Here is a 72089-nt window from a genome sequence, read left to right on the forward strand (position 1 = left end):
ACACGAATTGGTGTGAATATACTGTGTATACAACCAGAGTTATGAAAAATTGTGCTCTATAAATGTAATAAGAATTGCAATGCATTCCCACTGTCATAAATAAATAAATAAATATGAATCCATTTTTTAAAAATATACTTCATCTGGTAAATTGTTTCCATTTTCCAAGAAAAATCTACATTAGAGGTTAGCTTTGGTTCTTACCTACTTATTCAACAAAAATGAATTTTACTCTGCCATAAAACCTCTAGGGGGTAAGCCAAGTGTGTGTCCCTTTGCTCAAAGTTAAAAACAACTTAACTTGGGCTGGGGATGTGGCTCAAGCGGTAGCGCGCTCTCCTGGCATGCGTGCGGCCCGGGTTCTATCCTCAAGCACCACATACAAAGATGCTGTGTCCACCGAAAACTAAAAAATAAATATTAAAAAAAAAATTCTCTCTCTCTCTTTTAAAAAAAAAAATACTTAACTAATGGTGCATCTAGAAAAGAGAAAAGCTAGGTTTGCAGGCTCAGTTCTCATCAGAGTTCACGTTGCAGATTCTAGGTGTCTTGGGACAATAATGAATTCAACAAAATAAATGATGGCATCCCAGCTGTTTGGCATAACCTAGAGGAATTCTTCACAGACCACTGGACTAACCCAGCCACTGGCACACAACAGAAGGGCCCCTGAGGAGAGACGGAGCAGCCAGCACAATACCAGCTCGCTTTCATGACAATCACCATCTGTTATGGTTTAGATCTACAGTATCCTCCCCAAATCTTACGTGTTGAAGGATTGGTCCCCAGTGCAGCAATGTCCAAAGGTGGGGCTTTAGGAGAGTGATTAGATCAGGAGGGGTCTGGCCTCACCAGTAGATTCATCCATTTGATGGATTAATAATTTAAATGGATTGCTGGCAGGTGGTGGAAACTATAGGCAGGTGGGACATGGTTGGAGGAAAGAGGTCACTGGAGGTGTGTCCCCCCTGTACTTCCCAGGGCACTATATCTTGTCCCAGGACCCGCTTCTTCGTGGTTGTCCAGGGCTGAGCAGCTTTCCTCCATCATGTTCTTCCACCCTGAGGGTGTGCTGTTGAGTCAGCAAGCTATGGACTGAAACCTCTGAGCCAGAATAAATCTTTCCTCCCCAAAGTTATTTGTGTCAGGTATTTTGGTCACAGTGAGGAAAAGCTGACTAACACACCATTCAAAGACCCAATTGTTTGGGTTCTCATGTTTCCGGAGCAGAGGCAAGCTTGTTGAAAGCATCCACTCATGCCCAGGGCTTCCTCCTGATCCTCTGGCCTTTCACCAGATGGCTCACATCAGGGGCGGTGCTTCCAACCCCCACCCTCAATTATTTGTATCTATTAAATATAATTCTGGCTTTTAAAAAATTCTTTGAAAATTGCAAAGTAAAAAAAAAAAATACTTTCCATTTTCCTACCACTTAAAAAAACAACTACACAAAGTAATAGGTGAAAATCTCCCGAGACATTCAACGTCACAGGGATGATCTGTGAAATAATTTATTGTTCATTCTAATTTTTCCTTGTGTGTGTGTGTGTGTGTGTGTGTGTGTGTGTGTGTATGGATGTGGAGGTGTGTAATCTAACAAAAACAGAAGGCAAAAAAAAAAAAAGCCTCCTACTATAAAATTTGAGTCTAACTTACATTTTTATTTAGTATGTCCAGATATCTTTCCAGAAAATACTAAAGACCGCCTCTCTTTCTGCATCATGTTCTGCAATACGGATATAATAATTTACTCAACCGTTAAGTTAAGGATGGTTATCCCCCCACCATTTGTTGTGCTCTTACCTACTGTGCCACAATGACCATGAGTCTCTATCACACCATTAATCATGAAGTGAAAAGGGAGGAACGTCAACTTCCAAATTCAAAGTCAATACATCCTCCTCATCCCCCTCCATCTCTCATCAGCATTAAATATGGATGCATGTCTCACCTTCTTAAAACACTTTCCTCTCTTGGATTCTATGACAGCATAATCCTTCTCATTTTCTTCCTACTCACACCAATATTTTCCAGTTTCCTTGTAAGTAATAGAACATTCACTCACAAATGTTCACAAATATTTGTTGTAGGTCCCCCACTCCTCTGAGTGCTGGGAATACAGTAGTGAATAAGCACAGTCCCCACTCTCACGGTGCTTAGGTGCTTACCAGTACAGAGAGGGGATGATCAATGAATCACACACACTACATTATGTGTAATATAATGTGATAATAATGAGGGCTATGGAGAACACTAAAGCAGGCTGTAAGATTAAACAGTGTCTGTCTGGTAGAGTAGCCAGAAAGTCCTCTGTGAAAAGTTGGCATTGGAGTAGGATATGAAGAAAGAGGGCAGAGCCCTGGGAATTTCTAGGGAAGTGCACTCCAAACACATGTGTTATGGTTTGGACCTTCATGTCCCCCAACGACCACGAGGTGTTGAAGCCTTCCCCAGCTGATAGCACATTGGGAGCTGGTGAAACCTTTAGAAAGTGGAACCTTGTCCAAGGAAAATAGGTTTTGGGGAGCATGCCCTTGAAGGAGATACTTGGACCCCAAACCTTTCTTTCTTCTCTCTTTGCTTCCTGGCTGCCATGGGATGAGCAGCCTCTTTCACCGCCACACCCTCCCCCATCATGACGTCCTGTCTCACCACAGGCCCAAGAGCAATGGAGCCAGCTCACCATGGCCTGAAACCTCTGAAATCATGAATCAAAATAGACGAGTCCTCCTTTAAGTTTATTTTTCTCAGGCATTTTGTCACAGCAATAGAAAACTGATGAATATTATGTAAAATAGCAAATGCAGGTACCCTGAGGGGAGAGTGTGCTCACAGGTTCAGGAAAAAAAAGACTGGTGTGGCAGGACTTGAGAAGGAGGATTGGGAAGACAGAGGTGAAACACGGGGGTCAGGGTGGGGAGCCAGATTTCCCAGATCATAGTAGTCAGCCATGAAAATGATTTTTTCTGGGATGCCAGAGGCTGGACACAGAGGTAAGGAGTGGAGAGAATCAAGTTGGAAGCCACAGGACTTGCTTGAGGGTTGGGATATGAGATGCGAGGAAAAACAAGTCCTCACTAACATCCTTTGCCAACCTTCTCTTTCTTCTGTTCAACTTTGGGATGCGGAAGGGGCTCTGAGCCTCTCTTCCGCTCCACCTATAAGGTTGTCAGAAGTTAATTCCCCCTTGTCTCAGGCTTGACATAACACCTAGGTGCTGATGACGCCAAATAATGTCCAGATGCCTTCTTTTTTTTTTTTTTTTTTTTATTGGTTGTTCAAAACATTACAGAGCTCAAGACATATCATCTTTCATACATTCGACTCAATTGGGTTTTGAACTCCCCAAATACATAATACAGACTCACTTCTGTTACATACTCACATTTTTACATAATGGCATATTAGTGACTGTTGTATTCTGCTACCTTTCCTATCCCCTACTATCCCCCCTCCCCTCCCCTCCCCTCCCAACATCCCTCTCTACCTCCTCTGCTGTTGTTCAATTCTCTTTCTTGGGAGCACTGTTGGGACTCCCAGGAGTCTTCCTCAGGTGCAGCATGTGCTCCTACAACTCTTGACAGCTCCACCCAGAAACCTCCTCCACACCCTCCCCCTCTCGATTAGGGCAGCCGGTATAAATGGTCAAGAGCACAGGACTCTGATTTCAGGTCACCTGCATTCAAATCCTGTTTCTGCCCTACCCCCTATTCCTGTGTTGAGATCCGAACACCCCCACCCCCTGGGGATGTCAGGACCTCTGGAAGGTGATGAGGTCATGAGAAGAGAACTCTCACAAACGGGATTAGTGCCCTTACCAAAGAGATCTTAGAAAACTGATTTTTTTCCTCTTCCACCATGTGAGGGCACAATGAAAAGGCACAGTCTTTGAACAAGAAGTCAGTCCTCACCAGACCCAGAATCGTCTGCACCTTGCTGTGGCTCCAGAACTCCAGAAATGTGTGGCTGCTGTTTCTAAGCACCCAGTTTATGGTATCTTGACATAGTTGCTTGAACAGACTAAGACACTACCTGATCATGGAAAGGTTGTGAGGATTCAGTGATTTCATATTTACCAAGTCCTTAGAATAGTACCTGGCACTTGGTAAAGTACAGTGTGAGCATTTTCTATTATGATAATGTTACCACTCCTGATGGCTAAAGCCCTAAAATCACCCTTGACATACTACTCCTTCAAAACAGAAAAGGGAGTTGTCCAGCAAAAGTAAAATCATGTCCCAAGAAGTGACATTGCTTACTTTCACTGTGATTTACTTAGGTGAGATGGGGCCATGGAAAAAGAATGTTATTGGAAAACAAATAAGAACTGCTTCCCAATCTCTCCATTGCTTACAAGCCAGGTGTCCTTGGAAAGTCATTATGTCTAAGCCTTGGTATTCTCATATTAAAATAAGAATGGTATCGCAGACCCCTCAGGGTACTTGTAAACTTTAAATGGAATAATGTATATAAAGTGTCAGCTCAGTGCAAGAGAGCAGCTATTATTATTAAGAAAAGGGATTTGGTTTTCTGAGCCTCAGGGTATAGTCTTGCGGCATCAAAGAAAGGAAGCAATTGACAATAGATTCTCTCTAGCAGACTCACTGGTCATTCAGAAAACAACAACAAAAAAAAAAAAATGCAGAAGGCTTCTGTGAAGTCCCAAACTGCCAGAGTGAGGGTGCAGCCACCATAGGGGAAAGGTGTGCTGGGGGCTGGAGGTGGCCAATTTTCTTGATCACAAGCATCATTGCTCAAGGGTCACCTTAGTCATCAGCCACCACCCCAGGGGCAGAGCCTGTTGTAAGCCCATTTCCAACTGTCTGCCTTCAGTTCTCATGAACAGAACAAAACCATTAATGTTTAATATTTAAACAAAAACTTTCCATTATTAATCACTTTAAGACCCAGTGATGATTATTAAAACATAATGGATAGGGTCTTATTTTTAAAGCTTGAATTTTAATGACTGAGATAGAAATCAGAACCAGAAAAATCGAACTCTCTGGTTCTCTAGAGAGTGTTCTTTCTGCTGGCCAGAGCCCTGGGGAGATTTCCCGGCTGCTCTGAGTGCTGGGGCTGCCTTTCTGGCCCCAGCATCTTTCCTTTTGCATTGAGGGCAGAAGAGTGTTTGCAGGGAGGGGCCTGGAAACTTTCCCCACAGTGCGCCAGGCTGACTGCCAAGGTCCTGGCCTCAAGACCGAGTCAGTGTAAGAAGCCTGTGCGGTTCCAAGCCCATCCTCAACTCCTGCAGTCCCAGGCTGCTGAGGCCACAGATCCTGTCTTTCAGCCGTGGAAGTTAACTCCAGTATAGAGTACCAGCACTTAGAAAAAAACGCATATTTTCATTGCTGGTTACTTCTGGGGAGTTTTGTGAGACCGATTCTCCCCTATTTCCTTCAGCAAGGCCTGCAAGGCCCACTGGACCACAGAAGTGGGGGGAGGAAGGAGAAAGCAGGGAGCACGATTTAGACCCTTCACTCCAGGAAAACCTGCAGGTGCCGATGCACAGGCGCAGGCTTTAGTGTCCAACCAATTGGAGAATCAAGGGCTGAATAGATTAGCCTACTTACGTGGAGCAGGCTGGGGAGCTTAAATTTTGGACAAGGAATACCTTAATTACAAACATGTAAGGTTCCTAGGAATAAAGTTTAATGAGTTGTATGCGTGACTTACATGACTAAGGGACACAATTTTACTAAGGGACACAAGATGTTAAAATACATGGAAAATTGCATCCTCTTTTTTTTTTTTTAATATACACTCCATATTATAAAAATACAGTAAACTTAAAAAGTGAATTCCATGCAAATCCCAATCAAAAATATTTCAAGACTTTAGTCTTTGATACAAAAAAAATCAATTTTAAAATCTCAAAAGAATATCAGCTATATACAGGAAGAAGAATAAGTATTTGTCCCATTGAATATTAAGACATGCAAAAATAAATATTAAGACACTATACAAGAGTTAACAGAAAGCTCAATAATACATAACTTATAGTTTATAAGCAGACTCATGTGTATGAGATTTCGACAGATGGTAAAGGTAAACTATTGAACAAAATGAGTCAAGAAAACCGGTCATTTGGAAAAATAGAAGTGATAAATCTACCCAAAGAAATTTCATTTGGAGCAAATATCTAAAAGTAAAAATATACATTTTAATTAAAATTCCAAAAGAAATCATAAGCAATTGATTTATAATCTTAGTATGTAACTTTGTAGAAGATAATCTAACACATGTATCAACATTGGGGGGTTGGAGTACCGGTTACTCAGGAGCACATGACTACTAAGCCACATCCCCAGCCCTATTTTTTTTGTGTGTGTGTATTTTATTTAGAGACAGGGTCTCACTGAGTTGCTTAGTGCCTTTTGCTGAGGCTGGCTTTGAACTTGTGATCCTCCTGCCTCAAGCCCCCACCCCCAGTAACTGGGATTATAGGCATGCACTACCGTGCCCAGCCCATGTATCAACATGTTATGACCCAACAATTCCATTCATGGGACATCTTCCCAAGGATATAATAATTCATCCTAAGTTCATAGAGAAACACATGCAAAGATGTTCCTTAAGCATTGTTGATAATGGCAGAAAATTGGAATTATCTTAAATATTAGTTAAATCAATTATAGTAAATCCATACAGCAAAACCCTAAATAGTCTATTAAAGTAATATATATAACTAAACTGATACCCTATTGTCTGATTGTCCCAAAGAAACATTGTAATTTTTTACTTATTGTCTTTTAATTATTTGGTTTTTATTTTATTATTTACTTACTTATAAATGGGAATTGAATCAGGAGCTAAGCATATGCTCTACATATGCTACACCCTAACCCCCATTGCTCTTATTTATTGTCCCGAGAGTACCTTCTTTGTACCTGTTGATTTATCCTCACCAACACCAGGGGGTGTTGTCCGCATGCTTGCTATCTGAAGCTGCGTTTTTCACCCATCAACAGATAATTCTGACATGTAAGCACATGTCCCTGTCTCAGCTATGCATGGTTTGCCCCATAATGTCTTCCAAAAGTCCAGCCGAGACAATTGATAACCTAAATCAGAGGTCCTGTGTCACCTGATCCATAGGCCAGAGACACTGCAAGAGGTCCCTGCATTCCCCTGAAAGTGCAGGCAAAGTCTTGGTACTTATGCAAATGACTGATCAATAATAGGATATTGCCTCCATTGCAGAAATTTATGACACTTCCATCTCCACCTCCCCCGTGGGTAGTGGAAATTAATCGAGTTCAGGCTGTGAAAAACTTAAGCTGGTGCATGAAGTGCAAAATCATTAAGCTTCAGAGACGATCATTCTGCTGTGGCCTTGGGACAGAAACACCAGATGTTGCACCCGGTAATGACTTCTCTTTCATCCAACTTCAATAATTCAAAATTGAGTGAATTTTTGGTTTTGACCTTGCACTGCCTCATTGAGATAAAGCTGAGGCCAACTACCCCCAGGACTTCCTCCAGAGAACTGGGAGATAAGAACTGTCCTTAACACCTGCACACACAGCACAGTGGAAAAAAAATATCCCTGCCCACACAGATCCACAACACTGAGACCCAAGGTGGAGCTGCATGGTTGACTTTGGTTGGCAGGCGAAGAGGACAGTTAATTGTGTTTGTGAGGGGGCTGTGGAGGGAACAGAATCCCACAGGCTCACCTGGAACTAACTAAAAGATTTCCCAAAAAGTGTCTTCGCATAGGCTATCGTTAGGAGTAGTCATCTCTAAATGAATGTTGTTGTTGCTTTTAATTTTCTTGTTTACCTGGTTTGTCCAGCTCAAGAAATAAAGGAGGCATTTGCAAGTGGAGGTGGTGTAAATCACTCTTCTAAACCTTTGAGGATTGGTTCAAACTGTTAAAAACTGTTATAGATCTTCCAGGAAAATTTATAGAGAAATCTGAAGTCATGGCACCAAATGAGGAAGGAGCTGATGATTGGAAAGAGAGAGTAAGCTGCCTATCATCTATTCAGGCCGTACTGACTCCATTGAAGAAGTTGGTTAAGGGTGGGAGATGTAGATGCTATAGCATAGGCCTAGCATGTGTGAGGCCCTGGGCTCCATCTCTAGCGCATAAAATAAAAAACTTTTAAAATAAATAAACCAGAGAAATGATGAGGAAGTTCTGCAAAATTAAAACTCAGGAGCAAGCCATGGGTGAAGAAGGACACAGTGTAGCATCTTACCTCCATTTCATTTTACATTTTTCCCTTCTGCATGATAATGCAAACAGAGACGAGGTGTGCTATAAAGTAAACTAAAACCCTCTCTTTGGTTAAGTCTAATAACCCCAGAGGGACTCTGACGTGTTTCTGTGGCCACAACAGAAGATGACAGTAGCTGCTAACAGTGGAACTATTTGGAAAGGCTATTGATTTTAGATTCAAAGGAAATGGATGAAAGGAAGGCTAAAGATTGATGAGCCAGGTACAAAATGTACTGGAGAGGTTTTCTTCCTCAAATTCCACTTTAAAAGAATGAGTTGCTAATGATATTTTAGATTCAATTCCTTTAATAAAGAGTTGCATGTCTACTGATTACAGATAGGAAATTCACAATTATATGATTCAAAGAGGCTTGAATTAAAGGACCCATGTGGCTCTGAGTTAAAGCATGTAGCCATTCCTTGGTGACAGCCTACCTGAATTGCAGGGCTATAAAAGGAAAACACACTTTCAAAGCTGCAACAATAAAGTTATCTTAGAGTATTCTGAATGCATACATGATATATAGACGTAGAGTCTGGAATGTGTATAGAATTTCCAGGCAAAATGTTCTGTTTCAGTGTACCTGTGTATCTGGGTATATTTCTTACCTCCATCTCTTTGATATTCACATTTCTTCTGCTTTTTCCATTTTACTTTTCATTCTTACATATTATCCCCCAGGTGCCAAACACGAATAAAACTGCTAGCATTGACCATTTTTCCTTCACTAATATATTCCTTTGAGTCTATATCTCAGCAACAAATACCTGGGGGCCTGGCCGACACACAAGAATTCCATAATTGAAGACAAGAATAAAGATTCCAAAGGAAGTCTTCGTCTTCCATGCTTAGATTGTCTTCCTCCAACCTCCCCAACTTCCCCTCGTCCCCATTTTGCTGTCCTACTTCTGATGGACACATCGTTATAATAGTGGCCTCCAGTGAGCCCTGTCTTCCTGGGTGGATCTCTGTCTCTCTGGTCCTCCCATCTTTGGGAGGAGTCTATTTCTCCACCCCTAGAATCTGAAAGGTCTTTGGGATTCCTCTTAGACCGAAAGAATGCATCCAGCAATAACACTGTTCAAGTCCAGAACCTGGGCCTTACTGAGAGACCTCCACACTGTGAAAAAGACCATTCCAGCCCATTGGAAGATAAGAAGCCATGTGAGAAAGAATAAAGGCCCCTGCAAGCCCTCAGCCAGCTCCAGCAGCTGACAGTGAGTCCTGCCACCTTACACCCTCCACCCCAGACGGTCAGAGATGATAGCCATGGGAATGAGCCCAGAGTAGCTGAACCACCCAGATTTTCAACCCTAGAATCAGGAGAGATAATGAAGCATTGTTGTTTTGAGCTACCAAGTGTTAGGGTCACTTGTTATGCAGCAATTGATTACTAATCCATCCTGTGAGAAAGATCACTGCAAAAGAGGGGGGGTGGGTGGAGGGAGAGAAATAACTATTATTTAACTTCTTTCCTTTGATCTTCTCACATCCCTGTTTATACTCTCCTATTGTCTATATTCTAGAAACATGCCATTCAAAATTCACTCTTGGGCAGAGCCTTTGCCCTGTTTTTGTCTCTTGAATCATCAAAAAAATTCCTCTTACGTGCATTCTTCTGCCTGCTAATAAATGCTTGAAGCAGGGAGGGAAGAAAATATCTCAACTTGAACTCCCAGAAGACAGGGAATGTATTCAAACACTATTTTGTATATGCGCAAGATACAGCCCTGGATCCTAAGAACCGAATAAACATTACTTGAAACAATAACAATAAAAGGGAAGACCTCCACTAAAGACACTGGGTCCCCATCTTATTCAGGACGTGGCAAGCATTAGGCACGTCGTATTACAGAACCAAGTCACTGAGAGATAGGAACAGCCAGAGGCAGAAATGAGATTGATATTTTAAGGCTGCAGCAAGCAGTATCAAATACATCCTGCTACACGTTCAGTATATTCCCTTCACAAATATGAAGTACATCAGTAATTTTTCATTAGGGGGAAAACACATCATAACAGTATCTTGATGCAGGAGGAAAGTACATTCATGGGGAGAGTGCCAGATGTTTTCTTCACTGAGAAACAGTGTGCAGGACTCAGCTCATTCCCCGAGATCCGGGAACATTGGATAGCTGTGTTGTGGAAGCATTGATTAGAACTGAAAGTCTCCTGAGTTTCTTTACTATGATCAGAAGACAAAATGAACTAAAGTTCTGGGAAGAGTCTTCTGTGAAAATTCAGGTTTCATAGTACAAAAGTCAAATGTGCATAGCTCCTAACTAAGCGAACCAGATTTGGCAGCCTATCTGGTGAATAATTAAAAAGTAACAGGCAAGTCATTTTTGTTAAAATTATGGCAATGGTTCCTTATCAGCCTGCAAAATTTTGAATGTTAAACCAAAGAGGCCACACAAATGTCTAGAAGCAGTATTTAAATCTAGACAACCATGGAAATTGGCTTAGTCCAGTTGAAACCAACTCCTAGTTAGAAATTATCCGAGCTACAAAGTTATTTGGGTTTACTTTCCTAGCAAGACCCTATCTGATGAATGAGATATGCTGTTGTTATATTGTTACTGTGAATGTTACTGGTTTGTTTTTGTTTTGCTGAGATTTTGTTTTTGGAATTTAAAAAAATTGTTCTTTAATGTTCAGAATTTTTTTTATGGGCAGCTGCCAGATGTTAAATAGTTGTTGTCTCCACTATAGCCCAATTTTAAAAAGACAAAATATGCACTACAATACAATTTATGAAGCCAAGTTTATTAACTTGCCAGCCAAGGAAATAATACCATTGAAGTTAGCAGAGGTATGGACATTGATCCATTTTGCATTGCTATAACAAAATAACTGAGACTGGAAACTTATAAAGAAAGAAAGTTGGGCTGGAGTTGTAGCTCAGCAGTAGAGCGCTCACCTAGCATGTGTGAATCCCTGAGTTCGATCCTCAGCACCACATAAAAATAAGTAAGTAAAGGTATTATGTCAAACTACAACTAAAAAATAAATATTAAAAAAAGAAAAAAGTCTATTTAGCTCATAGTTTTGGAGGCTGATAGTCCAAACAGCATGGTGCTGGCTCTGATGAGGTGCCCCTGCCTGCATCACATCATGGCAGATGGCCTCATGGTGGAAGCATGTGAGTAGGAGAGATTACATAACAAAACAGGAATTCAGAGAGACCAGGGAGGGATCAGTCTTGTTCTTTGATAACAACACTCTTCCAAGATCTAACTGGGGTCCCATGGGAACTACTTAATCCCTTCCAAGGTCCGCAGTCCAAAGGATATCTCACTGGGCCCCACATCTTATAGGTCTCACTGCCTCTCAGCATCACCACACTGGAGATCAGATTCCCAACACACAATTACCTGGGAAACAAACCATGTCCACAGCTTAGCAGGGAAAAGTCAGGAATTTTTAATCTGGAAAGAGAGTGCACACAGTGATTAAGGATTCAACATTAACATTCAAAATAAAGCCCAGTGAACCCTATTTGTCTGAGCAAATCCAGTTTTTTGTTCGTCAGAAAAGAGTCTTTGGTTGGATCTGGTAAGGGCTGGGTGTCAGGGTCCACTTCAATGGCTTAGAATCTGTTGGGATGAAACACATTTAATTTTGGTATCTGCTCAGGTAAGTGTGGCTCAGAGTAGGAATTTTCCCCTTGACAGTTCCAGCGTGCTCTGACTCTGTGCTGGTCAGCTTTTTGTCACTGTGACCAAGGTACCCAACGAGATCAACTTAGGGGAAGAAAGGTTGATCTGAGGCTCTTGGTTTCAGAGGTCTTAATCCAGAGATGGCCAACTCCTTGCTCTGAAGCCAAGGCGAGGCAGCACATCATGGAAGGGCACTGCAGAAGAAAGCTGCTCCATTTATAGTTAGCCAGGAAGCAGAGGGGGGAGGGGGAAGGGACTGCAGGGAAAATGAACCCTTTCGGGGCTCCCAGTGACCCACCTCCTCCAGCCGCACCACCTGCCTACGGTTACCGCCAGGTCAGTCCATTCAACCGACAGGGTGGACTGATTAGGTTACAGTTCTCATAACCTCATCATCTGCCACTGAATATTCCTGCATTAATGTAGGAGGTTTGTTGTTTGGTGTGTGTGTGTGTGTGTGTGTGTGTGTGTGTGTGTGTGTGTTGCTGGGGATTGAACCCAGGGCCTTGTGCATGCAAGGAAAGCACTCTACCAAGTGAGCTAGATCCCCAGCCCCTTAATATAGGAGCTTTGGGGGGGGGGTACCGCATATACAAAACCATAATAGCCTCCATGAAACCCCACATATTACAAGCTTGTAGATCAGGTGATACATTTCCTATGACAGTCTTCAGCTCAGTGTTTGGAATTCCACAGCTATCCTCAGTGAAGGTAAAGTGTGTACACAGTTGTCTTTCAGTTTTTGTGGGAGATTGATCCTAGGACTCCATGCAAATAGCAAAATCCGAGAATGCTCAAGTCCCTTATATACAATGACGTAATATTTGCAAAACACCTGCACACATCTTCCTTTATGCCCTTTAAATCATCTCTAAGTGACTCATAATACCTAATACTCTGCAAATAGTTGTTATACGGTGTTGTCCAGGGAAAATGACAATGAAAACAAGTCTTTACACATTCACTGCAGATACAATTAATTTTCAAATATTTTCCATTCACAGTGGGTTGAACCCATGGAGGTGGAGTCAGTAGATAGAAAGAGCCTACTGTGTGAATGCAGTGCCCATGCTCAGGGGGTCTCCCCTGCCCTTCCCTGGTTCTATGCTGGGACTTGCCCTTCTTTCCAAATTCCACTTTCATCCATTATGTCTACAGAGCTAAAAAGTATACTATAGAGCATGATCAGGAAAATAGGGAAAGACGGTGGCTTTGAACTTCACGTTGAGCAGCAAATGGTAGCTGGCGAAACACTTGTGTGTGATTACATCAGAGTTCTCAGATTTTAGCGACCTCAAGACACACAGGTCAAGGAAGCCTTTCAGAATGTAGCCACAGATCAAGAAAGGAGGAGAGGGTGACGGGGGAGGGATAATGGAAGTAGGAAGAAAAGGAAAGAACTTTGATGGATATCACCGTGGGGAAGAGCAAGAGGAAACAAGAAAAAATGGTTTGGAGAGCCAAGCATTAGGACTGAAGAAATCTGGCTGAGCCCGAGGCATGAGCGACCAGAAGGCCAGAGAGGAGCAGAGGCAGTTGGAGGAGGCTGCAAAGCTAAGCAAGTCTGTTTTGCAGAGTCTGGGCAGGAAAATGCTGTTGACTGAAACAGAAAATAACATGATTTTTTTTTTCCCTTGCTGATGCTTCTCTGGGATCCTGCCAAAGCTCTTTTCTGCAGAATCAGAAACTGAACAAATAGACTAATTTATTCAGATGTATTCCCCTTAGTTGTCTCCCCAGAATGGTGTCAAACCTGCCCAGGATACCAGAAATTTCTGTGCATTTGGATGACAAGGCATTAGCCAGCACGTTCCTCTCCATCCCACAACACCTGCTCCTGTAAAGGAAGCATTTGTTCTTTGCAGGCAAATCGTTTTTATAAACGAGGCATCTAATGAGCCTTCTTATGAAAGTCCCCGAGAGCAGGTAAGACAAAGGAGACACAAACTCAGAAACGGGGGAAAAAAAAGAAACTCATTATTTGCAAGCCCCGAGCTAAGCATTGGCTATAGAGCAACTATTCTCACCCTTCTAAGAATATAATTAATAATTCTCCAAAATCCTGTATGAATATTTGCCCAGCTGTGGCACCCAAGCCCTTCCTGTGTGCTCAGAATCAATCCTGGAACTGCAAAAACCTTAGAGATAGTCTAGTTAAATGTTTTCTTCTCTCAGAAGAAATGTCTCAGAGGACATTTTTGCAGCCTGGAGAGCAGAGTGAATTACTCAAGGTTACACTGCTAATTAGGAGGAGGTCTCTTAATTCCCAGTACAATGTTCTTTTCACTGTATCATGACACATCCTCCTCCTTTGTCACCCACACTTCACCATATCTCTCGCTATCCAAAAATGCATTTGACTGCCATAGCAGAAAATCTGACAGACTGTGGTTTAAACCATAAGGACCGCCATGGCTTATTTGGTGAGAAGCTAGAGGTGGATGATTCCAGGATTTGTTATGAAGCTCAACAATGCAGGCAAAAGCCATAAGTTTTCTCATTTTTCTGTTTGGACATCCATAGTGCAGGTGTCTTTAATAACCTCATGCTGACAATATGGCTCCCACAGTTCCAGGCATCACCTAATCATACCAGTAGCAGAAAAGAAAAGGATGGGTATAAAATGACTATGTTATTTTATCAGTGAGAAAAATATTTCCTAGAAATAAGCTTTTTCACCTGGCACGGTGGCACATGCCTATGATCCCAGGAGCTCGGGAGGCTGAGGCAGGAGGATCCTGAGTTCAAAGCCAGCCTCAGCAAAAGTGAGGTGCTAAGCAACTCAGTGAGACCCTGTCTCTAAATAAAATACAAAATAGGGCTGGGGATGTAGCTCAGGGGTCAAGTGCCCCTGAGTCCAATCCTTGGTAAGCTTTGTTTTACATTTCCCTAGCCAGAATTAGGTCCCAAAGCCCAGCTGCCAGAAAGTCAGGGAAAGAATATGTGAGTGACTTGAGAGGCTTAAACTAATGATAGCTCATTGCCACTGTTAACAAAATCAGAATTCTGTAAGAAAGGAAGGGATTGTGACTCCTGGGTAGCTGTATCCGTTAACAATTAATGTGTAACAAACCTCTCCCAAAACTCAGTGGCTTAAAACCAGCAATCGCCTATTGCTTCTCATGGGCCTGGAGGTCGGCTGACCTAGCGGATCACTTGGTTCTGCTGATCTCAGCTGAATTTGTTCATGAAACTGAGGGTCATGGGGAGATTCCAAGTGATCCAGGCTCTGCTCCACACGACCCCTCTCCTCCTTGGACCAGCAGCCCACTCACGGCAATGAATGGCCCAGGCATGAGAATGCAAACATAGTGACGCCGAGCCTCCTGAGGTCTGGACCCAGGACCAGGACCCTCTCTTTCCTGCCCCTCCTCCCCATAGACCTTCAGGCATGAATCCATTAATGGATGAATCACGGATGAATTCAGAGCCCTCATAATCTAGTCACTTCCCAGAACACTGCTTCATTGGGGACCAAGCCTGCAACACATGAGCCTTTGAGTGAACATTCCAGATCCAAACCATAACACTCCCCAACCCCATTCACTCCACCTCCCCTTTCCCTCCTTCTCAGTCTCTTCCCTACCACCACCTTGGCCACCATGTTTTCGCTCCTAACTGTGCTCACAATGAGGAAGTCCCTCTTGGAAAGCCAGTGGGTGTGCAGTGCAATCCCACTAAACGGGGTGCTAGGAATTCTCCCAAGGGCCCCAGCACCAGGAGCATGGCTCTCACCCAGCAGTGGGGCTCTGCCTCCCCCCAAATACAGGGAGGTGTGAAGACGAGGTCTGACCCCAGGAGGCTTTGCAGAGCTCAGTCCTTGTTTACCTGGCAGCCTCCTGGGGAACTTTTTTCTCTTGCATCTCCCTTTGGTGGCAAAGGACGGCCTTTGATGTCAAATTGCCTGGGACTCCATTTGAGCAGAGGCTGGCTTTCTGACACATCTCCAACTAAAAGGAGGAGAGACATTGGGGTGGTGATGCGACGCTCCCCTGTCGGGGTCAGATACCTGGATTCAGCCCCAGTTCCCTTGCAGTGGCAGCGAGACCTCAGCACCTCACCTCTCAGAGCCTTTGTTTCACCACTGACATATGGACTTGACCTCGGGAAAGATCCTCAACATTCGTTTTTCATATCACCAGGAAAGCGGTGGCCTGAGGACCAACCATGCACAGATCTTTATTAATTTTATAATAAATATTTATCATATGTGCCCACATATACCATGACTCCAGTATCGGAGGACCCTGCTTTGCAATAAAAATACCTAAAAAATATTCAGTCAGTTCTAGTACTTACAGATATAGTAGAAATAATCAAAAGCCTGTTTAAAATATTTAACATATTATTCACATAATTTTTTCTTTTAAAATTGCTTTTTGCTAATCTCTTATTTATGCAACAACTTTACTCAAACGTTTCCATTTCTTGATCATCACGGTCAGTTTCTAACAAATGCCTTTTGCATTATCCAGCAGAATTTTCTGAAAGATAATCTTTACTGATACGTGTGTGTTGTTTGACACAGAGCGTCTGACAGCGTGACGTTGTCACGGGAAATGTATCGGAAGCCTCTATGAGCCAATCACATCCTGTTAGAAAAGAGGGTTTTATTTCTTGTTTTTTTTTTTTTTAATCCCATATGATCATTTGGCAGGAAAAGCAGTATGTGTCCCCTGCCACCAACGTATCTGCATCCTAATTCCCAGAAATTATGTCGGGTTACAAGGCAAAAAAAGAATTAAGGTAGCAGATGTAATTAAGATTGCTAATCAACCTCAATTAAAAGAAGGAGTTTATTGTAGACTATTGAAGCACACCCAAGGTAGTCACAAGTGTCCTTAAAAATAGAAGTATAGGTGATGCTACAGGAGAATGACCCCCTCTGCTTGGAAGACGGAAAGAGGACAGTGTGCCAAGAATGTGGACAGCCTGGGCTGGGGATGTGGCTCAAGCGGTAGCGTGCTCGCCTGGCATGCGTGCAGCCCGGGTTCGATCCTCAGCACCACAGACAAACAAAGATGTTGTGTCCACCGAAAACTTAAATAAATAAATAAATATTAAAATTCTCTCCCTCTCTCTCCCTTTAAAAAAAAAAAAAAAAAAGAAGGTGGGCAGCCTGGAGATGCTGGAAAAGTCCGGGACAAGGATGCTTCCCAAGGCCTCTAGAAGGAATGAGACCTGCCTACTCCTTGACTTTAGCCTAAGAGGACTTTTTATCACAGTTTGGATCTGAAATGTCCCCCAAAGGCTCCTGAGTTGAAGACTTGGACCCCAGCTGGTGGCACTGTGGGAGGAAGCGAAAACCTGGAAGAGGTGAGCCAATGAGACATGCCTTTGAAAGGTTTTTATTTTATTATTTACCATTTCATCCCTGGCCTGCTTCCCTGCCTGGCTTTGCTCCACCCCACCCTTGTGTCATGATGTGCTAACCTCACTGCAGGCCCAGAGCCATGGAACCAGCTGACAATGGACTGAAACTTGGAGCCAAATTAAACCTTTTCTCTAAGTTGATATTCTCAGGTTCTTTGTCATAGTGATGGAGAGCTGACTATGACAAAGAACACACCTTCTCAGACTCCTGACCTGCAGGAGCTGTGAAATAACAAATTTGTATTGTTTTAAGCCCATTCCATTTTGGTGCCACGTAAACGGATTCATAATCGGTTTGGGGTGATTTGCCATGGAAAACCATTATGGTGACACTGTGCATCGTCTCAACATTCTTGATCCTCACAGTGTAAGCTCACCCTATTGAGTGATATTGAAAGGGCTTACTTTAAACAACGTGGAAGAAATGCAATGGCGAAGTCATTCCTCCAGGGATTCATTGGTAAAATTTCATTTCTCCGCCGGCCTCATTCTTTCAAATGACTCATATGTGTCTAAAACTAATATTCAGGGAGGTCATGTCAGGCTAAGGATCTTTCCCCCAAAACAAAGGTATAGTTCAAAATATAATAATTGTGTGTATGTCCTGTAATATGGGAAACTTTAGGACTCTTAGGATAATTTTGAGAGCAAATCTTATTGTTTAGTAATTATGGCATAATGGAAATAGAAAAGGGACCCGCCAGATGTCCATTTCTGTTCTTCTCTTTGAGCCAGCAATGCTGTCTCTCTTGTGATATGTCAAAGGAATTCCAGAGCTACCCTCATTTAACCAGCAAGTCTCTGATTGGGGTATAATGGCTTTTCCTACTGGGAAACCCTGGCCCCTTGGGCTACTGGTCATACCAAGAGCTAAGGTGGCTTTGCCTCAGCCTCTCCTGGGGCACAAGGGCCACTCACCCAACACTAATAGATTATTCCTGGGAGATAAGTTTCAGTGCGGTCCTCCACGTATGCTCACTTCAAGTGCAGCTGAAAAAGTCCCTCAAGCAAAAAGAGCCCCATTTTATGTCTGGTGGGCCACCCGCTAGTCAGCCAGCTGGCCACGGATGTTTTTGAGCTTATCAGTCTGCACTGTGTAAGAATTATTTATGAATGGCTCTGTTCCCGCCTCTCGACTATAAGTGATGGGGATGCTGGATAGAGTTTGTCCTTCTTTCCCATCAGTAATATTTATTGGTGGTGACATTTGTGAATATATTTTTTCACTTTATCCTTACAACCACCTTGTAATTTAAAAACGCATATCCCCCATTTTACTGAGAAAGGACCTGAAGTTCAACTGAAGTTCAAAGAAGAGAAATAACATCTACACAGAAGCCCTTGGTCAGTAAGCGGCAGAGCTCAGATTCATACTAAAATCTTTCTCGCTGCAAAACTCGTTCTTATCACTTACTGTGTGACAGTGCCGTGAGTGGTACCTAAGGAACAAAAAGAAAACAAAGACATTACACAGTTCTGTGCTTCTTACATACAAAATTTAGCCCAGTATGCTTGGCCCATTTTAGTTTAAACCATATAAAAACTATCTTTTTTGTAGATTGGAAATAGTCATACGTTGGAAATTTTTTATAGCTATAGAATATCTGTCAAATTGAGACAAAAAGCACTCATTAGGACACAAGGGTACTTAAGCGTATAGGCTTTGTAGTCTGACTGTATAGGTTTAAATCCTACTTCTGCCTCTTCTCCCTGTGTGATCTTGGGAAAGTTCCTTAACCTCGCTGAGTCTTCATTTCCTCATCTGAAAAGCAGGGATAACGATATTATCTACCTCAAAGGGTTATGGAGAGGGTTAAAGGACTTCACTTACTATGTGTAGATCACTAAATTGACTTCATAATTAACACATGATAATACTTCTTCTTTTATACCTTTATTTTATTTATTTATATGTGGTGCTGAGGACCGAACCCAGAGCCTTACATATGCTAGGCAAGCGCTCTTCGGCAGAGCCACAACCCCAGCCCACGATACATGCTTCTTAATAAAAAGTGGTTACTGGCATCACAATAGGAATGACTCAATTCTATTCTTGAGGAGTTGCTGTATGTACTTGGGAATGGGGTTGGGATGTTAGGAGAGGAAAGCTGGGCTGTGAAAACAGCAGAGCTTATAGGACAAGGCCATTTGTCACGACTTTCTGGCCCATTTCACGGACTCTGGTGAGTAAGCTGCAAGAAGGAATTTCATTTGACCTTCAGGCCCCTCCTCCACCACTAGAAATCCAAGAAGGAGATTTCTGTATTGTCTACACTTAGCTCTGCCAGGTCTGAAATGCCCCTGAGCACAGCCCAGAATTTAACCATCAAGAGGAAGCAGAGGCGGAGGGAATAAATGCCTGGGTTGGGGCAGGAGGGAGACCCCTGCTGAGCAGCTTCCTGTCTCTCACAATGGGGAGAAGCTGGAGCACTGCCCAGGAGCCAGGGCTCGGAAGGCCTGGGGACGGAGCTGCCTCAGGAACAAAACCCAACAGGAGCAATTCTGTGTTCTTTCTTAGGGCTGCCTCAACAAGGTGTCACAGACTGGGTGGTTTAAAGTCACAGAAATGTCTCCTCCCACAGTTCTTCCTTCCTGTTTTTTTGTTTTGTTTTTGGTTTTTGGTGCCGGGGGGAAAAACCCAGGAGCACTTAACCACTGAGCCACATCCACAGACCCACCCCACCCCACCCCGGGGGTTTTTTTTCTTTTAATTTTGAGATAGGGTCACACTAAATTGCTTAGGATCCTGCTAAATTGCTGAGGCTGGTTTTGAACTCATGATCCTCCTTGTCTCAGCCTCCCCAGCCAGTGGGATTACAGGTGTGCAACCTCCTTCTAGTTTCTGATGGTTGCTGGAGTGCTGTGCGTGTCTTCATGTGCTTTCTCTTAAGGACTCCAACCATTAGATGGGTGAGAATCCACCCTAATCCAGTCTGACCTCATCTTAATTTAACTAAGTACATTCACAAAGACACTATTTCTGTATAAGGTCATGTTCTTTTTTTTTGGGGGGGGTCTATTGTAAAGTGACAGATGATAATTGTACATATTTATGAGGGACGGTATGATGTTATACTATATAGATGCAATGTTGAATGATTAAATCAAGCTAATTAGCATTTCCACCACTTCACATACTTTGTGAAGTATGGTAAGAACATCTGAAATTGATTCTCTTGGTTGGCAATTTGAAAATATACAACATTACTATTAACTACAGTCACTACACCATGAGATAGATCTCAAAAAACCTATTCCTCCTGTCTACCTGAAACTTTGTACCATTTGACAAATATCTGCCCATTTCCCAGCCTCTCGTAGCCATGATTTACTCTCAGCCTCTAGAAGCTCAATTATTGTAGATTCCACACACAAGTGAGAACATGGGGGCAGAGGTTGCTCAGCGGTAGAGCCCTTGCCTGGTAAACACAAGGCCCTGGGTTCCAACCACAGCACCACAAAAAATAAAAAAATTTCAAAATTTAAAAGTGTAACTATGAAGTGTTTTTGTGTGTGTGTGACTTGGCATAATGTCCTTCGGGTTCATCCATGCTGTCCCCAGTTGATTTTAAAGGCTGTAAGTACCACATTTTCTTTATCCATTTATCCAGGGATGGAGACTGAGCCGATTCTGTACCACAGCTAGGATAAGTAGTGTGGCCATGAACGTGGGAGTGAAAATCTCTTCAGTGTACCGGTTTCAAATCCCCAAATAATATCACTTACTGAGAAACCTTGATTTTGGAGGGACTCTTTGGAACCCAGTACAAACAACAGCAACAAGCACATAAATTGCAGCCTGGATTTTCCAGCTGCCTCCTGCTCCTTAGAAAGAACCTCACAGTGTGAATAGGGCCTCTGGGGGAGAGGGGCCAGACAGCATGGAGGGGGGAGAAATCCCCGACCACAAAGGCTACACCAAGGGCCACAATATTGCTGCTCTTCAGGAGCCACATGCTAAGAGGAAAAGCTGAATAGTTAATGAAACCCATGTCCAGACTAAGGCAGGTGCACCCTAGATCTGGAGAAGGAGGAGGAAAGTAAGACTGCTAGTGGGACATGAGGAGTCCCTAAGAGCGGAACTTGGTGTGAGGTTGGCCATTCATTCATTCTTTTTATTTAAATATATTTTTTAGTTGTTGATAGACCTTTATTTTCTTTATTTATATGCGGTGCTGAGAATCAAACCCAGTGCCTCACACATGCTAGGCAAGCGCTCTATCACCGAGCCATAACCCCAGCCCATTCATTCATTCTTTATGTACCAAGCAAGTGCCTAGCACTGAGGAGACCTACACCACAGGCCCATTGCTAACTAATGGAATTGTGACTTTGCCTTGGTGACCTTGCCTTCTAGCTGGAGGGTAACAGGAGACACAGAAACCAGACAAAGAATCCCAGCAAAGCTTCACAGGTGTAAATGTAAAAGCATGTATTGGGCGTAGGAGTTCACAGACCTCAGGCCTGTCCTCTACCGATATGTGTTGCTGATGGTGAAATTAAGCCATGATGGAGTTTACAGAAACAATTCCCTCTTCTCTGTTAATTAAAAGCCCACCCCGCCTCCGGGACCTGTTGTAGTACCGAGTCTCTTTGCACACCCATTTTCCTCACTACACTGTGATCCCGCCAGAGCTAAGCACTGTCTTTGTTTCTCTCTGTTTCCTCAACAGGCCATACCAGAGCATGGAGCCCAGAGGGAGCAATCAGGTTATATCTATGAAGACTGTTTTTCATAAAAGAAAATGTTGGCATCAAATGAGACTTGCTTTGGCTAATGAAATGTAAGCAGAAGTCACATGTTATTTTCCAGCATAAAGGGACTCTACCACTCTAAGGGACAGTACATGATTTGTCACAATATTTTTCCCTCTCTGTCATGTTGACCACCCATGTCAGATGGCAGCTGCCCACTCAGCCTGGGTCCCAGAGGAAGGACACATGGAACAGAGTCCCCAGATGACCCCAGATTGACAAATCATATGCCAAAGAATTAAGCCTTTGTGTGATGAGCCACAAAGACTTAAGGACTATTTACATATCATGGCAAAACCTAGACTGCATCACCTATTCACCATCCTATTCTTTTAAGTTCTTTTTCTGAAGGGAGATCAAGGGGTTTCATAAGCCATTAATTGGTGCTTCTGCATAGCTCAAATATGTCTTTTCATCATTCACTATAAGCAGAATTTATCCTAAGAACTCAGATCATGGAAATTACTAAGATGTAGTCTACCCTTATAGAATTCAGAGTCCAAAGAGGAAAGCGGCAATACCCCTATACGGCCATTCAGGATACTAAAATATCAAAATTCTTGCATATAGTTGGGAAATAGCACTGTAACAAGACCCTCACATTTTCCCTCCTTTCTGCCTCATTTACAGTGCCCCCTCCCTGAGAACCCTCCCACCCCAATACACATACATTTCCCTATTATCAAGAGCTGAAGCATTTACCTTATGGTACAGAAAGAGACTTCTGGAATCACAGTCATTCTTTCTGACTGATCTGTGTTGATATGATTTTTTTTTAAATTTCTTTTAAAAAATCACTCTTGCAGACAAAAATGATTTGGCACCCTGAGTATGGAGTTCAAAGAGAAAATGAGGAGGCCTCAATGATACATGGGCAGTTTGCACAAGACCAGCCTCCCCCAGTGAGTCTTCTGGTAACTTCCATTTGAAGCACTACCCAAGACAGACACGGTTTCTTTCTCAGAAGAGACTCAGGTTGCTTCCATTGCTCCAGGCTTCTGGATACCTGTACATAGTCTGTCTCTCTCTCTCTCTCTCTCTCTCTCTCTCTCTTTCTCCCCTCCTCCTCCCTCTCCTGGAAATCCATACCTTAGGCCTGGCAGTCCACACTTCTACTTACCACCTATTACTTATTGCAATAAGTACCCCAATGGATCACTGGCCTGCTTCTTCTTCCCCATCATGCAGAATTGAATTTACGCCCACCAGACCTTGTCCAACTTGTAACAAGGAACCACTAACATTTTTATTACCCCCCCCCCGTTATTACCTTTTTACTCCTTTGTCTGACTCTCCCTCAGTGCATGGAGGGAAGTCGGGGATGATGTCCTGGTCATCTCTCTCTATCTCCAGTATTAGCATGGCGCTGGACACAAAGTGGAACAGATAAGATGGCTCTGTATGTGGGGAGAAGAGGTGGCCAGACAGAGGTAAGATAAGGAAGGGTTAAGGAATAAATCTTATGGAACACTAATGATTAGAGAATAGCCAGTCTACAGGCCCAAAGGAAAGAAGCAGGAGAATTCTGAGATGGTGCTGCAGAAAGATGAAGGGGGAGGAAAGAGAGGTTAAACCAGCATCAGGGGGAAGACACTGTCCTGTGCCAAACCCAGCCGAGATGCCCTTCCGGGTGAAGGCTGAAGATGGGTCTGGAAAGCTGGGACCATGATTGACCTTAAAGGGAACAGCTTGTGCATTAACTGGGGAGGAGGGCAGGACGGTCCAGATTGCAGTGGAATGTAGAGAGCAGAGGTGAGGCGGGGGGACAGTGGGAGCTGCTCTGCTCCTTGTAAAGTTTCAGAGACAAAGAAAAGAAAGTCAACAGGAGACAAAGAAAGTCAGCAAAAGAGAAGGGAAGGTGGAGGGAGACATTTCTTCAACAGGATAGACCTGGATGTGTCTCACGCCATTGGTACCCCCTGACCCAGCCTGTAGGCTTATAAGGTGAACAGCAGCAGGGTAGCAGCTGAACCACACACTCTGTGCCTGTGTTTGGGTCTCAGGTTATCAGTCTTAGTCCTGTTGGTCCCCAACTCAGGTGAACTTGTTCCTGAGCACCTGGCTACGTGTTCCAGGACATTTCTATAAGATGAAAAAGAAAACTGGACACCATGGAGGTTCATCTGAGGTCAAGCTGATTAGCCTGAGACCCAGGGGCTCCCATCAGTCAGGCACTAATAACAGCTCCTTGTTTCAACTCAGCTCGTGCTTCTGCCCTACTTTACCGAGAGCATCGCTGCCGTCCTTCTGTACCATGCTTTATTTAGATTCATGATCAGTGCGATATTTCAAGTCACTGGAGCAAAATATTCCCTTCTGAAAACCTTCCCTTACAGATCCTTTGGCTCTTTGAAACCCGAGAAAGCTCTGAGTGTGTGTTCCGTGGAGAGACACTAAAAGCACTAGTAAACTTCTGAAAGACAGCAACAGGAGGGGTGTATCATGGGCTGTCTGTATGTTCCTCGGCTGATGAACCTCTTGCCTTTGAGGAAATACTTCAGTCATTTTCCTCCCAACAGCCTAGAATTAGTCATTTCTTCCCTTTTAAAATGATATACCATTAAAGCAATCTCCTAAGTGATTACTGAAATTATTCAGATAGGAACCAGATAGAACTATGATAACACATTATAGGCATGTTACTTAGCAACCAAAGAATATAGGCACTCTTAAAAGTGAAGGTGGAAAAGAGAGGAGACATATTTCATTCAAAACCAGTTTTACAATGATCCATAAAAGCCACCAGAAAATCGCTATAATGAATAAGGTAATGGCAACAAGATTAACTCTAATTACATATTTAGACATCGTGCCCAAGCTCTTAAACAAGCATTAGCAGAAAGATGACTAGCAGGCCCGTCTTTGATGGCAGGCTTGTCCATAGGTGAGCCAGAGTCACAGTTCCTTGATGTGTGACCAGGGGAGACTCTCCCCTGAGACCTCTTCCCAGAATCCTCATCTTAGGATCCTTTATTTCTAAACCCTTACTCTTCCATGGGTTTGCCACCAACACCACCCTCTATTATCATTGGTACAGCTGACTCGGGGGACCTCATGCATGCAATTACTGTGGAGTGGGTTTACAACCACCTTCACATACAAGGGTAGCCAGGGAGCTCCATTACTTAGGGGCCAGCCTTGTGGGTTTTATCTCTACCTGCTGTTTTATCAGCTGTGCCTTGGGTCAAATCAGAATACAGAGTGAGGCATAACAGTATATCTGATGGACAAACACCTCAAAGCTCATGCCTCACTGGTGGGAGACTGGGAATGTCAAATATTCAGATGTGTGTAAATAGGTCTGTGCTTGTGTGAATCTGACTGATTAAAATCTTCTGTGCTAGGCATGGTGGTACGTGCATTTTTCTCTAATCCTCTCAACCTAGCAAAGCAAGTATGTTTACATCTATTTGGAAACTTTTTTGTTTTGAAATAATTGTAGATTCACAGGAAGTTACAGAGGAATGTACAGGTAAGTTCTGTGCACCCTCCCTTACACAACACAGCTCAGCATCCCAGTCAAGAAATGGGTGTTGGCACAGTTTGTAAAATTTATTGAGATTTTGCCAGTGATATATGCATACATAGCACAGAAATTCAAAATTCCTCTGTGACCACAAGTTAGTGTGGGCCTTAGTGAAGTCAGTGTTAGAAGGAGTTGTGGCCTAGGTCCACCTGACTGCAGGGCCAGTGGAACTGTGAACCTATCTGGTGGCTCAATTCCCAAACTCAGATATATCATACAGTGAACATAAGTGTAACGACGTAGCAAAATCTCTACACTAATTTAGTAACCTGTGCTATGAAACCAAATATGTTAAGAAAAGTCAGGTAGAAACTCCAGGAACTATCCTCACTTCCCAGCACCTAATCTTCACCAAGATGGTAAAGAATAATCAAAATCTGGAGAGATTGCCAAAATTAGTGCCACCGTCAGAGACCTGAGAGAGAAAGGGATGGTGATTCCTTTCACATCCTTAATTACTTTTAGTTAGAACAAAGGTGAGACAGGCAGTGAAGAATAATTATAGATTATCACACATAATCGGATGATGGTAATGACAACCAGCTATGGTTCCATTTGTAGTATCCTTATTGCCAGGGCCAATAGATTCCTTTATCACATCCTGGCTCCCAGGACTATGTCAACTTTATATTTGTCACAATCCCTCCAAAATATATGTATATAGTTTGATTCATGAAATTGATGACAGTATGCTAACTGGTCTTGGTGAACAGGTTATATCAAGTACCCTAAATGTCTAGATCGACATTTGTACAAACAGGTCAGGAGATAATCCCTGTGAACATTTATATGAGTCTGTCAAAGCGAAGTTTCTAGGAGTCTAGGAGTGATGGATATGGGCATTTCCCTTTAAAGTAAGAGCCATGTTGTTGCTTTTTGAGCCATCCATCACAAAGAAAGAAGCATGGCATTTGGTGGCCTTTTGTTTGGTGAGCCAATATATATCATGCAGTTGCATATACTAAGGGACCAATAAGGATGGCAATTTTGAACAGGGTAGAAAACAAGAGATGTTCTCCAACAGGTTCAGGTTGTGGTGCAAGCTTCATAGCCATTTAAATCTAATTACCAGCCGATTTCCATGGACTTGGAAAGTGTCTTTGGAGACCAGCAGAGTGGCTGGAAAGCCCCAGTCCCCTCCTCTGCTGACGTAACTATTCCTCATCCTGAAAGCAAGACATGTCTGGCTACTAGGCCCCAGGACTTATGCTTCACCAGAGGAGACCAAGTTGACTGCCATCCAAAATGTCCATCACAGTTGCAGTCCATCAAACCATCAAATTGGACATTCACAGAAAAATCAATTACAAATTGGAAGTGCGACAAGAAGTTAGACCCAAAAGTCCCCGAAACCACCTGCAAAAACAGCTGCTGATTCAAACTACAGTGGTTCCAACTCCTACTGCTTTGCCACCTCCCCCTTAAACCCCACCTGTGGCTGCAGGATGAGCCCACCATGACCAGTTATCAGAGGAATATCAAGAGCAGGCCTTGCCTAGGGATGAATCTGCATGTTACATGGTCACCAGGCAGAAGTGGATACCTCCAGCACTGTACTGCCCTCAGGGCTGGCTCTGAAAGGCAGTGATGAAGGACAGTTATCCTGGTGGGCAGAATTTCAAGGGGTACATCTGGTTATCCACTTCATGCGGAAGGAGAAATGGCCCGGGCTACACATCTGTAATGACTCATGACAACAGCTAATGGTTCCATGGCTTGCCCAAAAGACTTGAAAAGAACAGGTGACAAAGAAGTCTGGGGTGGAGTTATGTGGGTGGCCCTTTCAGAACGAGCATGGAGCATGAAGATGTTTCTAGCCCACATACATGTCTGCCAGAGGAGATTCTCTGTAATTAGATAGAAAGGGGTCCATTGGCTGCCTGTCAGTCAGCCACCCCAGGACCTGCTCCACTGAGGCTGCGCATGCTGAATAGTGGGGTCTTCTCCTCAACATGTCTGGTCTGGTTACTGCCACGCCTGGGTACCAACCTGCCCAAACCAGAGGCCAACACTGAGCCTCCAGTATACCATGGTCTGCTGGAATGGCCTGTCAGTGCCATGGAAAGATGACAGGGATAATGTTTTGTCCTCACGTGAAGAATGGATGAGAAGGACATGAATTTGCCTCTGCTCTCTCAGTACAGATGCTTCATATACTCCCTTCTTACATACCCAAAAAGTGGTATCCATCCTCCCCATCTTGAAATATAAAAATATATTTCATCCCAAGTATTTCTAAAAAAAAATTGTCATTTGCCTTTATTTTTATCAAGTATTTCTACAAGAAAAAAACTCACTAAATACATTGTCTCTGTTTATGATTAGTTTCAAGGTTTCACCAAATGTAGAAGCTACAAAGTCAAAAATCTTCTTTCAATATGGCACATAAATGTTTAATTAAAGTAAAAGCTCCATCAAAGAATTCTTACCATAATTCAATATATTCCAAGGTGAAAATAGAGTAATCCAAAATTAAATTTTAAATATAGTCTGAGTTGTCCTTGTACAACTTGTTCTATTTTCCTCTGGCGTTTTATAAAGATAACTTCTAAGGCCTTTCTATTTGCAAGCTATTTTCTCAATAGTCGCAATTCACCAAAAGTGTCAAAAGCTGAAGCTTTTGGCGTGTCCTCCTTTGACTACACTACTTAAAAACTTTCAACTTATTGTGAACAAGATACAACCAAAAATCATCTGAATCACTTATAGAAAGTTCAGTGCCAACCGGGCATGATGGCACAGCCTGTAGTCCCAGAGGCTCAGGAGGCTGAGGCAGGAGGATCATAAGTTCAAGGCCAGCCTCAGTAATTTAGTGAGGACCTAAGCAAGTTGAAGAGACCCTGACTCAAAATAAAAAATTTTAAAAAGGGCTGGGCATGTGGTTCAGTGGTTAAGTGTCCATGGGTTCAACCCTGGTACTGCCCCACACACACCAAAAAAGATAGTTCAATGCTATTGTAGAACTCAAGGGTTGATTTACAAAGCTGTTCTTCAAGGCCCCAGCATAACTCAACTCTGGCTCATAATCTGCAGCAGAGAGAAAGTATCATCATTTTTTTGATGAATCAAAAAAAATACAGTACTTCATCACAAAAATCTTGTAACTCAATTATTGCAATTGTGATGATTCAGATTTGTAAATTTTGAAGCTACAGCTTCTATTTTGATTAGTAAAATATTGTATCTTATTTGGATGAAATTATAGATTATATCTACCTGACAATTATAATTATGCTCCATAAATTTCTTAATTTAGCAAAAATATTGTTTTGCCACACTAGATGGCCCCACCAAAATTTGTATGTGTTACTGTCACCATAAAAATAGATAATTTTATCTTGAATAAGCATTTATTAATTTTACAATAGCATGTACAATAATATTCCCCTTAACAGATTAAATTTCTAAAATCTCTATTTAGGTTTTAAAACTAATGAAAAATCACAAACATTATTGGAATTAGTTGATCTCTTTTTTCTTATTTTTTAATAAATAATTCTTTTTTTAACTCTTTTAGTTGAACATGGACACAGTACCTTTGTTTTACTTATTTATTTATTTTATGTGGTGCAGAGGATCGAATCCAGGGCCCCACAGATGCAAGGCAAGTGCTCTACCACTGAGCCACAACCCCAACCCCAGAATTAGTTGATTTCTATTTGAAGGTCTGATGATGTTGCTACGAATCAATTTTCATTTAACTGTTTACAAAATTCTTCTGCTAATGTCATGTAGATATGTACACCTATCGTTTCGCTTTCCACAAATGAACGAGAAAACTTGAAATAGAAAATGGGCAAAATTAATTTGGAAGGTTATTTATTTGATCTAAATGAAAAGTCGTGATTTACCAAGTGATGCATAAAAGCATCTTCTCCAATTGTAGGTGTTAAATCATTATCTTCAGGCTCAGTTTTCTCAAAAATAGATATAATTTTTTGAAGCAGATACTGATTATCTTTTCAGGTCTTTTGGTCACAGTGGCAAAATAGCTGACTGAAACATGGGTAATATTAACTAATATGAATGCCCCACAGCTAAAACCCAGGATGATCAAAATGAAAATAGAAAGGAAAAAATACACTTTGACTATCATCATGATACTCCTTCATGAGATTTGTGTCTCCTGGTTTTCATGGAGTCAATAATATCACTATGGGCCCATGGGAGGTAGTAACTATTAACAAATATTTAGAGACAAGTTATGCCTTCAGCTTAACTTACTTAATAGATAGGAATTTTTTAAGTTGTCATTAAATATAGGCTGTCATTTTTTTGTAGATTTTTGCTACCAAGAAATTACCAAAAACAAATAAAATACATAGTTGTTATCATTCAGCCACATGGTACATGATTGCTCCAGAACACTCCCAGACTGCTTTCCATATTTCCTACATTGGGCTAGCTAAGCCTCTACTTCCTACAAACATTGCCTTCCCACTTCTCCTGCGATTGCCTACACTTCCCAGTGACCACAGCGTTATACAGTCAGGTGGCTTCCTGAATCTTTCCGGCTATAGCACAGGCCACTGCACACCTGTCTGAACTACCAATTATTGCAGTTGTCCAGATGAGAGCAACAACATTGACTCTGTATCTTGCCACCATCTGAGATTGGACAGATTTACCTTTCCCTGGCCAGTGGTACCTGAACACCCTTCATTTGATGAACACCCCTTACACAATTCTTGAATCAAAACCCTAGTTTGACTGCATTAACAAAGCAGGTAATGACTGGTTGTTGACAAGATTAGCCACATGCTAAGTAAGATCTCTGCTCACTGCGTGTTGCCTCCCCCACTTCCGGATGAGAGGACAAGGGAACTGGAATTGCAGAGTAGAATCCATCCTGGCTTCTGTGGATACAATTACCAATGACAATAGTGTTTTTAAGGGAAAACAATCAAGAACAAATGATAAACAGGTCAGGACCCCAGCAGAACAGCCATAAAAATCTGCTATAGTCATCCTCTCAATGGGTAACTTTATAATGTCACCATCTGAAGACTTTTGTCTACATTCGCTACACAAAAGGTGGGACAGGCAGAATTCCCATGCCTACTGAAAATGTAGAAAACACATTTCCTTTGTTCTTACTCCAATGATAGTCAAAATGTATTTTTTGCTTTCTATTTTTTTAATTTTTTTTTTTTTTAGTTGTAGATGGACACAATATCTTTATTTTTTTTTTTCTTTTATGTGGTGCTGGGATCAAACCCAGTGCCTCACACATTCAAGGCAAGCGCTCAACCACTGAGCCACACCCCCAGTCCCTTTATTTTCATTTTGATCATCCTGGGTTTTAGCTGTGGGGCATTCATATTACTTGATATTACCCATGTTTCAGTCAGCTATTTCGCCACTGTGACCAAAAGACCTGAAAAGAACAATAGGAAACAACTGAAAATATAAACGAAAAGTTTATTTGGGGACTCAGGGTTTCAGAAACCTCAGTCCATAGATGGCCAGTTCCACGGCTCTGGGCCCAAGGTGAGGCAGAACATCATGGCAGAAGAGTGTGGAGGAGGAAGACAGCTCAGGACATGGTACCAGAAAGCAGAAAGAGATTCTATTCGCCAGGTACAAAATATATTCCTCAAAGGCACACCCTTCAATGACCCTCATCCCCCAGCCACACACCCTACCAGCCTACAGTTACCACCCAGTTAACCCCTATCAGGGGATTAACTGATTACTCCTTACTAATGAGGCTAAGGTTCTCGTAACAATCATTTCACCTTTAAACTTTCTTGCATTGTCTCACACATGAGCTTTTGAGGGTCATCTAATATCTAACCCATAGCAACCCACCTCATTTACAAAGCCCAGCCAAGGTGACTGGGAATCAGTTGAGCTCCCTGGGCTGCCCCACATTTTCTTTACCTGCCTGTCAATCTCCTTTTTCTGCCTCCTGGGATCTGACTACCTAAGTTCAATTTGCTAAACTTCCCTCCATCTCCAACTCTCCTTTGACATCCTTGACCATGGGATCCCATTAATTACTCTGTGACTCTGGTGCATGTGAAAGATGGTTTCCAACAGCCAACAACCATAACAAACATGTCAGCTTTCTTCTCTCAACAGCAGGGTCACATTTCCAGATAGTCAGGAAAATGTCACTTGCCTCCCACTGGATCTGTTTCTTTGGAATCTACCATCTACTTGTGAGTCCTGGCCCACCATACTTGTCACATAAAGGATATTTGTTTAGATGTTTCTAAATCTGAAAGATTTTGTTATTGTTCTTACTCTATGCATTTGTATAAAACAATTTGAGGCTAGATTTGTTTGTTTCCAATCATTGGCCCTTTTTTTCTTTTCTTTTTCTTTCTTTCTTTCTTTTTTTTTTAAGTTTCTATATCTGGAAAGATGGGCATCTCCTCTCTATTCAGCCTTCTTTCTTCTAAAGCACCCAGAATCCCACCTGAAACATATAAGATAGTATATGACTATTTTTGCAACAAAAGAATGAATAAAAGTATCACATATGTCCTCCACTCTGAGACAGACAGGACAGGAAGTAGTTCTCATTTCTCTCAGTAAACGCTGATTTGAAGCTATTAGAATCCACTTGGCAAATCTCCCATGAAATATGCTCTTCCCAATCTATTGAGCTGTATTTTATTCATAGCAAGATACTACCTACCTGCACCCTACTCCTACTATTAAACACCAGAATTCAGATATGTACTACTAGCTGTGTGATATTGATCAAGCTTCTTAACTTTCCTGTTCCTCAGTTGATAGATTGCAAACAATATCCACCTCATTGAAAATCAAACCCATGTACATAAAGCATTTAAAACTACCTGAAAGATAGTCTTCAACAGATGGTGGCACCTACTATTATTACTGGAGTCACTAAGCCGCTACTGCTTTGACATTTGATGGTTTTACTTGTCACTGACATTGAATTCCTTTTTTAATAGCAGAGCGATGGTAAGGTCATGGGGACAGAAGACACAAATCCAGAATATGAGTGCAACATTAGCAGAATTCCAGGATAGGGGCCAACAAACCAGCGGGCAGAACCAGCATTTTACACCTATTAGGAGACCGGGGCCTCTACCAGTGACTCCTGCAAGTAACCCCTGAAAGCAGCTGTGGGCTCGTGTTGATGTTTAAAGGTTAGCTGACCTCAGGGACACCCTGCCCACTCCAAAATTAGGAAAACGGGTAAAGGAAAAAAAAATGACTTGGAAGACCAGAAGAAAGCATTTTTATCTCATCCAAAATGAAAGTTTTCATCATCCTTTCTCCTGGATGCTATTTCCCAAGATAGAAAAGATTGTCTCAAGATGTCTCCATGCCAAAACCCAGTGCTAAACATGCAGACTTTTTGATATGCATGTAAAAAAAATGTAGAAAGAGTGGGCTTCCAGAAAAGGGGCTAAAAGTACTCAGAATCATAACCTATTAGAACTGAAATGGGCCATTCAGCTTATCTGTTTCCTTTACTTTGCAGATGAGGAAACTGAGTCCCAGAGAAATTATTACTGTTTCAGGCCCAAGGCTTCCCTTTTCCCACTTTAAGCAGCCGGTGATGGTTCAGTTAGACCAAAGGTACATGCTCAAATCACAGTAGGGAGCAGAAACCCTATTAAATCCCTGATGGTCCAGACCAAAAAAAAAAAAGAAAAAGAAAGAAGAAAAGAAAGAAAAATCCTTCAGAAGGTTTAAGGGAATGGGATATAAGAATATGAATCAACAGCCAGGTGCAGTGGTGCACGTCTGTAATCTCAGCAGCTTGGGAGGCTGAGGCAGGAGGATCTCAACTTCAAAGCCAGCCTCAGCAACGGCAAGGCACTAAGCAATTCAGCGAGACCCTGACTCTAAATAAAATACATTATAGGACTGGAGATGTGGCTCAGTGGTCAAGTGCCCCTGAGTTCAATCCCCAGTTCCCACCTCCCACCTTCCCCCAAAAAGAATATGAATCAATATATGGAACATAATGAAGAAAACATAGGAAAACTCACCCAGAATGTTACCCAATATGAATGCTTCAAAACAAAATAATTCCTAGAATTTTCATGTGTATCACAAATCACATGATTTCCATCAAGTTCTTCTCTTGATTTTTCCAGGATAAATTCAGTGGACTCCAAATTACTGTCATCATTCCCAGGGCTCTTGATTGCTTTCAAAATCCTAGCCAGAGGTTTTATTCACTGTAGATGCCCCCTACCAAGTTTAATAGCTAAGGAGGAAGGTACGAAGAAGAAAAAAATAAAAGATTTAATGGATTTCTGAAAGACATAGTCATTATATATAAGCCATTTCTTTCAAAAGAGACTTCACTTTCTGATGGAAGAGTAAGTAGATGGGTCTATGTGAATGAAAATGTTCTGTGAATTCTTGTTAAGAGCACAATTTCAGGAGCCAGAACGTCTGAGCTTAAACCCCCAATTCCACAATTTGCTAGCTATGTGACCTTGGGCCTGGTACTTAATCACTGCCCACCTCAGTTTGCCCATCTGCAAAATAGGCATAATAACAGAAATTGAGTTTCAAACTGCAACTGTGAATTTAAATGAGTTAATGAATCTACAACCTCTAGAACATTCTCTGGCATATAGCAAATGTAATTAAACTTTAACTATTATTATCCACAAGCCATTCATCGAAGAACCATAATTATCTAGTAAAAAAAAAAAAAAAGCCAAAATAAGCCTTCCACCAAACCTGGGCACTACAGCATGGCCACTTAAGTCTCATCTTATTTCACACTAACTTCCAACAAATATACCTGCTCCCCCTGTACAGCAAAGCAGAACAAGTAAATATCTTCCCCCTAGTGCCAGAAGCAGCTCCATCAATACACGGGCAACTTATTTGGGGCCACAGGTATTGTTTCCATAGTACAATGGGAAGACGAGATATTTGCTGTACTCCAGGAAGAATAATCTGGTAGGGAAAATGAGCTCTACATAAGCACTTGGGAGAAAGCACAAGAGTTGAATGAGTGGGTGCAAGAGAAGCTGCAGATGGAGTGTGATCCATGCTAACCTGGCCATATAAAGAAGCAAATGTCCCTTCTGGAGGGGGTAAGAGGGCTTGGCAGCCAGGAAGCTAAGGCTGCCAATATACAGATAATAGGAACGCACACACATACCCCAAGATTCATTACTATGAGACTGCCAAAAACAAAAACAATGAATTTTGGAGAAAGACATAACACAAATTTAGAAACTAAACATAAACCTATCAAACTCAATGTCACAGATAGAGCAGCTGAGTCACCACAGGGGATCTTTGTAGCTCTGTCTCCTTAAGGGGAGGCATGGGCCTCGCTGGTACTGGGGCTTCTCCCAACCTTCAGAGATGGGAGGCCCTGCCTCTGTACCTCACAGATCACCCTGCCCGGCCTGGCTCTTCCGGAGGACTGCCGAAGCCTGCTGTGAATGCACATTTTCTAAACTGTCAACTCATACCTTTAATAACTCTTAATGTCAATTTATCCAGCACAGTCTGTGCAGCAATTTAGGGCTGAGTAGGAGGCAGAGCAAAGTGGAGCTAAGCAGGATGAGTAAGCTTTCTCAGGCCTCTCTTCCATTAGCCAAGTCTGGATGGGTGAGGGCTCTGTGAAGTCTTTGAAATTCATGATGAAATGAGTACTTTCATCTCATTGTCCTCCCGTGGCTTGGGCACTGTGTCATGGTCAGCAGTTCTTTCCCATCTGCAGAGAGAGTTTGCAGCGGTCACTTGCTGACGGGAGGTTGATGAGAGCTACCCAGAGCCAGTGCTCCTGGGGACATGCTTAGAAGAGACCCTGCCATCCTCAAGATCTCAGTCTCCTTTCTAAGAGGCCTCGGGGAACAATCTTTCCCTTCCAGCCAGAAAAAAAACAGTCGTGAATAGCCTGGGTGCAGGATCAGACATGAAGCTGAACTGAAATGCTGACCATGACTTAGCATGAACGTGATAAATACAGGCCTGTGGCTCAAGCTGGGGCAGTGTCCATGATCTGGCACTGGGGAAGGCTACGGGAATTTCTACTGGCCTCAGCGCAGGTCTTCACAGGCCACTTGCCTGCAACATTCCCTTTTAGGTACCACTGGTCCCTTGAAACTTGTCCCTGAGATCACTGGAAAGACGGTAGAATAAAAGAAGTATCGGGGGGTAGAGAGGGGAGATAACAGGGAGGCTGGAGGAGAAATGCTACCATTTCTAAATAATTTGGGTTGGAAAGAGATGAAGATTTGGATGCATGATTAGTATATGCTTTCTTCACCCAGGAATCCATTCAAATGAACCACTTGGGTATGCAAATATTAAGGCAAGTCTGTCATTAGAGAAGAGGCTCTTAGACACTGCTGTGATTCTTGAGTGGAAATGCTGTGGGTGATCAGGAAACATATTGTCCACATGAAAAGTGCACTGCTGCTCTCTACACTTAGTTGCCTTTAGAGAACCCGTATTGCATTTTATGCTTTAAGAATGGGTTGAAGCCAGGCACGGTGGCGCACGCCTGTAATCCCAGTGGCTCAGAAGACTGAAGCAGGAGGATCACGAGTTCAAAGCCAGCCTCAGCAAAAGCAAGGCACTAAGCAACTCAGTGAGACCCTGTCTCTAAATAAAATACAAAATAGGGCTGGGGATGTGGCTCAGTGATCGAGTGCCCCTGAGTGCAATCTCCAGCACCCCCACCTTCCCAAAAAAGAATGGGTTGAGTCGTCTTAGTGCAGAAAAAGAAAGTGTTGTAGGCTCTTGGAGGGATGCACAAGTTTTCATTTGATCAGCGGCTCTTGAGGAAGGTGGGGATGAAGTTCAGAAGTTAAAGGAAATGCTCTCAAGAGACATAAAATGAAAACCCTAGCACCAGAAATGTAGCTCAAAGAACTCAGACGGGGCCTTGGTCTGCAGTTCTAGTTGACCTTCACCCCAGGAGTGTGGCAGCCCTGAGAGCCTTGCAGACAACACCCTTGGTAAAGACCTGGGTGTTCTCACCAGCGACATCTTGCAATGGCCGACAGTTTCCTGGGCTATGTCCATTAACCAAGAAAGCCACAGCCTTGAGAGCAACCTCTTTGACACAGACATTGGCTTTCTCATCGAGAATACCTTGGCAGACTCCAGGATCGTGGACATTGATTAGAGAAACCAGAGGAAGAGAAGCAGACCCTCACAGACGGCTCAAATTCTGAAATGCCAAATTGGAATCAACCACTTAGAAATAATTTATATGCTCTTTAAAGGATATTAAGATCCTGCTGAGAAGAGCAAGGCCAAAGGTGGTAAAATTTAGGCCAGTCTGTTATCTTTTCAAAGACATATCAATTTAGAAAACTACTCTATTCCCAGCTCATCTGCATGTGACTTTTTGTTAGTTACTGTCTGTCACTTGAGTTTTGTGTTTTGTTTTTGTTTTTGTTGTCCCTTGATGATGTCTGTTCACTTGTCTCGATCCCTGCAGGTGACATGGACTGGATTGCGTTCAGTGAAAGAGAAAGAACTGTGGTCCCCAGAAACAGGGTTCAAAAGGAGAACAGAATGGAATGTGTAAGCAAGAAATCCGTGCCATACAATAACCAAGGTAGAAATATTAAATGGAACTATCTCTGCTTGGGTTCTCCCAGAAACTGACTCCTGAGACAAGCTTTAGAGTGTAAGTAGCTTTATCTCAAAGTCGCAGCAACAATTGCAGAGGAGTAGGAAAGTGATAGAGGGAAAGGAAGGCAGTTAATAAAGTATCAGCATGAAACCAGCTGAAACAGTAGGCAACTAGAGCTTAATCCCACAGGGACACTCTAAGAAACTGCACATCAGGAGTCTCAAAGCTCTCCTGCCCAACAAATGACTGAGCTGGAGTAGTTACATACCAGCTTCTGATTGTCATTGGCTGAGAGCTGATCCCAAGGAGCTGTTAATTCCCCAGCACTTTCAGCTTGCTGGGCAGACAGGCAGAGCAGCCTTCTGCACTTGCAGAAAAAGCTCTCTAGTGGAGAGAAGCAGGCACTGGGAGTTCAAAATCATCCAAAACGCCTTAAAATAGTAGTGCCCCAGGTAGGTGAGCAGGGCACTGACCGTCTTTGGAGTCCAGCTTTGTACCACTCAGATCTATTTGTATCACTTCTTAAATTCACCCTGTCTGGCCAAAGCTTTCAAGGTGCTGATAAGTCACAATTTTTTAAAGAAAATGCTTTTAATATGAAGCTGTAGACCCTGCTGCTACAGCTGGTCCCAAGACTGCAAATGATACTTGCCATCTCCATCTCTAGAACATGTTCTAGATTCTCCTTCCCCTAAGGCTACACTTTGTCTAGGTTGCTTGTTCAGTGTATCCCGCTAGGATGCTGACCCAGTGGGGTAACACAGACCTTTGTACCCAATGTGTCAAAATGATCACCATGACTTTGTGAGGCTACGGTTGCTTCATTTGCCCATTCATGCTTATTTGTGGTTATGGGAGCATCCCCAGTGGATTCCAGCTATACCTTCTCTGCCCTCTTTGTGAAGCAGAAACTCTGTCTCCTGGTGATAAGCAGGATCGGTTACTCCTGTCGTTATGGAAATTCCTGTCTTTGCCTGCTGGTACACTCACTTCAGGAAACCAAAGTGAGCAGATATCAGCCATAATTGCACTTGGTAGAACTTTTACTGCATCTTTTAGTAGAGCATCCTTCCTCCACTACCAAGACCTCGAATCCAGCTGAGAATAAAGTTACAGCAGCTGGAAGCACAAATTCACTAAGTGGATAGCTGGACGTAGCAGAGAAAGGGGCTATTCCTATTGTAAGCACTTTGGTTCTGACATTTGAGAAATGTATTCTATTTGAGAAAAGTTGCACTGTAAAAATCACTGGTTTCAAGTATTTACTCCATCTTGGAAAATGGTGTTCCCGGTCCTTCTGGGTATCATCCCCAACATTCTACTATGTCAGCCACTTCTGAATGATATGGAATACAGTACAGTGACTGGCTCTCAAGGTCTTTTACCTATTATCACTTTCCTTCACTGTAAAGTGAGCTTCTTATTCTGAGCTAGATCGGTCTGGCAATAAAGCCCATGTTCTTAGACCCTTGCATAACTCTATCTCCATCCCTCCATGACTATTATGATCACAGCCCCATTATAGAAGAACTATGGTGACCAAGGCCTGGCTCATTTTCATGGGGTGAATCATCCTACTCATTTGGTTATTCTGTACCTCCTGCATTAAATATTCTTCTTTGGGCATTGATAGAAACACAAATATTCTCATATTTTCCTAGATGTATCCCATACTTCTATAGCTTTCCTTGTCTCCGAGCTTCCAATTTTGCTCATCCTAAGCCCTTCACCAAGCAGCTGTTTATTAATCCTCATGTATCCTTAGCTCACACAACTTCCTCTACGCAAATGCCTGATGGCCAGGCATGCTGTTCTCCACTCTGCCCACTGGGAGGATTTCTCCTAGCACTGTCCTCCAGAGCCATCACTGCCTGGAGCTGCAAAGCATAATACCAACACATCAAAGTGACTCATCCATGAACAAGGTCCAAGTCTTTACCTCTTTGATCAGCTGGTCCCAGGGAAGCATGAATGAGGCCACAGAGAAGGTGCCAGAGTAAGAGAGATGTACATAGATCTGGATCATCTATTTTTATAACTTACTTGTGTTTTATGGATCTGCTCAAGTTCCAAATGTAGTGTTTCCATGGTGCAGTGGTTTATTGCTGCACCTGCCTGACGGGTGAGTCTGAAAATACCCAGGACATGATGGACAGCTCCAGTTATTTATGTCCCATGGTCAGGTGCTCAGTCTCTAACAAAGCCAAGCAGCATGCCAGGAACTGCTTCTCAAGTGATGAATAGTTCACTTGAAAATATATAAATAACAAACATTTGTTTCTCACCGTTCTGGAGTCTGGGAAGTCCAAGATCAAGGTGTCAGTAAATTCAGGGTCTGATGGAGGGGTCCATTCCTCAGATGAATTCTCACTGTATCTTCACCTGGTGGAAGATGCTAGCTTTCTTCAATCTCTTTTATAAAGGCACTAATTGCAATAATGAAGGCTCTGTCTTCATGATTTAAATACATCCCAAAGGCCTTAACACCGAATTCCGTTACCTTGAGAATCAAGATTTCAATATATGATTTTTGAGGGTTGCCAATCTTCAGATAGTAGCAATAACAGGTCTGGAGCGTGACCATGAATGCATACACCACCTTAGCGTCCACTGTCGTCCGATCCTTGCTCTGCTTACTATGCTTGGTTTATATCAATTTATCAACCTTCCTGGAAGGGTTCCTTCAGGATTTTGAATGTCAATGGGACAAATCACAGCACCAGTTGTTGCAGTTTGTCTCAGGACACAACTGCTATTCATCATCTCCCTCTGCTGCCCATTCTCCAGCCCTAGACCAGCACATCTACTGCCCTAGTGACCTACCTGGAGGACTGAGACAGAATGTCATCCCTGAGGGGCCTGAGTCCCTAGTCATCAAGCCTTCTCAGGCCATGGAAGATGCCCTTATGCATTTTCTATCAAAATTGGTAAAGTCTTCCAAATCTCTGTTCCAGCCTGGACCAATTTCAGAGCCCTTTCTGCTGTGGACTCCAAGGATGGAAGGTTTCCATGTCCTTTAGCAAATGGGCCAGAAAATTCTGCTCAGGTGTGGCCCATGCCATGTCCATAAATCCACAAGCTACCAACTCAAGTATTATACTTCCTTTCTACTAGTGGAGGGAACAAAAAGGAATAATGTATCCATTATCTTGGAGGAATATCCCAGAATGGGTTTGTATCCAGACCACTAGAACTCTAAAGTTTTGTTGCTATAGTGACCATCTGAAAATGTACTGGGTCTCTCTCTTACTTTCTGGACTGCATGTGTCTTACCAAGGCCTCCAGTGTACTTGTCCCTTCTTTCTCATCAGTTCAATTAACATAATGTCATCAGTGTAGTAGTCCAATATCATGTTTTACAGAATGTTCACATGGCTTTAGTTGCTTTCAATTATATTATGACAGAGAGCATGCGTTAACATAAACCTAGAAAAAGGCTAAATGTAAAACCATTGTTCCAACATTCATGCACACTGCTTCTGATATTCTTTCCCAAAAGGGATAAAAAAAAATAATATATTTGCCAGATGAATGGCCATATACCACCAGGCCATGTAAATCTACTCTATCAAAGATACACATCTCACACTGCAGCTGCGATTAAGGCTTCTACTTAGTTGAACTGAAGGGAGTCAATTCCTAGGACCCATATGGGTTTGTAGGCGACAAATGAGTGAGTTAAATGGGCACGTGAAGGGGTGACCACCCATGTATCCCTTAGATCCTCAAGAGTGGCATTGACCTCCATTCACCCCAGGATACGATGCGATTTTTGTATTAATACCTTTTTAGGGAGGGTGAAGAGTCGGAGGTTTCCACTGGACCTTCCCCATTCTACGAGCTCTTTCAGCATAGTTCTAGGCTCAAATGTGTGAATTCTTTCAACTACTAAGTAAGTCCAGTTCAAAAATGTATTATGAAACCACTCGATGGGAGCTTGGGCCTAAGGAAGAGTTTTGAAACAAAGCTGAACCAGGTCTCTATTTATTATCTGGCCTTCAAATGTCCCCACCCTAACTAGCCATGGGAATGCTTCAGGTGCAGGTATAAATGACTATACAAATGCTGTGTCCAACAGTCCTCAAAATGTCTGGTTATTCCCTGTCCTCCAGGGCACAATTACCAAGTAAATGACCCTAGGTCCCTTTCAACTCTCAGGTGAGCCCTTAGAATCACATACACTTACACACATACACACTTGCTATCGTGTTGCAGGATTCTTCCTCTTGGGGATCCAGTCGCTCCTTCAGTCATTGGGTTCTGGGCCTAAAAACGGGTGCAGATAAGGAAACAGGGTAAGGAATCATGAATTTTTGCCTGGAGCAGTTGCCTTCAGCTCATGATAATCTATCCTTGCTCTCTTTTACCAGCTTCAACTGAGTGATTTCCTTGTTGGCAACCCATCTTTCTTGCCCCGTTACTCATCTCTATAGCAATCTGCAGGTCAGGCCTCAAGGCAGCCCCTTCAACTCTTTTGTTCATTGAGAGCTCTGTGCCATCTGGCTGCTGTTCTTCCTGTTCTTATCATCTCCGTGGCTATCAGGGAATCCAGTGCTCTAACAGAATCACTTACCATCAGCCCGCTGATGACTCTCCCGAGGGCATTCCTCATCTCTTGGTAAATATGGTGTCCTCTGAGTCTTTCTGTTGGATAGTTTGCTAGTGGGTGCTAGCATCCAGAATCCATCTGAGAATCACAGTAGGCTGTTAATTTCTGTATCCTGAGAGAATGCTGTTATATTCAAAATTTTTCCCTCTCCAAGTTTGTTTTCTTCCCCCTTTGATCCGTTGCCTTCAGGGTCTAGTTCCAGGTAGACTCTCTCCATGGCTGCCAATAAATGTTGCTTAGAACCTGCAGCTCCTTTGGATGGTACATTCACTCCCTAAAAGAGCCCATATTTAAGGTGGGTACAATAGTGCACACCTGTAATCCCATGACTATGGAGGTTGAGGCAGGAAAGTTGCAAGTTCAAAGGCAGCCTGATCAACTTAGTCAGACCCTGTCTCAAAATTAAAAAAAAAAAAAAAAGATAAATAGAGCTGATGATGTAGTTTAGGGTTAAAAAAAAAAAAACACACCTGGGTTCAATATCCAGTACCACTAAAAAAAGGAAAGAAAGAAACTAAGAACTAATATTCATGCAGCCAGAATTAGATACAACTTGAACTGATCATGTCTGATGGCCTAGAGATGGGCTGGGAATAGATCCTGAAAGAGGCACATTGCAAAGTAGCCAACTCCTCATTGTCTTTAGGAAGCAGGTGCTACCTTTAACAAGGAGGGATGGAATGTTTCTGCAGCCCAGAAGGTTCAGAAAGATGTGTGAATTCAATATGCCCAACCATATCAACTCAGATATTTCCATTCAAAGTTTCAGGGTGCTGTTCATTCTTAATTTTGACCCTGACCTTGACATACCAGACTTACCAGGTTACAAATTCAACTTTCTATGACATTCCAAAATGCTTATAATTAATGCCTGAGCCTAATTCATAGTTTTTTTCTTCCCTCCAGCTTCAGGAGATGACAATCTCTTTCTATGCTGTTGAAAGGCTCTCAGGCTTTGACGCATCACCCTAAATTAATGATTAATCATCCTCAACCTTTGAGTGTCTCTCGCCAATTGATAGCACTCAACAAAAGTCATCCAATTCCACTGTCCTGGCAAGCACTAGTTCTCCAAAACCTCTCAAATGCCTGAAATATTGCTCCCACGGTACATTCTTTTTTTTTTAATTTTTTAGTTGTTAATGGACACTTATTTTATTTATTTGTACATGGTGCTGAGAATCGAACCCAGTGTCTCATGCATGCTAGGCAAGAGCACTACCACTGAGCCACAACCGCAGCCCCTATGGTGCATTCTCTGGTATACGTTTCCCATTCTGGGTCATCACAAGTACAAATGTTAACAATTGCCCTGCAACAACCTGCCAGGAGCTCTCCAGATCCCTCATCCACGAGCAATGGGCTCCTCACTGCCAGCCAAACAGTGCAAAATCCTACCTCTATCATTAGCTGTCTTGAGTTGGGTTCCTTGGGAAATAGACTCTGAGGTGATGATTTTTGCACAAGAAATTTATAGAAGATGCTTGTAGGAATTCCTGAAAGGGAGTAAAGATGATAGGATTAGACTAAGAGGGAACCTGAACGATGATGCTGTGAAGGCCTCAGCCCATCCCACCAGGAGCATTGAAGCTCAGTTAACCCATTGGCCTTGAAGGAGTCCAGGACGCTAGGCTTTTGCATCCCCATTTCAACCCTGTGGGTTGATACATGCAAAATGCCCTGAGGAGAGAGGAATTACTTTGGGTGAGATGGGTCCTTTAGGCTTCCCAGAGAGCCATTAGCCACTAACTCTCCCAGCAGCTGGGAGAATGAGTCTGTGTACTGAAGGGAGGTTCAGGTGGTACCTCTCAGAATCCTCCACAGACCAAGGTAAGGAAAGAGAGTGAACAAGTTTGTAAGTTCGTGGGCCAACCAGATCAGAACTTACCTTAAGCAGCTCTCATGGAAGAAGTCTTCAAGCACTTCATTTATGGTTTGGTTTTTTGTTTGTTTTTGTTTTTTGTTTGCTTTTTAATGTGATGCTGCGGATTGAACCTAGTGCCTCACATGTGCTAGGCAAGTGCTCTACCACTGAGCCATAACCCCTGCCCTTCATGTATGTGTTTTAAGCAGTTCAAGTTCAATACGAGGGAAGGTTACTTGCACCCAACCAAAAAGGCCTGTAATATTCCAAAGCAGTCTTCCTTTAGTTCTCACATTCAGAAGGCTAGGTTGTCAATGCTCATGGTACCAGAAGATCCAGGGTCTAGTGAGAGCATTATTCCTGGTGAGCAAGTGGCCATCTTCTTGCTATATATCCTCACATCTTTCTCTTGTTTCTTCCTATAAAGACACTAATTCCTTTCATGAGGGCTTCCACTTCATGGTCTAAAGACCTCTAAAGTCTGTACTTCCTGATACCGTCACATGAGGGTTAAGAATTTGACACAGACTTTCACTCCATAACAGACTAGTTTTGTTTTGAGTCCTAAGGCATGATCTTCCTCTAGGGCACAGTTCCTTTTCCTAATGTGTGGTCTTTTTTGACTTCCCACCACTATCCCATGGCACTCGGTATGATCTCTGCACTCTAGCTGCACTAGAATGTCCATATTTTCTAACACTGAGGCATATGTGATATCTTTCTTTAGCTCTCAGGTATGTAGAGGCTCTTGGCTGGGTTTGTGGAATATTATCACATGCACTATAAGCCAGACCTCAGCCCCCCAAACCCTTATAAATTCTCACACAGAATTCCAGGATAACCTCCCTGCACAGTTCCCTTTTCTGGTACCCTAACCACCAACTTCAACTACTAAGGAACTTCTCGTTTCAGTCTCTGCCACCCCAGTTCAACAAGACTGCTGCTGTGCTCTGGTTCCACATTCCCTGCACCACAGTAGGAGAAGTGGTCCTGGTCAGAGAGCCAGGACGAATGTGGAGTTCACCTCATGCATTCCCTTCTCTCAGGCATCACCGTCCCTCCTTACCTCTGTTCAGTGAATTGCTTTGTATATTTTATCCCATTTTATAACTGTTTATGGTTAGAGGAAAAGCCGAGCATCATATACTGTTTTGTATGTATTTCATTTTTTAAATATTTACAACCACGTAGGATAGATAATATCAGGCTCACTTTGAAGATAAGAAAATTGATTTCCATAAATCATAAGTAATTTTTTTAGATCACACAACAACAGAGAGTAGAGTCATAATTTAAATCCCAATCTACCTGATGACCAAAGCCATCCTCTTATAACTCTATCAAATTTCTGAAAGTAGACTACTGGTCTAAAATGGTGTTTTGCAAATTATACTGTAGTAGTGTGTGCAGGTATGGCTATATAAGAAAAAATCCCACTGTTATGTACAACTATAATGCGCCAATAAAAAATATGAGAGGGGCTGAGGTTGAGGCTCAGGGGTAGAGCGCTTGCCTGGCATGTGTGAGGCACTGGGTTCCATCCTCAGCATCACATATAAATAAATGAATAAAATAAAGGTCCATCAACGACTAAAAAAAATAATACTTAAAAAACAAATATGAGAAAAAGTGGTGGTGTTTTGAGTTTCCTTTAGAAAAATGTGAATATCTATGTCTCTCCTTCATGCTCAGGTCCTTGTGAATTTTCAATTTTATAGTTAACCTTTATTTGAAGAGGAACAATTGACTATAAAAGGTCATAAATAAATAAGTTACTTCAGAGCAGAAGCAAGTTCCCACAGGCCAGGGAGAAGTATCCGAGAGCGTCCATGGAGAGAAACTCCCACAGCATTTTGGCCAGAAGTTAAAATGAGGCTGATGGTAAGAGTCCAAAAGACCCAGAGAGATGATTAGCAAGAAGTAAGTGAAGGTGGGAACCCTGAAAGTACCCTCCCCAACACACACACACATACAAAAATCCAATGAAATCAAACTGGAAGACCCAAGGATGAACCAGAAGCTCCCAAGGGAAGGGAGAGAGAATCTAGAATAAACTTGAGGCAACTGGGCTCTTAGCCATGGTGAAGGTACAAGAAGTTCAACAGGATCAGAGAGAGGAGGTCCTCCAGAAGGAGAAGAGCCTTCAATCATGAGCCCTGCCACAGAAGAGCCAGATCCTGCTTCTGGTGCTAGGTTCCCCCTAGCATCCAAGGCCAAACCATCTCAAGACTGAGTTCACTGTCTCTTCTACAGTACATAAGAATTACTATGAGTTTTTCAAAAAATCCTTAAATATGAACCCTGCCCCACACAAATTAAAAAGGATTTCTGAGGGTGTATCGCAGTATGAATAATATTTTATAGTTATCTAGATGATTCCTGTAGGGGAATGGGGGTAAGAAACATGGTGGAATGAGACGGACACTATTACCCTAAGTACATGTATGAAGACACGAGTGGTGTGGCTCTGCTTTGTTTATAACCAGAGAAATGAAAAACTGTGTTCCATATGAATTGAAATGCATTCTGCTGTCAATAATAACAAATTAGAACAAGTGATTTTTTTAAAAAAAATAGATGAGTCATATAAATCTTCAGTGCAAGTCGACTGATTTATGTCATATATTCTATGTATTAGATATTAGTTCCCAGTATCTCTAAAGATATATTTTCATGTCTGCCTTAAAAACCATACAGTCACAAGAGAGAAGACCTAGCTTTGTCTTTGTACTCTATCTACTCTATCTAGTATACCACTAAAAATGGAGACTAAATAAAAAGTCTCAGCCTTGATCAAATTTTCCATATTTAACAAACTATCCTATTTTGAACATATTTGACCAATGAACTGAGAAATACTCCCATAGCTTTAAAAGGAAACCAAGATAACAGGCAGTGATTCCATGTGAAGTTCTATGTCCGGCACTTTCTCATGCATTATTTCATTTAAACGAGGTCACCTGTGGAATTGGTGTTATTATCTATAAGGATAATATATTACAATAATTAACAATAACATAAGGATAAAAATTTATAGGATGATTCTGGCCAATGTGTGACAATAATGCTACCAGCTCATCCTTTCACGCCCTGTGTTGGTTTCATTTATGCACCTCAGAGACTTTCCACACCAGGCCCAGGTGAAACCATGCTTACAGCACTCCAAAAAGCCACTTCTAGACACTTTAGATGAAACCTCTTTTCCATCCCTGGCAGAGGGTCTTATGGCCCCAATCCTGTACACAGCCTCCTTGCTTATCAGCTCAGGCTATTCTACGTTTTTTTCACCATACCATTTTTCTTTCTCTCTTGTATTTTGAATCTTATTAGCGTATATATATACTGCTCCTTTGAGAGCAATCTCATGTATCTTTGAAATGAGGTTGGATGTCAGTATATAATTATAAGAGAAAGAGATGGGAGATGGAAGAAATAAAACAATTTAAGGTTACTTCATGACTAACAATAGTGATGGGATTTGAACTGGCTACAAGTATACCACACCGATCACCCTAAGGACCAAACTTAAATTCCAATCATATATCACTCCATTAATATGAATAATCTTTATGCTTTTATGTACTGCTTAAAATAAAGTCAATTGATAAATAAATTTAATTAATAAGTTATATATTCTAGATTAAAAATTAAATCAAATAAAAATGCTCTGGTTTAAAAATTAAATTAAAACATTCAAAATGACTTTTCTAAGTCCAAAACAAAGATTTAAATTTCAAATCCCAAAGACAGTAGAATAAATTCAACCTAACTTTCCTATGTTCATATATGAATACATGACCAGTATAACTCCACATCATGTTCAACCACAAGAATGGGATCCAAATTAGTTATACTCCATGTATGTACAACATGTCAAAATACACTCTACTGTCACGTATATCTAAAAAGAACAAAAAAAAGTTAAAAGGAAGAATAAATAAATTCCAGATCCCTATGCAAAATTATAAGGAAGAATCCCCTCATTTACTATTACATTGGAAACCTGACTGCCATGTTGAAGACAGCCAAGTTGGACAAGGAATCAGCTCAATCAACCTCAACAGGGTGTGTCTTCAAGTGTTGTGCCATGTTCTACACCAAGCAGCACTTAGAGACCCTTCTATAAACTACAAAAATATCCAACTCACCAATGATCATGAGAAAACACAAAGAAGACTCCAACCTGGTCTCTGCCTTTTTGATTGAAAGAGGGAGGCAGATCTTGTAGACAGGTAAATAGAGGAGGAGCTGAGGGTGGTGGCCCAGGCTTGTAATCCCAGTGACTCAGGAGGCTGGGGCACAAGGATCACAAATTTGTGTCATTCTGAGCAACTTAGCAAGACCCTGTCTCAAAATCAAACTAAAAGGGCTGGCGATGTAGCTAAGTTGTAGAAGGCTTGCCTAGCATGCATGAGGCCCTGGGTTCAACCTCCTATATCATTTAAAAAAAAATTTAAAAGGCAGAGTATAAATGCCAAACATACATCTCAGCAGTTCCTACTGTTCCATCATATATGTGCTTCTGAAAAACAGAGTTCTATAAAAGTCCACACTGAAAGGAACAGGCCTACTTGGGGAAAGGGGACTATGCAAAGACCACTCAAAAGCTATGTAATTTATCCAGATGCAGTGGCCTAGGCCTATAATTCTAGGTACTTGGGAGGTTGTTTTAGTCACCTTTTTGTTGCTGTAACAAAAAAGACCTGATAAGAACAATGTCAGAGGAGGAAAAGTTTATTTGGCACTCACAGTTTCAGAGGTCTCAGTCCATAAACAGCCAATTCCATTGCTCTGTGCCTGAGGTGAGAGCAGAAGGTCAGGGCAGAAGGGTATAGCCAAGGCAAGCAGCTCAGGACATGATAATCAGGAAGCAGAGAGAGAGAGTCCTCACTGATTCAGTGACAAAATATATACCCAATGGCACGTCCCCTAGTGACCTACCTCCTCCAAACACACCCTACCTACAGTTAATCCATGCAAGTGGATTAATGCACTGATTAGGTGAAGGCTCTCATAACCCAACCAATTCGCCTTTTTGGAGGAAATCTCATACCTAAATCTCATACCTGCTATGACAGGAGAATCACAAGTTCAAGGTCAGCCTGAGCAACTTAGTGAAATCCTGTCTCAAAATAAAAAAATAAAAAGGGCTAGGGATACAGTTAAGTGGCAGATCATCCCTGGTTCAGTTCAATCCCCAGAACTGAGAGAAAGAAAAAAAAAAACTATGTAATTTTTACATCCAAACCACTAACAACAACAAAAAAAAAAGTTAAAAAAATCCTAATTAAATTTGGAACATAGTTAAGACTCTCCCAGCATTTGTACCCAAGATTAATCAGTCCTTCACAGAATCCAGTTCTTGGAAACTTTGATCTCCTTTGAAATATAGATTCTGGATGCCATATGTTTCTTATTGAAGGTTTTTTTCCCCCCCTCATAATTAAGCATCTGTTTTAGAGTATGGCCTTCTTTATCAATCCGTTGTATTAACACATGGGGAGATGTCTTTGCAGATTCTTCATCAACACACACAACCTCAACGAACAGCTAAGTGGCGCCTGAGGCCACCAAATCAACTGCTACTCGGATTAAGGGAAGGTTCTTCTGGAGATTTTTATCTGTCTCCTTGAAGTCCTCATATATTGCTTTGATTTTCTCTCTAAAAATGAGGAAGCACGCCCTTGAGTTCTAGAAAACATTTGCATAACTAAGAAACATCACAGGCAAACATGACAATCTCTGGATTGGACTGAAACTATTCCCTCCTTCTTGAAGAAATTCTCACAGAGGAGAAGTCAGCCAAAGAAGTCAGCCAAAGAAGTCAGCCGGGAGGCAAAACGGACTGTATCAACTGAATTCTCTGTGTGATCAGGGAACCAAAAGGGCTTTAGGGAAGAGTTGACCTCTCACTTCAACCTGGAAGAATAAATAGCAATTCAAGAGCTGGATTCAAGTGGAAAGTCTTTCCCAAAGAACAGGAAAATAAGAGAAGCTGGCAGTGAGCCTGGAAACAGACTGAAGCCAGAGAAAGGAAAGATGGGAATAATCTGGGAAGGTTTGGACCTTATCCTATGTGAAGTGAGGAGTTTGCAGTGATTCTTGGACAAGGAACAACATGGTTAGAACCCAGAAGCGGAAGCATGTAGAACAGATCAGAGAGGAGAGAGGGGAGAAAAATGGAGAATTCTCAGAAAGACATTACAAACTGTTTGGAAAGAGGCCGATTTAGGCAAGGCAAATAATATCAAGACTCACTCCTTTGCCTACATTCAATTTCTGGTGGAATTCAAACCATCTGCCACAGGAACCTGAACTTGACACCCTCTACTTACAAGGACACGGTCCCTAGAGTACGACCCATCCGGATACAGTGTGATCTCATCATAATTTGATTATATCTGCAAAGAATGTATTTCCAAATAAGGTCCCACTTATAGGGAGTGGGGCTTAGGACTTGAATATATCTTGTGGTAAACACAATTCAACCCATGGGACCATCTTACAATGTTTAAACTTAATTTCATGAGCACAGGCAAAGAAGAAAAGGTTTACACAGGAAGATTAATATGTATATTTAGATTTTCACATTAAAAAAGATCACGATGATGATAATGAGCAAAAGAGATGGTTAGTGGAGGGGGAAGGACTCAAGACAAAAGGGCCACCCAGAAAGTCAGAATGTTACTTAGGTAAAAAGTGATGAAAAGGTGGTTTCAGTAGTTCAAGGGAGCAGGGGAAAGTACCCATATTAGAACAATGACATGGAATGAGAGAGAGAAAGGGAGGTTGTGAGAAATATGGAAGGAGTGTAATCAACTGATTTGGTGATTGATTTAAAAGTAGAGGATAAAAGAAATGAGCCGAGCTTGACACCATGTTTTAACTCAGGTGCTATTAACCATGGAAGGAAAGAAAACAGGGTTGGAGAAGCTACCTAGTTTTGCTTCAAACCCGAGGAGTTCAGGGTGACCATGGGATCACTGTGTGGGAGTTAATAGGTAGAAGATAAGTCAATCAGAAGGAGAGCAGGTGGAGTGGAAAGGAAAGAGGTAGCCAGGTAGATCCCTAGCAAACTCTACATTTTAAGGAATAAGCTGAGGACAAGTACACAGAGGAGGCAGAGAAGGAATGATCAAATTGGTAGGAAATCCAGGAAATAGAAGGGAGTCACAGGACCACAGTGGTACTAGTTATAATCCTCTGGGCCCTGGCATCTCACTCCCTGGCCCTTGGCATCTCACTCCCTTCTTCTGTACTGCACAGGCTAAAATAAAAGTTGTATTGCAAGGCTAAAGGAATAACAGCTACATTCTAGACTCTCTTGCAGCTAGATTCCATGTGTCATTTAGCTTCTACCCATAAGATATCAGAACAAAATTTGGACGGTAGGCAGGAAATGAAGGCCTTCTTTCAACCAAGGTGCCAGCTGACAAGAAAGGTCTAATGTACACCATGAGAACAGGGCCAGATTCTCCCATCTTGTCACAGGTTTCATGGGTGTGAACATCTGGGAGAACTGAAGTCATTATAGCAGCAATTTTCTGCTGAGGATTCTACCTGACAGGTGATGCTGGGCACCTTGTCTGGTGACAGCATTCAGACTTCCAATCCTCCAGTTCTTTCAAGACTTTGCAAGCACATGATTCCCAGTATTTCTACCAAACAGATGCTACTAACCATGGGAAGAAGAATAACTAGATGATATTTTTAAAGAAAAATAACTAGAGTGATTCCACCTGCTTCACTCTTCCTGCTAAAGCTTGCTTTAGCTATTCTGGGTCTCTTATTTTTTCCAGATGAATTTCATGACTGCTTTTTCTATTTCTATGAGGAATGTCATTGGGATTTTGATTGGAATTGCATTAAATCTGTATAGTGCTTTTGGTAGTATGGTCTTTTTGACAATATTAATTCTGCCTATCCAAGAACAAGGGAGATCTTTCCATATTCTAAGGTCTTCTTTAATTTCTTTCTTTAGCAATCTGTAGTTTTCATTGTAGAGGTCTTTCACCTCTTTCATTAAGTTGGTTCCCAAGTATTTTTTATTTTTTTGAGGCTATTGTAAATGGAGTAGTTTTCCTACTTTCTCTTTCAGAGGATTTGTCACTGATGTACAGAAATGCCTTTGATTTATGGGTGTTGATTTTATATACTGCTACTTTGCTGAATTCATTTATTAATTCTAGAAGTTTTCTGGTGGAAGCTTTTTGGATCTTCTATATATAAAATCTTATCGTTGGCAAATAGTGATAATCTGAGTTCTTATTTTCATCTGTCTAATGGCTCTGGCTAGAGTTTCAAGAACTATGTTAAACAGAAGTGGTGAAAGAGGGCATCCCTGTCTTGTTCCAGTTTGTAGAGGGAATGACTTCAATTTTTCTCTATTTAGAAAGATGTTGGCTTGGGGCTTTGCATAGACAGCTTGTACAATGTTGAGATATGTTCCTGTCATCCATAGTTTTTTTCTAATGTTTTGAATATTATTATATTTTAAAATTTTAATATATTTAAAATATTATTATATTTTCTAATGTTTTGAAAGGCTGTTATATTTTGTCGAATGCTTTTTCTGCATCTATTGAGATGATCATATGATTCTTATCTTTAAGTCTATTGATGTGATGAATTACACTTATTGAGTTCTGTATGTTGAACCAAACTTATATTCCTGGGATGAACCCCACTTGATTGTGGTGCGCTATCTTTTTTACATGTTTTTGTATTTAATTTGCCAGAATTTTATTGAGAATTTTTGCCTCTATATTCATTAGAGATATTGGTCTGAAGTTTTCTTTCTTTGATGTGTCTTTGTCTGGTTTTCGCATCAGGGTGATATTGGCCTCATAGAATGAGTTTGGAAATGTTCCCTCTTTTTTTCTATTTCATGAAATAATTTAAGGAATATTGGTATTAGTTCTTCTTTGAAGGTCTTGTAGAACTCAGCTGTGTATCCATCTGGTCCTGAGCTTTTCATCGTTGGTAGGCTTGTGATGGTGTCTCTTATTTCATTGCTTGAAATTGATCTATTTTTTTAAAGAATTTTAATATTTATTTTTTAGTTTTCGGCGGACACAACATCTTTGTTTGTATGTGGTGCTGAGGATCGAACCCGGGCCGCTCGCATGCCAGGTGAGCGCACTACCGCTTGAGCCACATCCCCAGCCCATTGAAATTGATCTATTTAACTTGTGTATATCATCCTGATTCAGTTTGGGTAAGTCATATGACTCTAGAAATTTGCCAATGCCTTTGATATTTTCTATTTTATTGGAGTACAAATTTTCAAAATAATTTCTAATTATCTTCTGTATTTCTGTAGTGTCCATCAGGATATTTCCTTTTTCATCATGGATGTTAGTGACTTGAGTTTTCTCTCTCCTTCTCTTCATTAGCATATCTAAGGATTTAGAGGAGGTGATATACTTCAGAAAAGTTTAAAGCTGGGTTGTGAAAGAACTGGAGGGAATAATCAGGACCTATGACACATGCACATGTCTCCAACCACAAAATGACAATTAAAACAAAAAGGAGGAGGAGGACAAGGAGAAGCTGATCTAGCCTATTCTGCAATGCATATATGATTGCATTAAATTTATAGTTAAATTAGTTATGATTCATTGGTGTTTCTGATGATTCATTTGGTATTTGTGATGACTCACTTTCTCTTTCCACTAGTCCATGGTATAACTTGGGCAGCTGATTAAATTCTGAACACAGGTATTAGGTGAAACAGCAGCTTCCTGTGCCCTAACGGCACATCACTATAAGACAGGGAAAGAGGGAAAGCTGACAGTTTTTGTTTTTTTTAATAGGGGAAGGCCAGCCTTGTTCTCATGACCTCAGTCACACCGTGTGGCCTTCTCTAAAGAGCTGACCCCCATGAATGGGTGGGGATGAATGCAGCAAGGCATGGGTCTCTGGATTCCCCCTGTGCTCTAGAACCAGGGTGGTCTGTATTTAGAGAGGAAGGAACAGGTGATTCTGCTCCACAACCCCATGTTGCCAAGGTCCTTCTTAGGAGAACTTGGGCTGCTCTGCTCCTGAGCTGTCCCTTTAAAGGGCAAGAAGGAAGGCAGCAAAAACTCTCTCCCAGTGCTAAACCTTGGGGCCAGAGGAGTGCTGGCATGAATGAGATGAGAAAGCTCAGTCTCCCACTTGCTGAGCTCCAGTGAAAGCAGCATCCTTCCACCCAGAGGAACAGGGGCAATACAAATACTATGGGTCGTTTCTATTGAAAGAAGCGAACAAAAACTCAATGGGCCCAACATTCTCTGTAAATAATTCCTTACAGAAATCCTAGCTTTGGGGAAAGATGTGGGGGGAGAGGAGCACTTTTACACCATTGGTAAGATTGTATTATTACATCCACTATGGAAATCAGTATAGATGTTCTTCAAAAGACTAGGGATAGTACCACCATATGACCCAGATACACAACTCCTTGGTATTTCTCCTAAAGAATTCAAGTCATCATACCATGGTGATACACGCATACCCATGTTTATAGCAGCACAATTCACAAGATGGAACCAGCCTAGGTGTCTGTCAGTGGAAGAATGGACAAATGTGGTCTATATGCACAATGGAGTCTTATTCTGCCATAAAGAAGAATGAAATTGTGTCATCTGCAAAAAAAAAAAAAAAATGAATGGAGTTTGAAAATATCATGTTAAGCAAAATAAGTCAAACTCAGAAAGTCAAGTATTTTATGTTTTCTCTCCTGTGTGGATGTTTGAGAGGAAAAAAGGAAAAGAAAGGTGGGGAGTGAGATCGCACAAGAATTGAAGGGAAATCAGTGGAGAAGAGAAATCATAATGTCATATCACGAGCATGTACCAACAAATAACAATGAATCGCACCATTATGTAAAATTTATATAATTTTCCAATTAAAAAGGTGGAGTGAAAAAAAAAAGAAATTCTAGCTCTTCCCAGCTAAACCACCTCCTAAAGATCCCCCCCACACACACACACACACATAGGCTGCTCTTCAAGGCCTGGCCCCAAGCCTTCCATTTGATCATGAAAGAGTTCAAATGGAGCCCCATCTCATCTTTCTCAGGCTTAGTCTTTTTTTTTTTTTGTAGCCTCTTTATAGGTTAATTAATCAATAATAACAAATACCCACCATTTTGTCATTCTCAGCAGTATCTCATGCCTAATTTCCATCACAAATCATCTTCCTGGAGCTTTGGAAAATGAGCCTGTGAAGAATAGCTTATTTATTTGTGTGAGCATTAGGAACTGTTCTTTGCCATTGTTCCTCAAGGAGTCTTGATTGCTTCAGTGGAGAAAAAGATGTATTAAAATGACGTAGGGGCACACTTGACTTTGACCCCCGATGGCCAGCCAGGCATCCTCTCAGACAAGGCGTGGGAAGAGAGTGATGCCTACACACAAGGAACGGGACCCAAGGGCAGAAACCGAAAGAGAATCTTACTTGGAATCATCAAGGTCACTGACATCAACAAATAACACTCAGCTTCCTCCCACTCCTTTCAAAAACTAATCTAGTTTTTCTTCAGTTTTGATGAAACAGTTGTCTTCCCAGCAGCTCTGCATGATTGATAGGCAAACCTCATCCTTTATACCTGCAATAGAATAAAATTGGCTCTCCCTCAGACAAAAGAGTGCCCAGGCTTTGGATAAGCCCTTGCCTTGCACCCCTGTCCCCCTGCGCTGGATGATTCATTGCTAGTTGGCCCACCTGGGGGTGGGGGGAGCGGGGGCTGCTCCACAAGCCAGTACAGGGTGTTATAGCTGAAAAGTACTCATTAATTGCTAAAATGAACTCAAAGAGGCTTCCCATTTTTAGTCCATTTTCTATTGCTATAATAAAATACCTGAGACTAGGTATTTCATAAAGATTAGAGGTTTATTTGACTCTTGGTTCTAGATACTGAGAAGTCCAATATCAAGGTGCCAGTATTTGGCAGGGGCCTACTTGCTGCATCATAACATGGCAGAGGGCATCACAAGCAAAGCAAGCATTCCAGAGATACTTTGCTTTATAAGAAAGCCACTTCCTCCACAGCCCATTAATCCCTGAATCCATGGCCCTTGTGACCCAACCTCCCCCTAAATGTGTCACCTTTAAGTACCTTTTCCATGTGAATTTGAGGATTGAGTTTCTAACACATGAGATGTTGGGGGGGATACATTCCAACCACCTCACCCATTTTTCTCTAAAGTCACCCAAGATCATCCAAATCAAAGACAAGCCTCTGAACTTCTGGACCCAAGATGGTGCTTCTCCAAAACCTTGCTACTCAAAGCATGATTCAAAGACTCTGCTACCCTTGGGACATGGCAGAATCTCAAGTCAGACCTTAAAAGTCAGAATCTGAATTCTAACAAGAGCCCCAGGCAGTCAGCACATGCTCTACGTAAAAGAAGCACCACTTTAGGAAGCCTGCCCATGACCTCTTTGCTTTTGCGTGTTTCCACTCACTCGGAAGAATCTACGTCTGCTAGGGCTGCCATAACCAAATACCATAAGAAGCAGAGATTTATTTTTTCTCCCAGTTTTGGAAGCTGAAACATCAAAGTATCAGCAGGTTTGATTTCTGCCCTCACAAAATTTAAAACATCTCACGGGTCATAATTCCCTTTTTGTCTTGACTGCCCTGACATGGGGTTCAACTGGCCTCTCACCCATTGTTATTCCACATTTTTGAGAGGCCTGAGCTTTCTACACTGACCACTTCTCCAGACCCTAGAGAGCAGCTAATTTCCTTATTCCTTGGCTTGGGAAAATGAATGAGCCCTATGTAGACATAAACTAAGAAGACCCCTCCTCCACAAACAATGGCTTCCCCAGCCTTCCAGCTTGGCCAGTTCTAGATAACGAGGATGAGCCTGGACCACGCTGTGTCTTGTTTATCATAGCACCACACCTAGCACATACCTGGCCTTCACTCATGTATTCATTCAACCAACACTTTCCTGAGAACCAGCACTGGCTGGGCCCAGTTAAAAGTACTCGAGCTCCAACAGTGAGCAAAGCCAACCCCTGCCCTGGTGAAACAGTCTATTAGAAGAGAGGGTCACTAATCAAATATACACTTTCGTATATTTATCCAACAAATATTTTACCAGGGTCCACCCTAAACCAGGGATGATTCTAGCTACTGAGGAAACAAAGTGTCTGCCTTCAGTGAGCTTGCATTATGGAGGGATGGAAATGTACCGTCCATTCCATAGAGGAGACGTGCTGGGTGCTACAAGGACACTTAAGGGTAGTCTCTGACTTCATCAGGAAAGACTTCCCTGGAAAAGTAAGCAAAACTATTTTAAAAGAGTTTTAGATTTTATTTTTAAGTTGCAAAGATAGTAAGAAAAGTTCTCATATACCCCACAACCCATATCCCCTATTGTTAACATTAGTGCATACATTTGTTATTAGTGCCACACTATCAATACATTATTATTAACTGAAGTCCATGCTTCACCATTATTATGTCGAGGGTATATACTAGCAACTTGAGTTATGATTATTGATCTTGACCTTGATCACCTGGGGCAGGTAGTGTTTGTCAGGTTTCTCCAATGTAAAGTTTCTGGCCTGCCACCCTCACCCCTTTCCAAACTGAACTCTTTGGAAGGAAGCCATGCACAGGCAGCTACATGAATTATTTGGAATTACACTCTATGAAGCTAAGTCTATTCTCCCTCCCCCACTTATTTATTCAATTATTTACATCACTATGTACTCGTGGATATATATTTTACAATGTTTATTATACATTTATTTTATTTTTCTAGTTGTTCCAGTGTTTTACCACGTGGCCCTTGGACATACCTCTATCATTGTGGGGGATCTTTTCAACTCTTTTTCTGTTCTCTGGCATTACAAGACACCCAAACCATACATTTTCTTCCCCAGTCATAGAATCAACCAGTCCCCCAAGAAGCCCTGGTTCTATTACTGGGAAATGGTATTAGAAACCAAGATCTGGGCCTGAGTGTGCTCATAGACCTTGGAGTGTCATTGCTTCTTGGTCTTCTCAGATGACAAAGCAAGGGGACATGTGTGTGTGTATATTAACCCTTATATATGGACATAACTATAAATATTTCTCTATATATATCCATTTGTACCTACATTAAACTAAATATCATGATTTCGTAATGGTGTCTCCAACTCTAACCCAGGACCACATGAATCCATCCAGCCTTCCCTATTTTTCTCCAATCTTTTATTTTGAAATTTTTCAAACCTACAGAGAAAAATAATGCAATAAAAATGAATGAGTTGGGGTGTTATGATTTGGAGGTGAAGTGTCCTCCCAAAAGCTCCTGTGCTAATTCAGGAATATTTAGAGGTGAAACAATTGGATTGTGAGAGCTGAAACCTAATCAGCCCATCCGAGTTGGAATGGACTGACTGTGGGGCCTAGCTGGAGGTGGGTCAGTGGGCTTCTGCCTTGGAAGAGTCCATCTTCCATGCAGCCCCTTCCTCCCTGCACCTTTGTCTCCTCCTCCACTTTCCCTTCCTGGTCACCAGGAGTGGAGCAGTGCTCCTTCACCACAGCCTCCCACCATGATGTTCTGCCTCACTTTGGGCCCAGACCAATGAAGTCTGCCTACCATGGACTAAACCTCTGAAACCATGAAAGAGACAGAGAGAGAAAGAGAGGGAGAGAGGTTTTTTTTAGCTGAAATATTTGAAAGTAAGTTGCAGGCATCATGACAATTTATCCTTAACACTTCATCATGTGTTTACAAAGAACAAAGACACTCTTTCATATAACCTTTATAGCATCATCTCTGAGAAAATCAGCATGATTCTATAACGTCTTCTAACATACAAATCGAATTCAAATTTCCCCAATCATCCTACATATCTTATTTGGTTTACTTGTCCTTGAATTTCATTTGTTTTCTAATTCAATGTCACATTTGCATTTATTTTAAATCACTTCAGTCTCCCATCTTTTGTAGTTATTTCTTCATTTTAATGACATTTAATGATATTTTTATGCATTTCTAATATTTTATCATTTGATTCAAGTTAAACACTGTTGACAGTAAGACTTCACTGGTAACACTGCATGATTCTTATCCATCTCATGGGAGACACATCATTTGGGGCTGTTTGACTATTGGGAAACCAAGTGAGACTGCTTGGTTCAGCAGGTGTCTGCCAGACTTTCCCATGCAAGAGAATCATCCCTTGAAAAATGAAGTGGTCTGTGGGAGAACCCCAACAAACAATCCTATTCGCAACAAACTTTCCCCTAGTTTCCCCTAGTGGGGAAAGCATCCATTGATGATCCTCCCTTGAGTCCGTTACTACATTGACAGTTCAGAATGTTTTGCTAATTCTATTATTTCTTAGAATTAATTATATCATTCATGTATTATCTGCCCCCCTTTTAGGAACTAAAATTTTGAGGTGAGAGCTAATTGATGAGTAGGGATTGACCAAACGAATGGTCTAGAACTGGTGCTGTACATGTGCTGATGCATTCACAGGAGGAAAATAGGAAAGACCAACGTGCTGCTCCCCAGAAAGCAAGAGGTGGTGTGGAAAAATGAAAATGGAAAAACAGGTGAGAGCCAGAGCACATAAGGCCTCCTAAGCCATATTAGGACATTTTATCTTTGAGAATAAGGAACCACTAAACAATTTTGAGCATTAGTGTAACCTGATCAAAACTGAATTTTCAAAATATTATTTTGACTGGTGGGTGGAGAACTAATTTGAGCAGAGTTAGAACAAATGAGGAAAGGGAGGAAATCAATTAGGAAGCTACTTCAGTAGACCATGCAAGAGGCAATGTAGCTTGAAGTGTAATAAAATAGTTGAGACAGCTAAGCAAGCCAGGTAACAGGGCTGGGTGATGGGTTTGATATGAGGGAGGAGAGAGATTTCAGTGATTTCATGAAAGCCCAGGAAAAAGATTGTTGAAGAAGAAGGATGGGATCCACTGAAATCAATGCTATTGAAAACCTGTAAGGTGAGGATAAATAAGCTCTGCTGGATTTAATAACATGGTGATCGTAAGAGTTGTTCAGGTTGATTGAAGAAGGTTGAGTCATGGACAAGAGGTAATAAAATGGAAATATGTGTGTAAATCATTCTTGGAGGAAAGTCTGGCTTTTAAGGGCAAAAGAGAAAGAACCCTGCAGCTAGAGCAAATGTGGAATCAAGGTGCTACTGGTGACATACTTAATAAATATTTGTGTGATTACTGAATTAATCCATAAAAAGCAATAACATGAGTGATAACCCCTTGTATAACTATGAAACAATAAACATAAATCCAAGGCTATGCTTTTGATGCTGGGAAGATAGAGCGCAGCAATCTGTCATTGAAGGGAGGGAAAGAATCTTACTGTTGGCTGATCAGTCACATAGAGTCAAGAAAGGTGAGTACCGCTCTTTACTGCATGCACAAGTTGCCTCTTCCACCCCTTGGTCCTATTCAGCAGCTCCTCCCCAACCCTCCTCTAGAAAAATAGAAGGGAAAATGACCTAGTACCCCCATAAGAGTTACTCATCTTCCCCTCCCTAAAGGGTCCTCTGCAAGTTCAGACAGAATCTCTGATGGCAGCTTTAACCCCTTATCTGAAAGTATGCTGAGTACAGCTATGCTCCTTATAAACAGCACACATCCTGTGTGAAAAGGAGTGAACATCATCTTGCTGGAGGCGATGAGTAAATTTAACTTGATTCAATCAGTGGGAGCTCAAAAAACATGTTTTGTTTTGTGCTTTGGATTGAACCCAAGGGCACTTAAACCCTGGGCCACATCTCCAGCCCTTTTTTATATTTTATTTTCAGACAGAGTTTCACTGAGTTGCTTAGGGCTTCACTAAGTTGCTGAGGCTGGTTTTGAACTCATAATCCTCAGCCTCTCCATCTGCTGGAATTACAGGCATGTACCACTGCACTCCGCAATATATTTGCTCTAAATTGAATTGTGTCCACTCACATTCCACCCTGCCCAAACACCTAGTGGGAATGTAGTGCAGGCAGTGGGAAGCATCTTCTACAGAGGTCTGAAGGAATGTCTGTGGAACAGGAAGCAGAATTATTTTTCCTTGTTCTAGTAAGCAGGTCCCTGATCTTATTGTGGTCATCCATCCACCTCCTCCTTGTCATTCAACCACATTCTCTGAAGATTTTGACCTCTCAAAATCTTTTCTTCACCCTTCCTTCCATCTTCTTAACAAACTGAAAAGTTCACACAATATACCCTAAAATAAAATACACCCTAGCCCAGTGTTACTCAAAAGATATTCTCTATGCAAATTAACCCAAGGGTTTGCAAATCATGCACATTCTTGGTATCACCCTAGACCAATATTTTGATAGGCTTCTTAATGTACTGTTCATGAATGACAGCTTGGTCTGCAAATTCTTTGACTTTCTCATTTCTTGTGACTTTTTCCTATTCCTCCAATCATCGACACCCAGGGTCACCTTAGCTGCCACTTTCAAAATTTCTCCATATAAAAAAATTTTAGTTATAAAATATCTGAGAAAATACAAAAGAGTAATAAAATTCCTAATTCACACTAAATAACAACTTCAGACAGTGGCTTCAGATTTCTCCTTTAAAAAAAGAATTAAGAGGAAAACAAGAAGAAAGAAGCTATCTTTACCGACAGCTGTGAAGTTCCACTCTTTCTTCCCCATGCCTATCCTAAAGCTTATGTGCAAGGTGTGCACATGTGTGTTCGTAACTCTACTATAAATTATTTCATGTTTTTCAAATTAATGTAAGTGGTATTATTCTCTACACATCTCTCAACATTGTTTTTTAACTTTGTCCTTGAAGACATGTAGACCTGGTTCAAACACTTTAACAAAATGTTGCAGAGTTGTAAACTGCATGAACAAATAGCAATTTATCCATTCTCTTACTAATAAAAGGAAGTCTTGACTTTTTGTTATTGCCAATAGTGCTGATACTTGGGTTCCTTTGGAGAGAATCATACATGCATGGAATTTGATTATGAACCCTGTCCCCTCCTCTTTCCCATCCATCCTCCCTCTTCCTATTCTCCTTTCTCTACTGATTTTTCACTCACCTGTTTGTTCATTATCTATTTATTCCTTGGTACTGGAGATTTAACCCAGGGTACCTAGCCATTGAGTTACATCCCCTGCCCTTTTAATATTCATTTTGAAATATAGATTCTCAGTAAGTTGCTTAGGACCTCACTAAGTTTCTGGGGGCAAACCCATTCACAATAACTTTCAAAAAAATACTTGGGAATAAATATAACCAAAGAGGTAAAAGATCTCTGCAATGAAAACTGTAGAACACTGAAGGCAGAAATTTAAATACCTTAGAAAATGGAAAGAGTCCCATGTTCTTGGATAGACAGAATTAATAATGCCAAAATGGCTGTACTACCAAAAGCTTTAGATAGGTTCTATGTAATCCCCAACAAAATATCAACGACATTCTTCAATGAACTAGGAAAAAAAAAAAACAGTCCTAAAATACATTAGGAAAAATGAGACCCAGAATAGCCAAAGCAATACTGAGCAAGAGCAATGTTGGAGGCATCACAATATCTGAACACAAATCACACTGCAGAGCTACAGTAACAAAAACAGAATGGCAGTGGCCTCAAAAGAGACATGAAAACCAATGGAATAGGATAGAAGACACAGACAAACCCACATGAACACAGTCATCTGATTCTTGACAAAGTGCCAAAAAAAAAAAAAATGCATTGGAGAAGATAGCCTCTTTAATAAATGGGGCTTGGAAAACTGAATCTCCATATGTATAATAATAAAATCAGATCCCTAGTTTCACCCTGATCAAAAGTCGATTCACAGTGAATCAAAGACCTGGGCATTAGACCAGAAATTTCACAACTGCTAGAAGAGAATATTGGGTCAACACTCTAACATGTTGGCACAGGCACAAACTTCCTTAACAAGACCTCTAAAACTCAAGAAATGAAACCAAGAATCAATAAGTGAGAGGCCATCAAACTAAAAAGCTCTGCACAGCAAAGGAAAACAATTAAGCATGTGAAGAAAAAGCCAGAAGAATGGGAGAAAATCTTTGCCAGTGGCTCCTCTAACAGGGAATTAATATCCGAAATATACAAAGAACTAAAAAAGGTTAACACACAAAAAAATAGTAATAACCCAATCAATAAATGGGAAAAAGAACTAAATGAACATTTCTCAAAAGAAGAACTATAAATGGCCAATTAATATCTGAAAAAATGTTCAACATCCCTAGCAATCAGAGAAATTCAACTACATTGAAATATTGTCTCAATCTGGTTAGAATGACAATTATCAAGAAGAGAAATAATAAAAAATGCTGGCCAGGATGTGGGGGGAAAGGTACACTCATACATTGTTGGTGGGACTGCAAATTAATACAACCACTCTGAAAAGCAGTGTGGAGATTCCTCTAAAAACTAGGAATGTAACCACCGTATGACTCAGCTATCCCACTCCTCGGTATTTATCTGAAAGAACTAATATCAGCATGCTATAGCAATACAGGCCCTTCAATGTTTATAGCAGCACAATTCACAACAGCCAAATTATGGAATCAGCCCGATGAGTGTCAAAAATGAGCGCATCAAGAAAATGTGATTTGGGGAAAGGGACTTTTACTCAGCCGTAAAGAACAGCACTTTCTGGTAAAGCTAGGCTCAGAAAGTCAAGGGTTGAATGCTTTCTCCCATAAGCAGAAGCTAAAGCAAAATAAGGAAAAAGGCTGTGTGTGTGGTTGCGGGGGGATGGGCCCATGAAAAATGAAGGGAGATTAGTGGAGTCAAGGATGGAGATAGAGGGGAGGGGAGGAGGGTCAGTGTGGAACTGCAGAATGAAATTGACCAGATTATACGACATACATATATGCATAGACCACAGTGAATCTCACCTTTATGTATATCCATAAAGCACCAATTTAAAAATTGTAAATAAATAGGAAGACCAGTAAAATAGAGGAAGGGAAATAGGGGGAAGAGAAGGGGAGGAAAAGAGGATGTACTGGGGACCGAAATGTAACAAATTATATTCCATGTATTTTTGATTATGTCAAAATGAACCCCCACTCTTGTGTATTATAATAATGCACAAATAAACACATAAAAAGAAGAACTGGTAATAGATATCTTTGTTTCTGATTTAAAAGGGGTGTATTTAAATATTATGCTTGCTGTAGGTTTTGAGTAAAAACAGGTTATCAGACTATATAGTTCTTTTCCTAAACTTAAAAATGTTTCTTACAGGGGGTCTTGAATTTTGTCAAATGTTTTTTTTTTTTGCATGATTGTGATGATTGTGTAGTTTTTCTCTTCTAATCTGCTAACATCATAAAGTGGTTTTGTAGGTTTCCTCATTTTTTGGTCAAGATGTCTTTTAAAATATATAGTTAAATGGTTTGTATAAATGGATGTGTACATTTTTATGCACATATTAAGTGAGATTGGCTTATAAGTTTCATTGTTCATCTGGTTTTTGAATTTGAGATTGGTTATACAAGGCTCAAAAAAGAATTAGAGAACTTTGCCTCTTTTTCTTTTCTCAGAAATAAGTTATGATATAATATAATTGCTTGTTCCTTATAAATTGATCAGAGAATGAGAACAGCTCTTCTTTATAATGAATTCCAGTTCATAAATATATGAAGGATGACAGAAAGATGAAATAGGGTTTGAGACGTCACTCAGTGGTATAGCACTTACCAAGCATGCATGAGGCCCTGGATTCAATCACCAGCATTACAAAAAGATAAAAAGAAGAAAAATAGGAAACAGCCATTAAACAAACGGCAATTGCTAATTGTTACAGGCAAAATTATCTATAGATGGTAAATTAGTGGGCAAAGTATGTGGAGCTGCAGAGTATTCACATAGTCTAAAAGTGTCTCCCCACAAGACTTATTCAATACTAAGGGAAAATAGTAACCTGACAGTGGAGAAAGTCGACAGGTACTATGTTAAACAAGTTAAACAAGTGACAAGTTAATATCACTAGTAATAAGACATGTCAACAACTTATACCTCTTGATATGATGCACTGAGAAGGTCACAATGTCATTTTGGTGGTGTTCTTGTCAAAAATTCATAACATAGATCTCAGCATGAGATAATATCTGAAAAAAAAATCACATTGAGGGGCATTTTACAAAAAAGCTGACCAGTAGTCTTCTAAAGTGTCAAGGCCATGTAAAATAATGGAAAGCTGAGAAATTGTCAAAGATAGGCAAAGGGTAAAGAAACATGATAGCTAAATGCAATCTGGAATTCTGGATTATAAAAAGGACATTAATTAAAATTTTCTTATAAGATAAAAAGATAAATATTGCATCAATATTAAATTTCCGAGTTTCTACAGCTCTGTAGATATACAAGACTGCTAATGTTATGGGAATATAATGAAGGGTATATGTGAGTTTGGCACTTGGAATTTTTTTTATCTCCATTAGTCTTAAAATTATTTTAAAGTGAGGGAAAAAAAGATCACTAAAACTTAGGTTTCTTGGGGTAAAATGCTAAGCTGTTAGAAGAGAGAGACCCAAAATACCATGGCTTAAAAAGTAAAGAAATTTTTCTCTCGCACAGAACAGTCCTGAGGTGCCAGGCCAGTTTGAAAGAACGGCTCTCTTCCACATAGTCATTCGAGTCTCGTTTCCCTCCAACCTGCACATCACCACCCACTACGGCTTTGCTGCCTCCAGAAGCATTGAGGCTGATTTGCCACAGGTACTTTAATGATTCTTAGTTGTATTAGTCAGAGTTCTCTGGAGGAACAGAACCAACAGGATATGTATATGTATGATTACAAAAGGGAATTTGTTAGATTGGCTTATATGATCAGAAGCTGTCCATCGATAGGCTAGAGAGCCAAAGGACCCAGTAGATTCTCATCTTAAGAAGTTGGAGTCTCAGAACAAGAAGGACCAATGATGTAGCCCCAGTCCAAGACTGAAGCACTGGGAACTCCCTGGAGAATCGCTGGTGAGAGTCCACATTAGAAGCATGAAGAAGCTGCGGTTTGCTGTCTCCAGGTGATGGCAGCAGCAACAGACAAACCCTCTCAAGAAGAATCTCACTTCCATGCAGCTTCCTCCTCCTTCCAGCTTTTGTTCCAACCAAGTACCCAACTAATTGGACAGTGCCACCCATATTCAAGGTGGGTCTCCAGGCTCAGATTGCTGTCCCACATGCCAATTGTCTCTGAAAACGCCCTCCATAACACATTCCGCAGTCTCTCAGTCCTAGAGTGCTTCTTAGGTGTGCCTCAATCCAATCGAGCTGGCAATCCAGATCCAAGATCAACCATCACATGCATAAAGTTTACTAATTTTGTTGTTAAAATATTGTATAACCCTTTAATGGGGGCATACTTGATTAATTACTGAGAGAAGCATATTATAATAATTTACTGTAATTGTGGATTTCTCCTTGTAATTCTGTCAATTGTTACTTTCTATATTTTCAGGTCATATTACTAAATGCTGGTATAAATTGTATCTTTGGTATCATTTTTGTGCATACTTCAGAATTCTTCTAGGTTGCCACAAAACTTTTCCTTTATGGTTGTGACACATTTAATCTTAATTGTGTTTTTTTGGCTTTAAGTTCATTTTATCTAAATATTAATATAGCTGCATGTTCTTTTCCCTTGTAGGTTTTCTTGTTTGACATTTAGTTCCTCTTTGTTTTTTATCTTATCTGTGTAGTTATATTTTAGAGGTTTGTAGTGTAATTAGGCTGTAGTTGAATTTTATTCACTTAGCTCTTACATGGCTAACGTTTTTCTTCTTTCTTGCCTTCTAATAATTAATTCTATTTTTCTTATACCTTTTTGTCTTTTCTCTCTAGTTTGAAAAATAGTCCTATTTCTGTTCTTTTAATAGTTTCCTTTACATTATTAATACACAAATTGACCTCACAAAGTTTGAAATTATGGTTCTCCTCCTTTCTCCCCCAAATATATAAACTTAAAAAAAAAAAAACCTTAATTCCAATTACTGTGTTTTCATCTTTCATGGTTGTTTTGAGCACCTAACTTATCACTATTATTAATCAGCATTTTTTTAAGTTCACCCACATGGTTACAAATTCATTTGCTTGCCATTAATTCATTCTTCTTCTTCTTCCTGCTAAGTTGTATTTCCTTCTCTTTCTTCTTCTCCTTCTTTTTCTCCTCCTCCTCCAGCTTCTCCTTTTTGTTTTGTTTTGTTTGTTATTGTTACAGTATTAGGGACTGAATCCAGGGCAAGTGCTCTACCACTGAGCTATATCTACAGCCTCAATTCCTTCTTTTCGAACTACATTCTTTGGTATTGCATTCTCTGAATGTGGAATATCATCCAAGCATTGGTCTAAAAATGTCCTTGGTTCACCCTTACTCTTACATGGAAATTAGACACAGGATTCTAGGTTGATACTGCTACACTCTGAGGATATTCCATTGTCTTTTGGTTTCTATTGCTTTTGGTGGGAAGTCTGCTAGAATCCTAATTTTTACTTCTCTTTAGGTAATCTGGTTTTTTTTCCTCTGGTTTCTTTTAAATTTTTTTCTTGTCTTTGCAAACTTGAATTTTCAATAAGATTGTCTGGAAATGGAATTATTTATATTTATCTTCTTTAGAAATCACTGTGCTTCCTGAACTTGAGGATTCATATCTTTCACCAATTTTAGGAACATCAGAATAATTAGCCCTTCTAACAATGCTTATCCATATAATCTCTTTATCCTCTAAGTTTTTTATCTCATTCTATCCTCCATGTTTCTTAACATCACTTACATATTTTTCTCTTTATCTCCCTTTGTGCCAGATTCTTAGAGCTTCTTTCAGCTCTATCTTCCATTTGACTATTTCTCTGTTAAAATGCATCTATTCTGCTATCACTCATTTTTCCAGTGATTATTTTTTTCTAAAAGTTCAATGTGATTCTTTTAAATCTGCCAATTTCAGTCTCCCATGATATCTTATAGTTTTAAGCATTTCTTTTATGTATTTAGTCACTCAAATATATTGATATTCTAATCTCTTTCCTATATTATCACTCAATTTTCTAAAGTTCTCTAGGGTGTAAGCCTGATTTCTATTGTCTTCACTGTACAATTTTTTACATCCTGGGCTGGGAAAATATTTTCTTCAACAGTATTTTTGCATTCATTCTTTCAAAGAGTCCTAGCTATTTCCCTAATCTGGGATACATTTTTTTTTTTGAAAATGTTTTGGCTATTGCTGGGCCATATGGAAAATAAAAATTTAATCAGCAAAGCATAGATGAAGCCTGGCCCTGTGGTTATGAATTTGGGGAGAAAGGAGAGAAGGACCTCTTTTTATCCATACAAGAACAGATAAGCTGGGGCTGGGGATGTGGCTCAAGCGGTAGCGCGCTTGCCTGGCATGCGTGCGGCCCGGGTTCGATCCTCAGCACCACATACCAACAAAGATGTTGTGTCCGCCAAGAACTAAAAAATAAATATTAAAAAAAAAATTCTCTCTCTCCTCTCTCACTCTCTCTTTAAAAAAAAAAAAAAAAGAACAGATAAGCTTTCTATTATCTTTCTGAGCCCGTGCACAGATTTTCTTTGCCAGCACTTTCACTGTATTAAAGAACAGGTTTTTTTCACTTGTGGCTCTTTCTTGTCAACTCACAGTTTTAGGTCCTATTGCCAAATCCAATTGGATTAAAAATCCAAGTTCCTGGATTAGAGAGACTGACCATTTTCTTTGTGCTCTTGCCTAACCCAGCGAATAAACTAGAATTTGCCATTCTTGTTTTTAGTTCTCTGTGTTTCTATAATAGGGGACTTCCTCCTTTTTCTTGCAAAGCTAGTTAACCAAACAAAGGAACCTTCATTATATTCTGTCAATAATTTTCTGGGTATTTGCAGAAGGATTTGAGATTATCTAGTTTTGCATATTTCTAGAACAAACACTCTTATTGGAACAGGCTTGCTCACTCCCTGCCCCACATACTCCAGTTCCCTTAAATTCCCAACTATGACAGTCTAGCTTTTGCTCCCCTTTCTTTGAGACACTGCATCTAATAACAACACCAGACTGCAAGACCCAGATTGATCCTCAGGCTGACATGCATCTGCACCTCTCTTGACCTGTCTACTTAATTCTTAGCTGTCCTTTAACCTGTATATTTCTTTTTCCTCTTTCCTTTGAACCTCTATAATCCCACAGATACTGATACACTCACTGCATTAGAATGAACGTATCTTTCAGAGTCTCTCTCTCTCTCTCTCCTCACTCTTTTTTTCCCCTTGCACTCTGGGACCATGATTTACTTGCTATATCCTCCTAGTGTCTGACACTCAATGTTTAAGACATTAATTAACTAATTAAACAAACACCAACCGCTTCCATAATTATTGAATTTTAAAAGTCTAGCAGTGCTCCCAGACACAGGAAAACTTCCAGTTCCCTAGAAAATAGTATGTGAAATTATCACTTAGGGAAGAAAAGGGAACTAACTCTGTGGAACTCAGAACATTACAATCCAGGGAAAGATGATACATGGTACTCCTTCCCCCGCAGAGTAGGCAGCCTGGGATAAGAAGGACCTGAAATCCGATTAAATGGAATGTTCAAATCCCTCTGATGACATACCATAAAACGTAGTCCAAAGGCTCAGCCTGTCATTCAAGGTCATCCAAGGTCTGACATATAGTCTGTCTTTTTAGTATTATCTTCTGTTATGCTTTCACTCAATTCCCCCAAACTATTATACATCTCATATTATCGTATTATTACACCTGCTCCATCGTCCCTCAGTCATGTTTTATACAAGGGCTAATAAAAGATATTATTTTATTGCCAGCACACGATTTTTGAGTTTCGGTTTTTATTTTGCTTGCTTACTGATGGTTTAGTTTATGCTTTTCAGGTGTGTACTGAAGGAAACAGAATGTATTTAATTTTGTTACTCTTGGCTGGAATAAAATTCTTTGCTTCTTTTGCCTACGCCACCACAAACTTTATATTAGAGTCGGTACCCAGTCTGTGAGCCAGCCTCCTCCCACACCCCCTCCCCAGCTCAGCTCCAAGGGAGAGTTGATCATGAAGGGAAAAGAGGCTGATATTTCAGGTCTAGCATGGCTCCACGTGGCAAAGTCATCTCCGCCTCTTCCTGCCATCCCCCAAAGTCAAGAGCACTGGTAAACTCCCTGATTTGTGGTACCCTGGAGTAACTCTGTTCCCGAGATCACTTTCCCAGTGAAATTTGCTATCCTGTTGAAAAGGTTTGGGATGAACTGATTACTTCAGTATAAGTGTGTAATTATTTTTGTGGTCAACTGAGACAGCTTCACATGGGAAATAAGAACAGATGTTGCCCAAAAAAGATTTCAGTTTGGCAGATGCAGAGAAACATGGTGGGGAGTGAACTTACTCTGCCTGGCTGAGTAATTGCAAACAGCTGCTGGTCTGCATCCAGCTCCAACTAAGAAAATGTCCCAGTGGGAAGGAGCATCCGTGTTCTGCTGGTCCAACCTCCTCCTAGGGCAGATGAGGGAGCAAACTGAGGCCAAAGAAGAGGCAGGATTGGAATCTGTTTTTATCCTCATAGCAATTCTTTCTCTGAAAAAAAAGGGGGGGGAAGCTTTGATAGCCTAATAACTGTTTTCTTTGGATTTTTCTATACAGAGAAAATATGTAATGAAGCATTGTCAAATATTTTTAAGCTATTGAGAAGCCAGTGAACTCCAGTAAGGGGATTGTATATTTTGGAGTAGCTTCTGTATTCAGCATAAAACAGCTGTATGAATGTGGAGAGCTGAGCACTGAGCTCCAAGCCCTGAATATCAAACACCCACACTGAGTGCTGAGTACTAAGCACTGAATACTAAGTACCAAGGAAGCCCTCCCAGGATCCAGAGATCGCTGGCCTCCCTGAGGAAGGAAAGTGATCAGTCAATGGATCCTGCCAACTCTTCCGTGGCTATCAATGCTGAGAAAGATGATGTCATTTCCTCTACATTCACAAAATATTCTGAATATATTTTATGTTGTTTATAGTTCATGGCATTCTCAATTTGTCAATAGTATCCTGAATTTATTTCAACCTCTGGAGTATTCCAAAAAGAGTTCTAGGTTTTTTCGGGCTCCCTCAATTTTTCTCTCTCAAAGGAAGAGGCAAAGCCTTCCCACCTAGTCCCAGGTACAATCACTCTCTTCCTCCTCTGGTTTCCCAAAGCACCGAGGAAAGCTTTATTCTAATGCAGCATCCCATGTATTCAAAGAGTTGGTGTCCTCTCTTGGCTCCCCAGCCAGACTGTGATCCAGGTAGAAGGGATCAAGTCATAGCACTGTGCACTCCCATGGAACCCAGCACATCACCCAGGACATCTGGGATGCTCCACAAGAGCTCTGAGGGGGAAGGCCTACATGGGCACATGAGTCACTGTCTTTCTCCTCTCCCTCTCTTCTACCCCTGATTTCCAAGCTTTCCTCTTGGGCCACAGGCTTTTTCTACATCCCAACACCTTCCTCCCAAGACCTGAACACCAGAGTTTCATGAGCACAGGTTCCCATGACAGAGTCTAAGCCTGTGTTTCAGGTGCACATTCCCTTTTCAACTTTGATCATGACCTTGACCCACAGGAGATGGGAGAAATTACTTGCACAGGTGATAAGGAAAACGGTATCCTCACGTTCCATCCTGCTTTGAAGGTTTCTAGACTCTACCTGAGTTCTGGACTCTTCGGGAAGCTCTTTGAAATTTAAATCTAGGAGTTCCAGAAATTTCTTAGAAAGCAAACTCTGGGGTGAGCAGTCCCTCACAGCAGAAGGGAGCAACTATTTCACATAAAGAAAAATTTAGGAAAAATAAAAACATTTAAGGACTGTATTTTTCTCTCTTGAGGGACGTACATGTGCAACTTGGATTTATCTGCTTTACTGATTTGAAGAATGTCCAGGAAGACGCACCATTGTTTTTCTGCCACACACACCTACACACAAAGATCATGTCTGCGCTTACATAGCTGAGGAATGACACCATCCACTCGGCCTTCTAACTTCCCTGTTATTTCTTCCTGGTGTGCAAACGTGGGCCACCTTTGGGCCTCTTGGCCCTGTTGGGAACAATTTTCTAAGTCCTAGCCAGCCACAGTTTGCATTTGAAAACTGGTTTTCCCTGGGCTAGGTCAGCTGTTGCTTATTGTTTAGATACCAGAAGCTGTGGACTCTAGAATTCTGCTGGAAGCACAATCCTGTAGTCATTTTGGTAGGTTTAAAAAACACAATGAATGTGGGCGGGGGTTGTGGCTCAGTGGTAGCGTGCTCACCTATCCATGCAGGAGGCACTGGGCTCGATCCTCAGCACCACATTAAAAACACAATAAAGATATTGTTTCCACCTTAAAAAAAAAAAGATTTTATATATTTTAAAAAACACAATGAATTAAAACAGGTTGTTAGGAACAGTGGTCAAAGATGAGCAGATGAACACTCACTTCACTTGATGTTCTAACCTTGACCGGCACTACAGGGCCTAGGGCTGGAGTCATGCCCAGGGCCCCTTTATAAATAGCCTTCGCCATGGT

At 41.3% G+C, this 72089-nt stretch overlaps 1 long non-coding RNA gene across 1 annotated transcript; it reads left to right on the forward strand.

Moving 5' to 3' along the window:
* The first annotated feature begins 9248 nt into the window (after positions 1–9248).
* LOC144365173 (uncharacterized) lies at positions 9249–25360 on the forward strand. Its single transcript, XR_013423442.1, has 3 exons — positions 9249–9445; positions 16995–17203; positions 21934–25360. It is a non-coding gene; the product is annotated as an uncharacterized LOC144365173 (long non-coding RNA).
* Positions 25361–72089: the final 46729 nt, after the last annotated feature.

Source organism: Ictidomys tridecemlineatus, chromosome 6 (assembly GCF_052094955.1).
Source record: "Ictidomys tridecemlineatus isolate mIctTri1 chromosome 6, mIctTri1.hap1, whole genome shotgun sequence".
NCBI classification, from domain to species: domain Eukaryota; kingdom Metazoa; phylum Chordata; class Mammalia; order Rodentia; family Sciuridae; genus Ictidomys; species Ictidomys tridecemlineatus.